Source organism: Coregonus lavaretus, assembly GCF_964263955.1.
Source record: "Coregonus lavaretus genome assembly, contig: HAP1_SCAFFOLD_2957, whole genome shotgun sequence".
Lineage (NCBI taxonomy): Eukaryota > Metazoa > Chordata > Actinopteri > Salmoniformes > Salmonidae > Coregonus > Coregonus lavaretus.
The window spans coordinates 2,501-70,828 of record NW_028157471.1 but is presented as its reverse complement, the minus strand read 5'-3'; the positions used below and the strand labels follow the sequence as shown (position 1 = coordinate 70,828).

The window sequence follows — 68,328 nt, the reverse complement described above, 5'->3', positions numbered from 1 at the left end:
TCACATTTCCGCTTCCACTCTGCTTCCATTCTGGAGGGAAATAAGTGGTTGAAATAACAAAACAGCATCCTGATCCTATACTACAGCCCAGTACTTCCAAGGCTACAGTGCCCCCTGCTGGCCCAAAACGCCATCTCCACTCTCCAGCACTGGATGATGATGATGTTTTGCAGGTTTGGGTTGGATGATGCCTACCTGCCTGCTTTTGCTTTTGCAGGGTATTTGACAACTGTGCTTAATAAAAACATTTGATTGATTAATACTGGGTTATTTTCAGGAGGGAGCAAAATTCTGACCATTGCAATAGTTGTGATATTATGAACTGACTAACCTTTACATGACAGAGAAGAAGGTCTGTTCAACATATACTAGAAGCATCATTACAGTTTTTTTCAATCGTGTTGGTGCTATTTTCACAAGGATTTGGTGCATTTTTTAAACTCTAAGTACAAAACTCTAAACTGATAACACTTATAATGCCCCTATCTTATGTTCAGAACCTTTGACTGTGAATTCATTGGGGTTTCACACATCTTCCACCCCTGAGTCATTCATGCAAAATCAAAGTTTTATGTGAAATACCATGAGAACATTTTGTTTAGTCACCAATACATCAGATAAAGAAAGGCTCACCATTCAGTCATTTTAACTACCATTAAATCCAATAGCAAAGAATACAAGACACAAATTTCAAAACTGTTCTTTAGAACTGAATAGAACGAATAGTAGATGGTTAATATAATTTTCCATGCAGAATTTTTTAAATAATTTGTATCCAATGGCAGGTTGTGAGCATGTTGAGAAACATGTCAGTCTTATAATGAAACTGTCTTCATACAGTACATACGTAGGATAAATCAGGAGTATTGTAAAGAAGTTGGCTATTGTAAAAACGTAGCAGTGTTGTATGCCATTTCTGCCCCAAGCAACATTGTACAAGACTGCCTTTTCTATGTTACTTGTCAACTGATACAGTATCGCCTGTCTCTCTGCTTGACATTAGTCAGCTTACAGTGTATCAATGAAAGTCTGATAATGAGTGGAATATATTGTTATATACAACCCAGGTATTTCAGCAGTGCATTGTACACTACACTATAATTACAAATGGTAGCACAGCGACTCTTTCCACTTCGTCCTATTGACGCACACTGGCTGATGGAGAATGGCAATGTAGTATTTACAGCCACATCCATATTTGATTTGGTTTTACCATCCAACATAAATTGATGTCAAATTGATACATTTATGAGGAATAAATATATAATTTTACAGTGTTCAGCAGTTATCAAACTATATAGGTTAACTAGGCACTACATACTCTTGGTTCAGTAGTTATCAGTTTTGAGTAGTTTGATTAAGTGATAGTTAATTGCATTGTTAACAAATTACAAGATAATCAAACCAAAAGTAAAGTGAATATTGCATTTTGAAAAGCAGATACTTAGATTGAATATGTATCCAAATTGAAAGTGATTTGGTGCAGTGAACAAGTGACTTTGTGAAATTGTTTGTAATACTCAGTAAATTGAAAAAGTGCTTTGAGTTTTGACATGTTGATGATCTGTTTGGATTTGTGTGCTTAGAGTTGTAAAAATGTACCACATGTGACAATTGCACCAAAGTGATGGGGGGGGGGGGGGGGGGGGGACGTAAGAACTAGTGAGCGTTACATGATCCATATCAGCAGAGTTGAAGATAATATTGACTTAAAACCATAAAGTTTATGAATATTCAAGGCAAGAAACAGACCATTTTTCTAAATAGAACTTAATTCATTTGAAACCATCATGACAGCAAAGAGAGCAATTCTGGATGACAATATAAGAAAAACAAATTCTTATCAGCTATTTAAAAAACTATTAGAAATCTAAGCATTACAAACTAAAGAAACTATTAGAAATCTAAGCATTACAAACTAAAAAACTATTAGAAATCTAAGCATTACAAACTGGAATAGCCTACTAAAAGAGTTCAATACAGGTTGAAACTGTGACCAAACAATATTATTACATAATTCAACAGCAGCACAAACTTAGTTTATAGAAGAAAATCTAAATATTTGGTGATTATGATTGTATTTTTCTTTTTTTTCCAACCCAGTTACATAAACAGAAAGTTTTTGTAAAACAGATTTCTACAACATGACCAAAACAGTCAGGTCAGCGTACCGGTATACAGTACAACAGTATATACACTACCGGTCAAAAGTTTTAGAACACCTACTCATTCAAGGGTTTATCTTTAATTTTACTATTTTCTACATTGTAGAATAATAGTGAAGACATCAAAACTATGAAATAACACATATAGTCCCCTGTAGCTCAGTTGGTTGAGCATGGCGCTTGCAACGCCAGGGTTGTGGGTTCGTTTCCCATGGGGGGCCAGTATGAAAATGTATGCACTCACTAACTGTAAGTCGCTCTGGAGAAGAGCGTCTGCTAAATTACTAAAATGTAAATATTGAATCATGTAAGCGTTCAACAAATTAAAATATATTTGAGATTCTTCAAATAGCCACCCTTTGCCTTGATGACAGCTTTGCACACTCTTGGCATTCTCTCAACCAGCTTCACCTGGAATGCTTTTCCAACAGTCTTTTTTTTATTTCACCTTTATTTAACCAGGTAAGCCAGTTGAGAACAGGTTCTCATTTACAACTGCGACCTGGCCAAGATAAAGCAAAGCAGTGCAATAAAAACAACACAGAGTTACATATGGGGTAAAAAACATAAAGTCAAAAATACAACAGAAAATATATATACAGTGTGTGCAAATGTAGCAAGTTATGGAGGTAAGGCAATAAATAGGCTATAGTGCAAAATAATTACAATAGTATTAACACTGGAATGCTAGATGTGCAAGAGATTATGTGCAAATAGAGATACTGGGGTGCAAAAGAGCAAAATAAATAACAATATAGGGATGAGGTAGTTGGGTGGGCTAATTTCAGATGGGCTGTGTACAGGTGCAGTGATCGGTAAGGTGCTCTGACAACTGATGCTTAAAGTTATTGAGGGAGATAAGAGTCTCCAGCTTAAGAGATTTTTGCAATTCGTTCAGTCATTGGCAGCAGAGAACTGGAAGGAATGGCGGCCAAAGGAGGTGTTGGCTTTGGGAATGACCAGTGAGATATACCTGCTGGAGCGCACACTAAGGGTGGGTGCTGCTATGGTGACCAATGAGCTAAGATAAGGCGGGGATTTGCCTAGCAGTGATTTATAGATGGCCTGGAGCCAGTGGGTTTGACGACGAACATGTAGTGAGGACCAGCCAACAAGAGCGTACAGGTCACAGTGGTGGGTAGTGTATGGGGCTTTGGAGACAAAACGGATGGCACTGTGATAGACTACATCCAATTTGCTGAGTAGAGTGTTGGAGGCTATTTTGTAAATGACATCGCCGAAGTCAAGGATCGGTAGGATAGTCAGTTTTACGAGGGCATGTTTGGCAGCATGAGTGAAGGAGGCTTTGTTGCGAAATAGGAAGCCGATTCTAGATTTAACTTTGGATTGGAGATTCTTTATGTGAGTCTGGAAGTTGAGTTTACAGTCTAACCAGACACCTAGGTATTTGTAGTTGTCCACATACTCTAGGTCAGACCCGTCGAGAGTGGTGATTCTAGTCGGGTGGGCGGGTGCCAGCAGCGTTCGATTGAAAAGCATGCATTTAGTTTTACTAGTGTTTAAGAGCAGTTGGAGGCTACTGAAGGATTGTTGTATGGCATTGAAGCTCGTTTGGAGGTTTGTTAACACAGTGTCCAATGAAGGGCCAGATGTATACAAAATGGTGTCGTCTGCGTAGAGGTGGATCTGAGAGTCACCAGCAGCAAGAGCGACATCATTGATATACACGGAGAAAAGTGTCGGCCCAAGAATTGAACCCTGTGGCACCCCCATAGAGACTGCCATAGGTCCAGACAACAGGCCCTCCGATTTGACACACTGAACTCTATCTGAGAAGTAGTTGGTGAACCAGGCGAGGCAGTCATTTGAGAAACCAAGGCTATTTAGTCTGCCAATAAGAATGCGGTGGTTGACAGAGTCGAAAGCCTTGGCCAGGTCGATGAAGACGGCTGCGCAGTACTGTCTGTTATCAATCGCGGTTATAATATAGACCCTAGAAAGTTTTGGAATGCTATTAAGTCTATGTCTGGTAACAGTAATGTTAATGAATTACCGTCATGTGTTTTGAAGGACTCTGTTGCTATATATGACAAAACTGAAATGCTGAATTGTTTCAATGAGCACTTTGTATCATCTGGTAGGCTGTTTGATTCAGTGTCCTCTGTCTCTGTACAACCCTGTGTGGATGAACCAGTGTCCTCTGTCTCTGTACAACCTTGTGTGGATGAACCAGTGAGAGCTGGTCAAACTTTTAGTTTTCTGCCATTCTCAGTGCAGGTGGTACATAAAGCCCTGAAATCCTTAGATCAAAGAAAGCCTGCAGGTCCTGATCTTTTGGATCCCTGCTTTTTAAATCTGGCAGCTGATTTCATAGCTGAACCACTTACATATCTGTTCAATCTAACCCTGGAATGTAATGAAATTCCAAAGATCTGGAAATCAGCATTTGTCCTACCACTTTTAAAAGGGGGAGATCCAACTCTTTTAAATAATTATAGGCCAATCTCAATGCTGTCACCCCTGGTGAAAATACTTGAAACCCTTGTAAGTGAACAGCTAAAAGAGTTTTTATTTACTAACTCTATTTTATCAATGTATCAATCGGGCTTCAGGAAGAAGCATAGCACAATTACAGCAGCCATGAAGGTTTTAAATGATATCACTGAAGCCCTTGACAAAAAACAGCACTGTGTCTCACTTTTTATTGATCTCTCTAAGGCTTTTGATACAGTTGATCATGCTATACTAAGGCAGAGATTGTTGAGTGTAGGTCTTTCGGAGCATGCAGTTGCATGGTTTGCTAACTATCTGTCTGATAGAACTCAGTGCACTCAATTTGATGGGCTTATGTCTGTTAAATTGTCTGTCCTGAATGGTGTGCCCCAGGGCTCTGTACTTGGTCCTCTCTTATTCACTATTTATATTAATGATTTAGACAAAAATGTCCAAAATGCACAACTTCATTTTTATGCTGATGATACTGTTATTTACTGTTGTGCCTCATCTCTTACAAAAGCTTTCCAGAACTTGCAAACTGCTTTTTATACTGTTCAACATACCTTGTGTCAATTGAAGCTTATCCTCAATACTGACAAAACTAAACTAATGGTGTTTTCTAATGCAAGAAATAGACCTCTGAACCTTTCACCTGTTACTACCTGTCAGGGCAAGGAGATTGAGGTTGTAACCTCATATAAATATCTTGGAATTCTAATTGATGACGGCCTCTCTTTTAAATTGCATATTCAACAACTTACAAAAAAATTGAAGCTGAAATTGGGATTTTATTTTAGGAATAAGGCCTGTTTTTCTTTTGAAGCCAGAAGGAGGCTAGTATCAGCTACATTTATGCCTTTACTAGACTATGGGGATATTTTATATATGAATGCTTCCGCTCAGTGTTTGAGATCAATTGACACTCTTTATCATGGTACTTTGAGATTTATTTTAAACTGCAAAACCCTTACGCACCACTGTACTTTGTATACCAGGGTTGGCTGGCCTTCTCTAGTCACTCGTAGGCTCAGTCACTGGTATACTTTTTTTACAAAGCCATTTTGGGTTTACTACCTTTTTATTTGGGCATTTTTATTGTTCAGAAATGTGGTGGGTACTCTCTTCGTTCACTGGACTTTATCCTGCTAACTGTTCCAAATGTCCGAACTGAATTTGGTAAAAGGTATTTTATGTACTCTGCGCCATCGTCTTGGAACACCTTACAAAATAATTTTAAACTGGAAGAACTTGTCCCGATTGGTGTTTTTAAATCTCTGATGAAGGATTTTGAGGCTGATTCCCTGACCTGTCAATGTTTTTAATTTGCTGTTTTTGATATTGTTATACTCTTGTGAATTCATGAATGGTTTTTACTAGATTACTTGTAGTTTTTCATGTTGTCTGTCTGTAATTTTTTGTAATGACTTGGTGCTGCCTATCTTGGCCAGGACGCTCTTGAAAAAGAGATTTTAAATCTCAATGAGCCCTTCCTGGTTAAATAAAGGTTAAATAAAAATTTTTTTAAAAATATTGTTTAGGACCTTGAGCGTGGCTGAAGTGCACCCATGACCAGCTCGGAAAACGGATTGCATAGCGGAGAAGGTACGGTGGTATTCGAAATGGTCGGTGATCTATTTGTTAACCTGGCTTTCAAATACTTTCGAAAGGCAGGGCAGGATGGATATAGGTCTGTAGCAGTTTGGATCTAGAGTGTCACCCCCTTTGAAGAGGGGGATGACCGCGGCAGCTTTCCAATCTCTGGGGATCTCAGACGTTATGAAAGAGAGGTTGAACAGACTAGTAATAGGGGTTGCGACAATTTCGGCGGCTAGTTTTAGAAAGAAAGGGTCCAGATTGTCTAGCCCAGCTGATTTGTAGGGGTCCAGATTTTGCAGCGCTTTCAAAACATCAGCTGTCTGAATTTGTGTGAAGGAGAAGCGGGGGGGGCATGGGCAAGTTGCAGCAGAGGGTGCAGAGTTGGTGGCCGGGGTAGTGGTAGCCAGATGGAAAGCATGGCCAGCTGTAGCAAAATGCTTGTTGAAATTCTCGATTATTGTAGATTTATCGGTGGTGATAGTGTTTCCTAGCCTCAGTGCAGTGGGCAGCTGGGAGGAAGTGCTCTTATTCTCCATGGACTTTACAGTGTCCCAAAACTTTTTGGAGTTAGTGCTACAGGATGCAAATTTCTGTTTGAAAAAGTTAGCCTTTGCTTTCCTGACTGCTTGTGTATATTGGTTCCTAACTTCCCTGAAAAGTTGCATATCGCGGGGGCTATTTGATGCTAATGCTGTACGCCACAGGATGTTTTTGTGCTGGTCAAGGGCAGTCAAGTCTGAGGAGAACCAGGGGCTATATCGGTTCTTAGTTCTGTATTTTTTGAATGGGGCATGTTTATTTAAGATTGAGAGGAAATTACTTTTAAGGAACAACCAGGCATCCTCTACTGACGGAATGAGATCTATATCCATCCAGGATACCTGGGCCAGGTCAATTAGGAAGGCCTGCTCGCTAAAGTGTTTTAGGGAGCGTTTGACAGTGATGAGGGGTGGTCGTTTGACCGCGGACCCGTTACGGACGCAGGCAATAAGGCAGTGATCGCTGAGATCCTGGTTGAAGACAGCTGAGGTGTATTTAGAGGGTATGTTAGTCAGGATGATATCTATGAGGGTACCCATGTTTACGGATTTAGGGTTGTACCTGGTAGGTTCGTTGATAATTTGCGTGAGGTTGAGGGCATCTAGCTTGGATTGTAGGATGGCTGGGGTATTAAGCATATCCCAATTTAGGTCACCAAGCAGTACAAACTCTGAGGATAAATGGGGGGCAATCAATTCACATATGGTGTCCAGGGCACAGCTGGGGGCTGAGGGGGGTCTGTAGCAAGCGGCAACAGTGAGAGACTTATTTCTGGAAAGGTGGATTTTTAGAAGTAGAAGCTCAAACTGTTTGGGCACAGACCTGGATAGTATGATAGAGCTCTGCAGGCTATCTCTACAGTAGATTGCAACTCCAACCCCTTTGGCAGTTCTATCTAGACGGAAAATGTTATAGTTGGGGATGGAAATTTCAGAATTTTTGGTGGCCTTCCTGAGCCAGGATTCAGACACTGCTAGAACATCAGGGTTGGCAGAGTGTGCTAACGCAGTGAATAACTCAAACTTAGGAAGTAGACTTCTGATATTTATGTGCAAGAAACCAAGACTTTTGCGATTACAGAAGTCAGCAAATGATAGCGCCTGGGGAGTAGGAGTGATACTGAGGGCTGCAGGGCCTGGGTTAGCCTCTACATCACCAGAGGAACAGAGGAGGACTAGAATAAGGATACGGCTAAAGGCTTTAAGAACTGGTCTTCTAGTGCGTTGGGTACATAGAATAAAGGGGGCAGATTTCCGGGTGTTATAGAAAAGATTCAGGGCATTATGTACAGACAAGGATATGGAAGGATATGAGTAAAGTGGAGGTAAACCTAAGCGTTGGGTAACAATGAAAGAGATAGCATCGCTGGAGGCATCAATTGAGTCGGTCTCCGCGTGTATAGGGGGAGGGGCAAAGGAGCTATCTAAGGCAGGTTTAGCTAGGCTGGGGGGTCTACAGTGAAATAGTACAATTAGAAATAACCGAAACAACAATAAACTAACAATGTTTGGGCTGAGGCTAAACATAAACAGGATGTAGTACCGTAAAAAGGAACAGTCCAGCAGACATCAGCTGTATAGCTGAGTTATCATAAGGTCCGGTGGTAAAGCACTAGCGAGTAAGAGGCCACGGCTAGCGTGTGCTAGCGGGCCGGGGCTAGCAGATGGAATCTTCGTGGTTAACGTCGTAACCACATCAGACGATTTCGTCGGCAGACCAGTCGTGTAGGATCGGCGGGGCTCCGTGTCAACACTAGGTGGTCCCGTCCGGTTGACAGAGAGGTAGATAGCCGGGAGATGGGCCTAGCTCAGGACGATTAGCCAGACCACAGCGTCCGTTTTGTTGTAGCTAGCTGGTAGCGATGAATCCGGAGTTAAAGGTCCAGTGATTCAGTGATTCCGGCGGAAAAACTGATATGTTCTGGGTCGATAACGCGCTGTGCAGACTGGCCGAATATCCGGTGATTAATGTCCAGTGATTAAAATTAATCCCGCAGAAAAAAAATCCAATGTTCTGGGTGAAATACCGCTAGCTGTGGCTAATAGCAAGTAGCTAGTTAGCTGGCTAGCTAGTTTCAACTGGAGATTCTAGATTCTAGATAAAGGTAAGTCAATAATAGAATCCATTCCACATTGAGTGAGGCGGGTTGCAGGAAAGTATATTTTGTAGAAGGATGAAAAGTCTGATAGGGAAATATGTACGAAAAATACAGAAAAATAGGGTATTTACAGGCTATTTACAGACATACGACAAAAACAGAACTGCACTACTACGCCATCTTGGAGGAGTTCCCACATATAATGAGCACTTGTTGGCTGCTTTTCCTTCACTCTGCGGTCCGACTCATCCCAAACCATCTCAATTTGGTTGAGGTCGGGGGATTGTGGAGGCCAGGTCATCTGATGCAGCACTCCATCACTCTCCTTCTTGGTCAAATAGCCCTTCCACAGCCTGGAGGTGTGTTGGGTCATTGTCCTGTTGAAAAACAAATGATAGTCCCACTAAGCCCAAACCAGATGGGATGGCATATCACTGCAGAATGCTGTGGTAGCCATGCTGGTTAAGTGTGAATTCTAAATAACTCACAGCACCCCCACACCATCACACCTCCTCCTCCATGCTTTATGGTGGGAAATACACATGCAGAGATCATCCGTTCACCCACACCGCATCTCACAATGATACGGCGGTTGGAACCAGAAATCTCACATTTGGACTCCAGACCAAAAAATGTCCACTGGTTTAATGTTCATTGCTCGTGTTTCTTGGCCCAAGCAGGTCTCTTCTTCTTATTGGTGTCCTTTAGTAGTAGTTTCTTTGCAGCAATTCAACCATGAAGGCCTGATTCACAGTCCCCTCTGAAGAGTTGATGTTGAAATGTGTCTGTGACTTGAACTCTGTGAAGCATTTATTTGGGCTGCAATTTCTGAGGCTGGTAACTCTAATGAACTTATCAACTCTAATGAACGTATCCTCTGCAGCAGAGGTAACTCTGGGTCTTCCATTCCTGTGGCGGTCCTCATGAGAGCCAGTTTCATAATAGCGCTTGATAGTTTTTGCGACTGCACTTGAAGAAACTTTCAAAGTTCTTGAAATGTTCCATATTGACTGACCTTCATGTCTTAAAGTAATGATGGACTGTCGTTTCTCTTTGCTTATTTGTGCTGTTCTTGCCATAATATGGACTTGGTATTTTACCAAATAGGGCTATGCCAAGAGTGTGCAAGCTGTCATCAAGGCAAAGGGTGGCTATTTGAAGAATCTGTTTAACACTGTTTTGGTTACTACATGATTCCATATGTGTCATTTCATAGTTTTGATGTCATCACTATTATTCTACAATGTAGAAAATAGTAAAAATAAAGAAAAACCCTTTAATGAGTAAGTGTTCTAAAACTTTTGACCGGTAGTGTATATTTACTATAAATATCAATAAAGTGTAATTTGATTTGACTTCTATTAGTAACAATTAAGTAGTCTTTACAGTAGTGTTTTCATACAACCAACTGTATAGCAGAAACAACCCTTAGCCTCTTAAATCTAAAAGACTCACATACATTTTGACCCCATACTTCATGTTAGGGTTCATACTGGGTCATGTTCAGTAAGCATGAAACAGAGTGAAATGCTACAAAACAAAGTGAAACAGGGATGTTCTATCTGTAGTTGTTAAATTAGAAAATGCTCATTTTCATTTTCCATTCTAAAATGTTTTGTTGTGGTGTGCCCTAATGAACATGACACTGGTGTGATCAATCTAAATCTTCTACAGCAACATTCCTCTTCCCATTGGTACTCGGTCTCCCTCTTGGCCTACCCTTTCTTCTTCCCCTTCCTCTACTTGTGGTCCTCTCCTCTGCTGGGTTGAAGTCTGAGTCACTGTTGATCTGCCTCACCCCCTCCTCCTCGAACTCCTCAGGGTCAGATGTCTGGCGTTGACTGCTCTTGTGCCTCCTCTTTCTCGGTTCCCGCTTCTCTCTCTCCTGCTCAGATTGATGGATTGGTTCCTGACCCTCTCCCTGTTCTTTAGGACTAGAGCGTCCACCCTGCTTTTTCTCCTCAGTTCCAGAGTTTAGCTCCTGACTATTCCGCTCCTTCTCTCTCTCCCCCTGCTCCTGAGAGTCTGGACCATGATAACGGTGCACGTGGTTCTTTAGACTGACGTTGTGATTGAAGCACTTCTCACACTGTTGACACTTGAAGGGTCGCTCCCCTGTGTGGAGGCGCAAGTGGGACTTGAGGTGGCTAACTTGGTTGAAGGACATTTGGCACACCTTGCACTTGTAGGGCTTCTGCCCGGTGTGTACCATTTTGTGTCTATTGAGTGCATGCAACCCATTTAATTCTTGGCCACAGACATCACAAATGTACTTCCTTGGCCCTCGGCAGCTTTGAAGGTGCCTGTTCCGTTTTTTAAAAGTATTGAATCTTTCCGAGCAGTCTGGGCATTGATAGGGACTCTTCTCTTGGGGATGGCTCTCCTCATGTGTCTGTTTGTCTGGCTTGGTCTTGAATTTCTTGAGGCAGAATCTGCATGCATGCACAAAGCTGTCCTGGTGGACTCTAATGTGAAGCTTGAGAGATATCTGGGAAACAAATAGCTTACCACAGTCTAGGCAGGGGATCTTCTTGATCTTGTGCTCACACAAGTGGTCTTTCTTGAAGTGATACCTACCGCAGTCTGGGCAGAGTGTGCGTTGACAAACTTTGGTGTTGTGTTCGAGTTGCACATGATTTTTTAGGCTGGATAGGTCATCGAACCGCATGTAGAATTGGTCAAATCCAACAGCCTGTTCGCCCTCACCCACACACACAGCACAGGCATATTGCATCTTATGTCTCCGTGTGGTGCAGGTGACTTCAGGCTCAGCTCCACATTCATCGCACCACCAGACTACAAGCTTACCACCTTCCTCTCTGTCTGTCTGAGAAGTAGCAGCTTTGGCCCCTTCTGTTAGGTCAGAGGAACCAACAGTTTCCAAATCCTCAGAGGAATCAGAAGAATAGTCCATTAGTATTACAGTATCAATTCAATCAATTTTATTTTATATAGCCCTTCGTACATCAGCTAATATCTCGAAGTGCTGTACAGAAACCCAGCCTAAAACCCCAAACAGCTAGTAATGCAGGTGTAGAAGCACGGTGGCTAGGAAAAACTCCCTAGAAAGGCCAAAACCTAGGAAGAAACCTAGAGAGGAACCAGGCTATGAGGGGTGGCCAGTCCTCTTCTGGCTGTGCCGGGTGGAGGTTATAACAGAACCATGCCAAGATGTTCAAAAATGTTCATAAGTGACAAGCATGGTCAAATAATAATCAGGAATAAATCTCAGTTGGCTTTTCATAGCCGATCATTAAGAGTTGAAAACAGCAGGTCTGGGACAGGTAGGGGTTCCATAACCGCAGGCAGAACAGTTGAAACTGGAATAGCAGCAAGGCCAGGCGGACTGGGGACAGCAAGGAGTCACCACGGCCGGTAGTCCCGACGTATGGTCCTAGGGCTCAGGTCTCTCAGTTGGCTTTTCATAGCCGATCATTAAGAGTTGAAAACAGCAGGTCTGGGACAGGTAGGGGTTTCGTAACCGCAGGCAGAACAGTTGAAACTGGAATAGCAGCAAGGCCAGGCGGACTGGGGACAGCAAGGTGTCAGCATGCCCGGTAGTCCTGACGTATGGTCCTAGGGCTCAGGTTCTCAGAGAGAAAGAGAGAACGAGAGAATTAGAGAGAGCATACTTAAATTCACACAGGACACTGGATAAGACAGGAGAAGTACTCCAGGTATAACCAACTAACCCCAGCCCCCCGACACATAAACTACTGCAGTATCTTCTTTATCAGACGGCTCCCACTCATCTGAACTATCCTTCTTGTTTTTCCTCTTCTTCTTCTTCTTGGGTTCCTCAGGTTCCTCCTCTGAGGACAGAAACTCTTCCTCTCCATCAGGTGCAGTGGCCACATCGTCATCATGATCACTGCCAAACAACTCCTCAGTGATTTCACAGTCAAGGAACCGGTGTCGTCTAGGAGCTGCTCTCTGTCCAGGCGAGGCTGGGAAACTGTCCCTCCAACCGCCTTGGGGAAGAAAAACAAATACCATTATTATTATTTTGTTGATACCATTATTAATATCTTCTGTGATAGTTTAACAGAGACAAATGACTTGTTCTAATTAACAAAGGGATAACAACACAGTTTGTGAATTTTCAGCCATGATAAGGATAGACACCCATTTTCAAAAATCATGTAATAATGTTATTATGACCATTGTCCTAAAAGTATTTCTGATATTAATATAATCATGACATGGAGGCTATTTGCTCAGCAATGGAACTATGAATAAATAGACCAGAACTAGCCTTTGGACAATCAAAAACCCCAGGTGGTTCCTGAGGCTAATATTCCACTTATGCTTATAGTTGAAAGACTGAAATCAAATGTTGTCAATGCAAATGGTCCACGGTTGTAGGCAGCCCAAGATGTACTCTTAAGCTGCCTACCTTGTATGTTATTTTCAGAGGTAGACTGGATCTTGCAGCCAAAACAGCCAAATAGTCCATCTAAACGTGAATCGATTCTCAATTGCGGTACGCTTCTAGAAACACAAAGCCCATTACTTTCATAATGTAAAATATACACTTACTGTACACTGCTTTATCACAGTTGCAGCCAACAGTATTTTTCAGTGACAACACATTTCTGGCGGATTTCTTCCGCTACAGAGTTCGGAGCATGCTAGATAGCTATATGGCATAGGTGGTCCCTGTGTCTTCCGTAAACACGATGTAACGTGGAGATATGGCCGTGTGAGAACACTAACCCTATAAAGGTGTGTATCAATTTAAACTCTCGCTATTTTTCTCGCTGATATGAAAGAGAAGGTATTTTTATGCTTCCAAAACCGTACCGCAAGCGATGCGTGTTAATGTTCAGACCAATGATTTCTGACCAAGCTTTTGGGCTCTTAACAAAACTCCCTGTACAGAAGACGCCTTCGTCCAATGACTCTTATGTGTAATGTAATGGAACTGAGAATCATGATCAAGGGCTAGTTTGTAGGCTACAGCAGGTATTGGGAAAGGGACTGTGGGACTGGCAAAAGAAAAAGTATGTGAAAACATTCACAGTAGATATATCTGCCCTCAACTCACATATATGGCAGAGGAGCTTGTTGTTGTTACTGGTTGATTCACCTTTGAAGTCCTATTGAGGCCTTCTATTGAGGCCAGAACCTAGAAGACACCGAAAGGGATATTGTCATACACAGTCATTTGAGACACGATGGGAGTACAGTGATAGACAACAACTCCAAGCTAGCTAGCTAATAGCTAGCTACAAGCACGACAGCTCCCATGAGTAGGCCTACCTCCGCGCGCTTTCTCTTCTCGAACGCTCCTCTGTATTTTGGTACTGCCGGTCCAGTCCACGGAAATACAGATGGCACAGCGGTATCTTTGAGGCTTCGTTTGTTCTTAGTACCCATCATTTCGGCTTGAAAGTCTCTCTCGTAATCATCTTCCCTGAAGTGCTTGCTACATACACGTAGGCTATTCAGAGTAGCAACTGGAGTCTTGACATCGTATTTAATATGTCTGACAGCTATTAACCATCTTTTGCATCTTTCCGGGTCTTTCACTGGATAACGGTGAAATGCATTGCCTGTTGCCATAGACTTTCTGTAAAAACAACAACCAGGGTCCGTACACCAACTTGGTCTCGCCATCTCTTCTTGGTGGTAGACTTTCTTCACCAGTGTGTTGTGAACAACATTAGCGTGAGCAACAATAGTGGAATCGGCGGTTCGCCTTCAAATTAAAAGTCCCCTATTGAAACTGATCCAAGCAGATAAAAATGGTGGAATCATGCCACAATTGGACTAGATAATGCTAAACAATGTTGGAATGTTGTTATATAAATTCAACAAAATACAATTATTAGTTAATTTGACAAAATAAGTAAAAAATCGGTTGAAATCGCACTGTGGATGTAATTGAATTGGGGGCATTCTTATAAGCACTGTACAGCCTAACCTATGGCTTGTACACCCATGAAATTGAGTATCAGCCTACTCAGTGACACTCACAGAACACAACAGTGAAGATTTTACACAAATATTAGCATCTAGCTCTTAATGCAGGACTCTGATACCACTGAAACGATCAACTTTAAGCTCACCACCCTAACCTATGTGTATTGAATATTCATATTGCAATGTACAGCCTAAACTATGGATGGTGCACCAATTAAATATCAGCCTAGTCAGTAACACCCACAGAACACAACTATGTAGCGTTTACAGAAATTTTTACTCTTACTTTGATTGTGGGAAATAACCTTTAATAATAATAATATGCCATTTAGCAGACGCTTTTATCCAAAGCGACTTACAGTCATGCGTGCATACATTTTTTTGTGTATGGGTGGTCCCGGGGATCGAACCCACTACCTTGGCGTTACAAGCGCCGTGCTCTTACCAGCTGAGCTACAGAGGACCACTTTCCAGTCAGTCTATTGTGTGTATTGGACATTCATATTGCACTGCAATGAAAACCAATCTTGATACAGGAACTACACTAGGACAACTTAAAAACAGCATCCTGATAACACTGCATGTGTGTTAACAATGTTGTGCACATGAGTTTGTATGTGCTGTTCCTTGGAGGAGATGTGGTTCCACTTTATTTGGAGGGTAGTAGGGTACCTACATAAGGACTAGTACTTATAACACATTCATAACCCATACATAACATTTCTGCTTCCACTCTCCTCAGCAATGATTCTGGGGGGAAATTAGTGGTTGAAATAACAAAATAGTATCCTGATCCTATACTACAGACCAGTCATCCCAAGACTACAGTGCCCCCTGCTGGCCCAAAACGCCATCTCCACTCTCCAGCACTGGATGATGAGGTTTTGAAGGTTTGAGTTGAGTGGTGCCTGCCTGCTTCTGCTTTTGCAGGATATTTGACAACTGCTGACAAGTGCTTTATCAAAACATTTGATTGATTAATACTGGGTTGATTTCAGGAGGGAGCAGCAACATTCTGGCCATTGCAGACAGTTGTGATATTATAAAAATTGAACCTTTACATGACAGAGAAGCAGGTCTGTTCAACACATTATTATACAAGCATAATGAACGTTACTTGATCTTATAGAAGACATCTTGAGGTTGATGTCTCTATATCATCAGCGTTTGAAAGTTAAATTGACTTATGTCAAAGTTTATTAATATTGACGGAAAGAAATAATTCTAAATAGCAAAGAGATGACAGCAAAGAGAGCAATTCTGTATAACATTTCAGGACACAATTTTCTAATTAGATATTTCAAAAACTATTAGAAATCTTAGCATTACAAACTGGAATACCAAAATAGTTGTAGAAACGGTAATCAAACAATGTTATCACATTTTAAGTCATTTAACAGACAAGAATGACTAACAGTAGTGAGTGCATACATTTTCATACTGGCCCCCCGTGGGAATCGAACCCACAACCCTGGTGTTGCAAGCGCCATGTTCCACCAAATGAGTTACATTTAACTCAACAGTCAAAAGCAACACAAACTTAGCAGTGGTTAAAGTAGTATTAAATAATCAACATTGTGAATATTAACTGTATTAGATTTTTTTTCTCTCCAAGTAACAGAATGTATTTGTAAAAAAAACTTGTACATGACCAAAACAGATGAAAAAAATTGTACAACGATGTAGTATTTACAGCCACATCCATATTATTTGGTTTAACCTTCCAACATAAATTGATGTCAAATTGATACATTATTGAGGAATAAATATAGAATTTCAGTGTTCAGCAGTTATCAAACTATATAGGTTAACTAGGCACTACATACTCTTGGTTCAGTAGTTACCAGCGTTCAGTAGTTTGATTAAGTGATAGTTAATTGTATTGTTAACAAATTACAAGATAATCATACCAAAAGTAAAGTGAATATTGCATTTTGAAAAGCAGATACTTAGATTGAATATGTATCCAAATTGAAAGTGATTTGGTGCAGTGAACAAGTGACTTTGTTTGTTATACTCATTCAATCGAAAATGTGCTTGGAGTTTTGAAATTTTGATGATCCATTTGGATTTGTGTGCTTAGAGTTGTAAAAATGTACCACGTGTGACAATTGCACCAAAGTGATGGGGGGAAAAACTTAAGAACTAGTGAGCGTTACATGATCCATATAAGCAGAGTTGAAGATAATATTTACTTAAAACCATAAAGTTTATGAATATTCAAGGCAAGAAACAGACCATTTTTCAAAATAGAACTTAATTCATTTGAAACCATCATGACAGCAAAGAGAGCAATTCTGGATGACAATATAAGAAAAACAAATTCTTATCAGCTATTTAAAAAACTATTAGAAATCTAAGCATTACAAACTGGAATAGCCTACTAAAATAGTTTAATAGGAGGTTGAAACTGTGATAAAACAATGTTATTGAATAATTCAACAGCAACACAAACTTAGTTTAAAGTAGAAGATAATCTAAATATTAAAATATTTGGTGACTATGAATTGTATTATAAAAAAAAAATTCAACCCAGTAACATATTTTTGTAAAACAAACTTCTACAACATGACTAAAACAGTCAGAGGTCAGTGTACCGGTTTACAGTACATATACATAGTTTACATACACTAAGTTGACTGTGCCTTTAAAGAGCTTAGAAAATTCCAGAAAATGATGTCATGGCTTTAGAAGCTTCTGATAGGCTAATTTACATCATTTGAGTCAAATGGAGGTGTATCTGTGGATGTATTTCAAGGCCTACTTTCAAACTCAGTGCCTCTTTGCTTGACATCATGGGAAAATCAAAAGAAATCAGCCAAGACCTCAGAAAGAAAATTGTAGACCTCCACAAGTCTTGTTCATCCTTGGGAGCAATTTCCAAACGCCTGAAGGTACCACGTTCATCTGTACAAACAATGGTACGCAAGTATAAACACCATGGGACCACGCAGCCGTCATACCGCTCAGGAAAATGGTCTCCTAGAGATGAACGTACTTTGGTGCAAAAAGGGCAAATCAATCCCAGAACAACAGCAAAGGACCTTGTGAAGATGCTGGAGGAAACAGGTACAAAATTATCTATATCCACAGTAAAACGAGTCCTATATCGACATAACCTGAAAGGCCGCTCAGCAAGGAAGAAGCCACTGCTCCAAAACCGCCATAAAAAAGCCAGACTACGGTTTGCAACTGCACATGGGGAAGAAGATCGTACTTTTTGGAGAAATGTCCTCTGGTCTGATGAAACAAAAATATAACTGTTTGGCCATAATGACCATTGTTATGTTTGGAGGAAAAGGGGGGGGGGGGGGGCTTGCAAGCCGAAGAACACCATCCCAACCATGAAGCACGGGGGTGGCAGCATCATGCTGTGGGGGTGCTTTGCTGCAGGAGGGACTGGTGCACTTTACAAAATAGATGGCATCAAGAGGAAGGAAAATGATGTGGATATATTGAAGCAACATCTCAAGACATCACTCAGGAAGTTAAAGCTTGGTCGCAAATGGGTCTTCCAAATGGACAATGACCCCAAGCATACTTCCAAAGTTGTGGCAAAATGGCTTAAGGACAACAAAGTCAAGGTATTGGAGTGGCCATCACAAAGCCCTGACCTCAAGCCTATAGAAAATGTGTGGGCAGAACAGAAAAAGCGTGTGCGAGCAAGGAGGCCTACAAACCTGACTCAGTTACACCAGCTCTGTCAGGAGGAATGGGCCAGAATTCACCCAATGTATTGTGGGAAGCTTGTGGAAGGCTACCCGAAACGTTTGACCCAAGTTAAACAATTTAAAGGCAATACTACCAAATACTAATTGAGTGTATGTCAACTTCTGACCCACTGGGAATGTGATGAAAGAAACAAAAGCTAAAATAAATCATTCTCTCTCCTATTATTCTGACATTTCACATTCTTAAAATAAAGTGGTGATCCTAACTGACCTAAGACAGGGAATTTTTACTAGGATTAAATGTCAGGAATTGTGAAAAACTGAGTTTAAATGTATTTGGCTAAGGTGTATGTAAACTTCCGACTTCAACTGTATATATATATATATATATATATATTTACTGTAAATATCAATAGTGTCATTTGATTTTACTGACTTCTATTAGTAACAATTACGTAGTCTTTACAGTAGTGTTTTCATACAACCAACTGTATAGCAGAAACAACCCTTAGCCTCTTAAATCTAAAAGACTCACATACATTTTGACCCCATACTTCATGTTAGGGTTCATACTGGGTCATGTTCAGTAAGCATGAAACAGAGTGAAATGCTACAAAACAAAGTGAAACAGGGATGTTCTATCTGTAGTTGTTAAATTAGAAAATGCTCATTTTCATTTTCCATTCTAAAATGTTTTGTTGTGGTGTGCCCTAATGAACATGACACTGGTGTGATCAATCTAAATCTTCTACAGCAACATTCCTCTTCCCATTGGTACTCGGTCTCCCTCTTGGCCTACCCTTTCTTCTTCCCCTTCCTCTACTTGTGGTCCTCTCCTCTGCTGGGTTGAAGTCTGAGTCACTGTTTTTTTATTTTATTTTATTTTTTTATTTTATTTCACCTTTATTTTACCAGGTAAGCCAGTTGAGAACAGGTTCTCATTTACAACTGCGACCTGGCCAAGATAAAGCAAAGTAGTGCAATAAAAACAACACAGAGTTACATATGGGGTAAAAAAAAACATAAAGTCAGAAATACAACAGAAAATATATATACAGTGTGTGCAAATGTAGCAAGTTATGGAGGTAAGGCAATAAATAGGCTATAGTGCAGAATAATTACAATAGTATTAACACTGGAATGCTAGATGTGCAAGAGATTATGTGCAAATAGAGATACTGGGGTGCAAAAGAGCAAAATAAATAACAATATAGGGATGAGGTAGTTGGGTGGGCTAATTTCAGATGGGCTGTGTACAGGTGCAGTGATCGGTAAGGTGCTCTGACAACTGATGCTTAAAGTTATTGAGGGAGATAAGAGTCTCCAGCTTCAGAGATTTTTGCAATTCGTTCCAGTCATTGGCAGCAGAGAACTGGAAGGAATGGCGGCCAAAGGAGGTGTTGGCTTTGGGAATGACCAGAGAGATATACCTGCTGGAGCGCAGACTACGGGTGGGTGCTGCTATGGTGACCAATGAGCTAAGATAAGGCGGGGATTTGCCTAGCAGTGATTTATAGATGGCCTGGAGCCAGTGGGTTTGACGACGAACATGTAGTGAGGACCAGCCAACAAGAGCGTACAGGTCACAGTGGTGGGTAGTGTATGGGGCTTTGGAGACAAAACGGATGGCACTGTGATAGACTACATCCAATTTGCTGAGTAGAGTGTTGGAGGCTATTTTGTAAATGACATCGCCGAAGTCAAGGATCGGTAGGATAGTCAGTTTTACGAGGGCATGTTTGGCAGCATGAGTGAAGGAGGCTTTGTTGCGAAATAGGAAGCCGATTCTAGATTTAACTTTGGATTGGAGATTCTTTATGTGAGTCTGGAAGTTGAGTTTACAGTCTAACCAGACACCTAGGTATTTGTAGTTGTCCACATACTCTAGGTCAGACCCGTCGAGAGTGGTGATTCTAGTCGGGTGGGCGGGTGCTAGCAGCGTTCGATTGAAAAGCATGCATTTAGTTTTACTAGTGTTTAAGAGCAGTTGAAGGCTACTGAAGGATTGTTGTATGGCATTGACGCTCGTTTGGAGGTTTGTTAACACAGTGTCCAATGAAGGGCCAGATGTATACAAAATGGTGTCGTCTGCGTAGAGGTGGATCTGAGAGTCACCAGCAGCAAGAGCGACATCATTGATATACACGGAGAAAAGTGTCGGCCCAAGAATTGAACCCTGTGGCACCCCCATAGAGACTGCCATAGGTCCAGACAACAGGCCCTCCGATTTGACACACTGAACTCTATCTGAGAAGTAGTTGGTGAACCAGGCGAGGCAGTCATTTGAGAAACCAAGGCTATTTAGTCTGCCAATAAGAATGCGGTGGTTGACAGAGTCGAAAGCCTTGGCCAGGTCGATGAAGACGGCTGCACAGTACTGTCTATTATCAATCGCGGTTATAATATCGTTTAGGACCTTGAGCGTGGCTGAAGTGCACCCGTGACCAGCTCGGAAACCGGATTGCATAGCGGAGAAGGTACGGTGGTATTCGAAATGGTCGATGATCTGTTTGTTAACTTGGCTTTCGAATACTTTCGAAAGGCAGGGCAGGATGGATATAGGTCTGTAGCAGTTTGGATCTAGAGTGTCACCCCCTTTGAAGAGGGGGATGACCGCGGCAGCTTTCCAATCTCTGGGGATCTCAGACGTTATGAAAGAGAGGTTGAACAGACTAGTAATAGGGGTTGCGACAATTTCGGCGGCTAGTTTTAGAAAGAAAGGGTCCAGATTGTCTAGCCCAGCTGATTTGTAGGGGTCCAGATTTTGCAGCGCTATCAAAACATCAGCTGTCTGAATTTGTGTGAAGGAGAAGCGGGGGGGGCATGGGCAAGTTGCAGCAGAGGGTGCAGAGTTGGTGGCCGGGTTAGTGGTAGCCAGATGGAAAGCATGGCCAGCTGTAGCAAAATGCTTGTTGAAATTCTCGATTATTGTAGATTTATCGGTGGTGATAGTGTTTCCTAGCCTCAGTGCAGTGGGCAGCTGGGAGGAAGTGCTCTTATTCTCCATGGACTTTACAGTGTCCCAAAACTTTTTGGAGTTAGTGCTACAGGATGCAAATTTCTGTTTGAAAAAGTTAGCCTTTGCTTTCCTGACTGCTTGTGTATATTGGTTCCTAACTTCCCTGAAAAGTTGCATATCGCGGGGGCTATTTGATGCTAATGCTGTACGCCACAGGATGTTTTTGTGCTGGTCAAGGGCAGTCAAGTCTGAGGAGAACCAGGGGCTATATCGGTTCTTAGTTCTGTATTTTTTGAATGGGGCATGTTTATTTAAGATTGAGAGGAAATTACTTTTAAGGAACAACCAGGCATCCTCTACTGACGGAATGAGATCTATATCCATCCAGGATACCTGGGCCAGGTCAATTAGGAAGGCCTCCTCGCTAAAGTGTTTTAGGGAGCGTTTGACAGTGATGAGGGGTGGTCGTTTGACCGCGGACCCGTTACGGACGCAGGCAATAAGGCAGTGATCGCTGAGATCCTGGTTGAAGACAGCTGAGGTGTATTTAGAGGGTATGTTAGTCAGGATGATATCTATGAGGGTACCCATGTTTACGGATTTAGGGTTGTACCTGGTAGGTTCGTTGATAATTTGCGTGAGGTTGAGGGCATCTAGCTTGGATTGTAGGATGGCTGGGGTATTAAGCATATCCCAATTTAGGTCACCAAGCAGTACAAACTCTGAGGATAAATGGGGGGCAATCAATTCACATATGGTGTCCAGGGCACAGCTGGGGGCTGAGGGGGGTCTGTAGCAAGCGGCAACAGTGAGAGACTTATTTCTGGAAAGGTGGATTTTTAGAAGTAGAAGCTCAAACTGTTTGGGCACAGACCTGGATAGTATGATGGAGCTCTGCAGGCTATCTCTACAGTAGATTGCAACTCCACCCCCTTTGGCAGTTCTATCTAGACGGAAAATGTTATAGTTGGGGATGGAAATTTCAGAATTTTTGGTGGCCTTCCTGAGCCAGGATTCAGACACTGCTAGAACATCAGGGTTGGCAGAGTGTGCTATCGCAGTGAATAACTCAAACTTAGGAAGTAGACTTCTGATATTTATGTGCAAGAAACCAAGACTTTTGCGATTACAGAAGTCATCAAATGATAGCGCCTGGGGAGTAGGAGTGATACTGAGGGCTGCAGGGCCTGGGTTAGCCTCTACATCACCAGAGGAACAGAGGAGGACTAGAATAAGGATACGGCTAAAGGCTTTAAGAACTGGTCTTCTAGTGCGTTGGGTACATAGAATAAAGGGGGCAGATTTCCGGGTGTTATAGAAAAGATTCAGGGCATTATGTACAGACAAGGATATGGAAGGATATGAGTAAAGTGGAGGTAAACCTAAGCGTTGGGTAACAATGAAAGAGATAGTATCTCTAGAGGCATCAATTGAGTCGGTCTCTGAGTGTATGGGGGGAGGGACAAAGGAGCTATCTAAGGCAGGTTTAGCTAGGCTGGGGGGTCTACAGTGATATAGTACAATTAGAAATAACCGAAACAACAATAAACTAACCATGTTTGGGCTGAGGCTAAACATAAACAGGATGTAGTACCGTAAAAAGGAACAGTCCAGCAGATATCAGCTGTATAGCTGAGTTATCATAAGGTCCGGTGGTGAAGCACTTGTGAGTAAGAGGCCACGGATAGCGTGTGCTAGCGGGCCAGGGCTAGCAGATGGATGGAATCTTCGTGGTTAACGTCGTAACCACATCAGACGATTTCGTCGGCAGACCAGTCGTGTAGGATCGGCGGGGCTTCGTGTCAACACTAGGTGGTCCCGTCCGGTTGACAGAGAGGTAGATAGCCGGGAGATGGGCCTAGCTCAGGATGATTAGCCAGACCACAGCGTCCGTTTTGTTGTAGCCAGCTGGTAGCGATGAATCCAGAGTTAAAGGTCCAGTGATTCAGTGATTCCGGCGGAAAAACTGATATGATCTGGGTCGATAACGCGCTGTGCAGACTGGCCGAATATCCGGTGATCAATGTCCAATGATTAAAATTAATCCCGCGGAAAAAAATCCAAAGTTCTGGGTGAAACACCGCTAGCTGTGGCTAATAGCAAGTAGCTAGTTCAGTAGCTAGTTCAGTTTAGTGAGTAAGAGGCCACGGATAGCGTGTGCTAGCGGGCCAGGGCTAGCCGATGGATGGAATCTTCGTGGTTAACGTCGTAACCACATCAGACGATTTCGTCGGCAGACCAGTCGTGTAGGATCGGCGGGGCTCCGTGTCAACACTAGGTGGTCCCGTCCGGTTGACAGAGAGGTAGATAGCCGGGAGATGGGCCTAGCTCAGGATGATTAGCCAGACCACAGCGTCCGTTTTGTTGTAGCCAGCTGGTAGCGATGAATCCGGAGTTAAAGGTCCAGTGATTCAGTGATTCCGGCGGAAAAACTGATATGTTCTGGGTCGATAACGCGCTGTGCAGACTGGCCGAATATCCGGTGATCAATGTCCAGTGATTAAAATTAATCCCGCGGAAAAAAATCCAATGTTCTGGGTGAAACACCGCTAGCTGTGGCTAATAGCAAGTAGCTAGTTAGCTGGCTAGCTGGCTAGCTAGTTTCAACTGGAGATTCTAGATTCTAGATAAAGGTAAGTCAAAAATAGAATCCGTTCCACATTGAGTGAGGCGGGTTGCAGGAAAGTATTTTTTGTAGAAGGATGAAAAGTCTGATAGGGAAATATGTACGTAAAAAACAAAACAACTGGGTATTTACAGGCTATTTACAGACACACGACAGAAACAGGACTGCACTACTTCGCCATCTTGGGTTTAAGAGATCTGCCTCACCCCCTCCTCCTCGAACTCCTCAGGGTCAGATGTCTGGCGTTGACTGCTCTTGTGCCTCCTCTTTCTCGGTTCCCGCTTCTCTCTCTCCTGCTCAGATTGATGGATTGGTTCCTGACCCTCTCCCTGTTCTTTAGGACTAGAGCGTCCACCCTGCTTTTTCTCCTCAGTTCCAGAGTTTAGCTCCTGACTATTCCGCTCCTTCTCTCTCTCCCCCTGCTCCTGAGAGTCTGGACCATGATAACGGTGCACGTGGTTCTTTAGACTGACGTTGTGATTGAAGCACTTCTCACACTGTTGACACTTGAAGGGTCGCTCCCCTGTGTGGAGGCGCAAATGGGACTTGAGGTGGCTAACTTGGTTGAAGGACATTTGGCACACCTTGCACTTGTAGGGTTTCTGCCCGTTGTGTACAATTTTGTGTCTATTGAGTACATGCAACCCATTTAATTATTGGCCACAGACATAATGTACTTCCTTGGCCCTCGGCAGCTTTGAAGGTGCCTGTTCCGTTTTTTTAAAAGTATTGAATATCTCCGAGCAGTCAGGGCATTGATAGGGACTCTTCTCTTGGGGATGGCTCTCCTCATGTGTCTGTTTGTCTGGCTTGGTCTTGAATTTCTTGAGGCAGAATTTGCATGCATGCACAAAGCTGTCCTGGTGGACTCTAATGTGAAGCTTGAGAGATATCTGGGAAACAAATAGCTTACCACAGTCTAGGCAGGGGATCTTCTTGATATTGTGCTCACACAAGTGGTCTTTCTTGAAGTGATACCTACCGCAGTCTGGGCAGAGTGTGGGTTGACAAACTTTGGTTTTGTGTTTGAGTTGCACATTATTTTTTATGCTGGATAGGTCATCGAACCGCATGTAGAATTGGTCAAATCCAACAGCCTGTTCGCCCTCACCCACACACACAGCACAGGCGTATTGCATCTTATGTCTCCGTGTGGTGCAAGTGACTTAAGGCTCAGCTCCACATTCATCGCACCACCGAACTACAAGCTTACCGTCTTCCTCTCTGTCTGAGAAGTAGCAGCTTTGGCCCCTTCTGTTAGGTCAGAGGAACCAACAGTTTGCAAATCCTCAGAGGAATCAGAAGAATAGTCCATTAGTATTACAGGATCTTCTTTATCAGACGGCTCCCACTCATCTGAACTATCCTTTTTCCCCCTCTTCTTCTTGGGTTCCTCAGGTTATTCCTCTTCATCAGGTGCAGTGGCCACATCATCGTTATCATGATCACTGACAAACAACTCCTCAGTGATTTCCACAGTCAAGGAACCGGTGTCGTCTAGGAGCTGCTCTCTGTCCAGGCGAGGCTGGGAAACTGTCCCTCCAACTGCCTTGGGAAAGGAAAACAAAATACCATTATTACTGGTTACAAATGGTTCGGTCTGTATCAATATGTTGTTAGTAACAGGGACATAGGATGCACAGTTTGTGAATATTTATCCATGATAAGGAAAGACACCCATTTCCAAAAACCTTGTAATAACGTTATGACCATTGTCCCTAAAAGTATATCTGATATAAGGCTAATCATGGACGCTATCTGCTCAGCAGTGGAACTAAATAAACCAGTTAGCAATTAGGCGGTTTCTGAGGCCGACATTCCACTTATTGTTGAAAGACTTCAATGTTGTCATGTCAATGGTCCATGGTTGTACAGGTATTGGGAAAAGGTGTGGAATAGGCAAAGGAAAAAAATGTGTGAAAAGAGCCACAGTATATGCCCTCAACTCACATAGGTGTCAGAGGAGCTTGCTGTTGCTGGTTGATTTACCTTTGATGTCCTATTAAAGCCAGAACCTAGAAGACACAAAGGGATAGTCATACACAGTAATTTGGAGACAATGTGAGTAGTGATAGACAACTCCAAGCTAGCGAGGTATTGACAAGATGGTATACAGCTGGGCTATTCCATGGTAACGGAATTACGCTTTGACTCAGATTTTTCACTTTAAAATGTATGCCAAACATTTTTTGTTTTTTTTGTTTAACAAACCATACAACTATGCACAAGGATTACTTTGAACAATTTACACAGAAAATATCACAAAAGCACATTTACTGGAACAACTGTACTGATGCAAAGTTTGGTAATCGAATTACGGTAAAATCTCCTTCAGTTTTCTATCCGACCACGTTTTCCAAAAACTAATTTCTGCACCTAATTAACATTCAAAGATGTCTGCAGAAAGAATGGTGTCAGCTATGACATAACACCTGGAGTTAAAACATTTAACATTTTGGACTACAGTAGGTGAAGTGGATTTATACCCAGTAACGGAATACGGTAATGGAATTATAGTGCATTCTAAAAGTATTCAGACCCCTTCACTTTTTCCACTTTGTTACCTTACAGCCTTATTCTAAAATTGATTAAAATTGTTTTTCTCCTCAATCTACACACAATACCCCATAATGACAAAGCAAAAACAGGTTGACAGTTTTGCAAAAAAAAATATTTAAAAAATAACACATTTACATAAGTATTGAGACCCTTTACTCAGTACTTTGTTGAAGCACCTTTTGCAGCGATTACAGCCTCGAGTCTTCTTGGGTATGACGCTTCAACCTTGGCACACCTGTATTTGGGGAGTTTCTCCCATTCTTCTCTGCAGATCCTCTCAAGCTCTGTCAGGTTGGATGGGGAGCGTCGCTGCACAGGTATTTTCAGGTCTTTCCAGAGATGTTCGATCGGGTTCTGTCCTGTAGCCACTCCTGCAGTGGCTGTGTGCTTAGGGTAGTTGTTCTATTGGAAGGTGAACCTTCGCCTTAGTCTGAGGTCCTGAGCGCTCTGGAGCAGGTTTTCATCAAGGATCTCTGTACTTTACTTTGTTCATCTTTCCCTCGATCCTGACTAGTCTCCCAGTCCCTGCCGCTGGAAAACACCTCCACAGCATGATGCTGCCACCACCATGCTTCACCGTAGGGATGGTGCCAGGTTTCCTCCAGACGTGACGCTTGGCTTTCAGGCCAGAAAATCTTGTTTCATGGTCAGAGTCCTTTAGGTGCCTTTTAGCAAACTCCAAGCGGGCTGTCATGTACTTTTTACTGAGGAGTGGCTTCCATCTGGCCACTCTACCATAAAAGGCCTGATTGGTGGAGTGCTGCAGAGATGGTTGTCCATCTCCACAGAGGAACTCTGGAGCTCTGTCAGAGTGACCATCGGGTTCTTGGTCACCTCCCTGACAAAGGCCCTTCTCCCCCGATTGCTCAGTTTGGCCAGGCAGCCAGCTCTAGGAAGAGTCTTGGTGGTTCCAAACTTATTCCATTTAAGAATGATGGAGGCTACTGTGTTCTTGGGGACCTTCAACGCTGCAGACATTTTTTGGTACCCTTCCCCAGATCTGTGCCTCGACACAATCCTGTCTCTGAGCTCTACTGACAATTCCTTCGACCTCATGGCTAGGTTTTTGCTCTGACATGCACTGTCAACTGTGGGACCTTATATAGACAGGTGTGTGCCTTTCCAAATCATGTCCAATCAATTGAATTTACCGCAAGTGGACTCCAATCAAGTTGTAGAAACATCTCAAGGATGATCAATGGAAACAGGATGCCCCTGAGCTCAATTTCGAGTCCCATAGCATTATGTTTTTTTATTTTTAATACATTTGCATACATTTCTATTAACAGCATGACGTGAAATGGAACTTTTAAATTATATGAGATGTCTAAATCTGGCTTCTCTATTGCCTTTGTTCTGCAATCTGAACGATCATTAATCAACGCTCAGGATGGGAACAGACAGTGCATCTCAGTAGGTGTGCAGTTCACAATGTATGTAAACAGACAGGTAGCTTAGTGGTTAAGAGCGTTGTGCCAGTAACCGAAAGGTCGCTGGTTCTAATCCCAGAGCCTGCTAGGTGAAAAATCTGTCGATGTGCCCTTGAGCAAGGCACTTAACCCTAATTGCTCCTGTAAGTCGCTCTGGATAAGAGCGTCTGCTAAATGACTAAAATTTAAAAAATTTAAACCTACAGTATCATCGGAAAATAGTAAAAATAAAGAAAAACCCTTGAATGAGTAGGTGTGTCCAAACTTTTGACTGGTAGTGTATATATAATAATTAAAGAGCAGCGTCTGCTAAATTACTAAAATGTAAATGTAATACCCCCCCACCTTGTCACAACAGAACTGATTGGCTCAAACGCATTAAGGAGGAAAGAAATTCCACAAATTAACTTTTAAGAAGGCACACCTGTTAATTGAAATGCATTCCAGGTGACTACCTCATGAAGCTGGTTGAGAGAATGCCAAGAGTGTGCAAAGCTGTCATCAAGGCAAAGGGTGGATATTTGTAGAATCTCAAATATAAAATATATTTTGATTTGTTTAACACTTTTTTGGTTACTACATGATTCCATATGTGTTATTTCATAGTTTTTATGTCTTCACTATTATTCTACAATTAAGAAAAACCCTTGAATGAGTAGGTGTGACCAAGCTTTTGACTGGTAGAGTACATGTAGGTCGAGGTAAAGTGACTATGCATGGATAATAAACAGTAGCAGCAGTGTAAAAAGAGAGGTAAAGGTGTTCAGTACTCAGAGACATGGCCAAGGTAAGGAAGGCTGAAACCCGACCACCACTGAACAAGACACATAAGTTGAAACGTCAAGACTGGGCCAAGAAATATCTGAAGACAGATTTTACAAAGGTTTTATGGACTGATGAGATGAGTGACTCTTGACGGACCGGATGGATGGGCCCGTGGCTGGATCAGTAACGGGCACGGAGCTCCACTTCAACTCAGACGCCAGCAAGGTGGAGGTGGGGTACTGGTATTGGCTGGTATTATTAAAGATGAGCTAGTTGGACCTTTTCGGGTTGAAGATGGACTCAAACTCAACTCCCAAACCTACTGCCAGTTTTTAGAAGGCTCTTTCTTCAAGCAGGGGTACAGAAAAAAGTCTGCATCTTTCAAGAAGACCATGATTTTTATGCAGGACAATGCTCCATCGCATGCATCGAAGTACTCCACTGCGTGGCTAGCCAGTAAAGGCCTTAAAGATGAAAGAATAATGACATGGCCCCCTTCCTCACCTGACCTAAACCCTATTGAGAACTTGTGGTCCCTTCTTAAACAGTCGATTTACGGTAAAGGAAAACAGTACACCTCTCTGACCAGTGTCTGGGAGGCTGTGGTTGCTGCTGCACAAAAAGATGATCGTCAACAGATCAAGAAACTGACAGACTCCATGGATGGAAGGCTTATGACTGTTATTGAAAAGGGTGGCTATATTGGTCACAGAAATGTTTATTTGTAAATGTTGAGTTTGTTTATTATTCTCACTTTAACAGATGAAAATAAACAAGTGAGATGGGGAACTTTTAGTTTTTCATTTAGTTGCATAATAATTCTGTACACTAATAGTTGCCCAATAATTGCGCACACATAGATATTCTCCAAAGAAAGCCAAAACCTTTTACTTTCTTAAATATTCAGGTTTGAGGTTTATTAACATTTTGGATTGACCAAGAGCACTGTAGTTGTTCAATAATAAAACTAATCCTCAAACATGCAACTTGCCTAATAATTGTGAACACAGTGTATATACACACATACACACACATACACATACATTCAAAAGTTTGGGGTCACTTAGAAATGTCCTCATTTTCAAAAGAAAAGCAATTTTTTTGTCAATTAAAATAACATCAAATTGATCAGAAATACAGTGTAGACATTGATAATGTTGTAAATGGCTATTAGAGCTGGAAACTGCTGATTTTTAATGGAATATCTATATAGGCGTACATAGGCCCATTATCAGCAACCATCAGTCCTGTGTTCCAATGGCACGTTGTGTTTGCTAATCCAAGTTTATCATTTTAAAAGGCTAATTGATCATTAGAAAACCCTTTTGCAATTATGTTAGCACAGCTGAAAACTGTTGTGCTGATTAAAGAAGCAATAAAACTGGCCTTCTTGAGACTAGTTGAGTATCTGGAGCATCAGCAATTGTGGGTTCGATTACAGGCTCAAAATGGCCAGAAACAAAGAACTTTCTTCTGAAACTCGTCAGTCTATTCTTGTTCTGAGAAATGAAGGCTATTCCATGCGAGAAATTGCCATGAAACTGAAGATCTCGTACAACACTGTGTACTACTCCCTTCACAGAACAGCGCAAACTGGCTCTAACCAGAATAGAAAGAGGAGTGGGAGGCCCCGGTGCACAACTGAGCAAGAGGACAAATACATTAGTGTCTAGTTTGAGAAACAGGCGCCTCACAGGTCCTCAACTGGCAGCTTCATTAAATAGTACCCGCAAAACACCAGTCTCAACGTCAACAGTGAAGAGGCGACTCCGGGATCCTGACCTTCTAGGCAGAGTTGCAAAGAAAAAGCCATATCTCAGACTGCCCATCTTAATCTTTTATTTTTATTGGCCAGTCTGAGATATGGCTTTTTCTTTGCAACTCTGCCTAGAAGGTCAGCATCCCAGAGTCGCCTCTTCACTGTTGACGTTGATACTGGTGATCTACAGTTTCTTGGCAATTTCTCGCATAGCCTTCATTTTTCAGAACAAGAATAGACTGACGAGTTTCAGAAGAAAGTTCTTTGTTTCTGGCCATTTTGAGCCTGTAATCGAACCCACAATTGCTGATGCTCCAGATACTCAACTAGTCTCAAGAAGGCCAGTTTTATTGCTTCTTTAATCAGCACAACAGTTTTCAGCTGTGCTAACATAATTGCAAAAGGGTTTTCTAATGATCAATTAGCCTTTTCAAAGGATAAACTTGGATTAGCAAACACAACGTGCCATTGGAACGCAGGACTGATGGTTGCTGATAATGGGCCTCTGTACGCCCATGTAGATATTCCATTAAAAATCAGCAGTTTCCAGCTACAATATCCATTTACAACATTAACAATGTCTACACTGTATTTCTGATCAATTTGATGTTATTTTAAATGGACAAAAAAATTGCTTTTCTTTAAAAAACAAGGACATTTCTAAGTGACCCCAAACTTTTGAACGGTAGTGTGTATATACACACACACACACCTTTTTTTGAATATATTTCCCTTTATTACTTTCCAACCCCAACACCCCTCCTGTAATTTTAGTAACCTATAACCTATATACTTGTACTTACTTATTATGGACACAGTATGCTTTACATTAGTTATCTTGTTGTCATTGTTAAATTAGGTTACATTTATCTGTCAATAGTGTTGAAGTGAAGATTACATATCCATCTTTCGAAGGAATTGTCCGTAGATCTCCGAGACAGGATTGTGTCGAGACCAAAACATTTCTGCAGCATTGAAGGTCCCCAAGAACACAGTGGCCTCCATCATTCTTAAATGGAAGAAGTGTGGAACCACCAAGACTCTTCCTAGAGCTGGCCGCCCGGCCAAACTGAACAATCGGGGGAGGTGACCAAGAACCCGATTGTCACTTTGACAGAGCTCCAGAGTTCCTCTGTGGACATGGGAGAACCTTCCAGAAGGACAACCATCTCTGCAGCACTCCACCAATCAGGCCTTTATGGTCGAGTGGCCAGACGGAAGCCACTCCTCAGTAAAATACACATGACAGCCCGTTTGAAGTTTGCCAAAAGACACCTAATGGACTCTCAGGCCATGAGAAACAAGATTCTCTGGTCTGATTAAACCAAAATTGGCCTGAACTCTTTGGCCTGAATGCCAAGCGTCACATCTGGAGGAAACCTGGCACCATCCCTACGGTGAAGCATGGTGGTGGCAGCATCATGCTGTGGGGATGTTTTTCAGTGACAGGGACACTAGTAAGGTTCATGGGAAAGATGAACGGAGCAAAGTACAGAGAGATCCTTGATGAAAACCTGCTCCAGAGCGCTCAGGACCTCAGACTGGGGCGACGGTTCACCTTCCAACAGGACAACGACCCTAAGCACACAGCCAAGACAACGCAGGAGTGGCTTCGGGACAAGTCTCTGAATGTCCTTGAGTGGCCCTGCCAGAGCCCGGACTTGAACCCAATCGAACATCTCTGGAGATACCTGAAAATACCTGTGCAGAGACACTCCCCATCCAACCTGACAGAGCTTGAGAGGATCTGCAGAGAAGAATGGGAGAAACTCCCCAAATACAGGCGTGCCAAGCTTGTAGCGTTATACCCAAGAAGCTTCAAGGCTGTAATTGCTGCCAAAGGTGCTTCAACAAAGTACTGAGTAAAGTGTCGGAATACTTATGTAAATGTTATATTTCAGTTTTTTATTTCTAATACATTTCCCAAAAATTATAAAAACCTGTTTTTGCTTCATCATTTTGGGGTATTGTGTGTAGATTGATGAGGGGAAATAAACAATTTCATCAATTTTAGAATAAGGCTGTAACGTAACAAAACGTGGAAAAAGTCAAGGGGTCTTTCCGAACATACTGTATATAGGAATCGTTTTATTCGAACTAATGTGTGTGCAACATGCCTCTATTTAAAGGAATACAAAGTTGAAATGAGGTTGCTTAGTCACGTGGTTGAAGAGCTATTAAATTCTGAAGTTTCAAATATGTATATGTAATTGTGTAAGAGCCTTGAGGGGAAACCAAAGGGTGTGCAATGTGTGTCCCTACCCTGTGAACAATATAACGTTGGTTTGAGGTGCCTATTTGATGTGATCAAGGAGCTATTGAATTTTAAGTTGTTTTTACTTTTTTTATTGAATAATTGTATGGGAAAACCAAACGGGTGTGCAACATGCCTCTTTATGCAAGGAATAATAGACAGTTGAAATGAGGTTGTTAAGTCACGTGGTTGAAGAGCTATTGAAATTGTAATATGGTGACCATGCACTTACTGATGGTCAATAACCAGTTGCATTGACGTGTGTCAGGCTGCCTATGCCATTGCTGGGTGAAAATAAGACCTGTGCAATGTTGTACACCTTTTTTCCTTCACAAAGAGCCTAACCCGAGGTATGTAGCCCAAATCGTTGGCAAGCTATTGAAGTGTAAGGTCCGAATGTCTTGGCGAATATAGAATCTCAAACCAACTTCAACATGGCCGGGGTCACCAGGGTTTGCACGGTCTGCCTCGACCTGTTCTCAGGACAGATTAGCTACATTAGTTAGCTAGAGAGGATATATCACAACCATTTTAGTTTGACATGATCTTGGTGCAAGGTTTACATGTCATGATCTTGTCGCCACATTACCTTAGCTACATTGAGTTAGTTTTAGCAGTGTTATTTAAATGGAACAAGTGAGCTGAATGCGGTAGTTACAGCTAGCTAACGTTAGCATAGAGGTAGCTCTTTCACTTCCATGCTCACTACAGCCCGTGATAATGCTCGGTCTCTGCTGGTGCTGGTGTCGCCTAATTTTCACAAATGTATCCCACTTTTTACTTAATGTTTCGTTGCGTGGCCATCTATGCATACTCACACCTTGCTACCACACAACGGTTGGCCATCTTGATGAAAAAAATGCATTTGCTAGCTAGGTCGATACTGTTACCAAATATGTTTTATGACTAACGTTGTTCTGTCTGTACTGTTGCGTGTTCAAAACGACTGTGAACTCCAGGGAAAAAAACGGTCATCCAACTCAGAATTCCAACTCCGGCCTCTTTCTAGAGCTCTGACCTGAAGATCACTGACGTCATGATTTGACCTGTATTATTCATAGTTCCCAGTTGTTTTGAATGCGGCATGTGTTTACGCCTATGGAGTACATGAATGGGATTTATACTGAACAAAAATATAAACGCAACAATTTAAACGATTTTACTGAGTTACAAGTTAATATAAATAAATAAATTAGGCCCTAATCTATGGATTTCACATGACTGGGCAGGGGCACAGCCATGGGTGGGCCTGGGGAGCCAGGCCCAGCCAATCAGAATGAGTTTTTTTGCCCACAAAAGGGCTTTATTACAGACATAAATATTCCTCAGTTTCATCAGCTGTCCGGGTGGCTGGTCTCAGACGATCCCACAGGTGAAGAAGCTGGATGTGGAGGTCCCGGGCTGGCGTGGTTACATGTGGACTGCGGTTGTGAGGCCGGTTGGATGTACTGCCAAAGTCTCTAAAATGACGTTGGAGGCGGCTTATGGTAGCGAAATGAGCATTCAATTCAGCTCTGGTGGGCATTCCTGCAGTCAGCATGCCAATTGCACACTCCCTCAAAACTTGAAACATTGGTGGCATTGTGTTGTGACAAAACTGCACATTTTAGAGTGGCCTTTTATTGTACCCAGCACAAGGTGCACCTGTGTAATGATCATGCTGTTTAATCAGCTTCTTGATATGCCACACCTGTCAGGTGGATTGATTATTTTGGCAAAGGAGAAATGTTCACTAACAGGGATGTAAACAAATTTGTGCACAAAATTTGAGAGAAATACGTTGGTTCTTTTGCATATGGAAAAATTTGGAGATCTTCTATTTCAGCTCATGAAACATAAGACCATCACTTTACATGTTGCATTTATATTTTTGTTCAGTGTAGGTGCAGCCTGTCAATCCGAAATCAAGAGCAGCCACTAATTCAGGAGGCTGAAGAAATTTGGCTTGACCCTTAAGACCCTCAGAAACTTTTACAGATGCACAATTGAGAGCATCCTGTATCACCGCCTGGTACGGCAACTGCACCGCCCGCAACTGCAGGGCTCTCCAGAGGGTGGTACGGTCTGCCCAACGCATCACCGGGGGCACACTGCCTGCCCTCCAGGACAACTACAGCACCCGATGTCACAGGAAGGCCAAAAAGATCATCAAGGACATCAACCACCCGAGCCACGGCCTGTTCACCCCGCTATCATCCAGAAGGTGAGGTCAGTACAGGTGCATCAAAGCTGCGACCGAGAGACTGAAAAACAGCTTCTATCTCAAGGCCATCAGACTGTTAAATAGCCATCACTAGCCGGCTACCACCTGGCTACTCAACCCTGCACCTTAGAGGCTGCTGCCCTATATACATAGACATGGAATCACTGGCCACTTTAATAATGGAACACTAGTCACTTTAATAATGTTTACATACTGCTTTACTCATCTCATATGTATATACTGTATTCTATTCAACTGTATTTAGTCAATGCCACTCCGACATTGCTCGTCCTAATTTTAATATATTTCTTAATTCCATTCTTTTACTTTTAGATTTGTGTATTGTTGTGATTTGTTTGATACTACCGCACTGTTGGAGCTAGGAACACAAGCATTTCGCTACACCCGCAATAACATCTGCTAAATATGTGTGAGACCAATAACATTTGATTTGACGTCTGAGCTCTTCATTTTTGGGAAAACGGTGTAAAGTCAAATTTTTACTGCAGCATCCAGGTACTACACATTGAAATGTTACCGGCGTGCTGACTGAAGAACACCTGGCTGCAGTCAAGTTTTTTTGCGCAGTAGTAGACTAGCTAGCTCTGTAAACAACACCTGTAACACCAGGCTTCTTGTCATGAAGATAGTTCACTCAGGCTGTTTACAATTTAAAAGAAAATGTCAGTTCCGGTCTACTTAACGGCGTGGTTCTCCCATAGACACCAATGCAATAGCAGCTGGGTCTGGCCTGCTTAGTTTATTGACTAATGTAACCAAAAAAATGAGGGAGTGGGCCGTCTCGCTTCCTCTTCCATCTCTGTTGTCACCCACATTAGCATGTCACTTCCGGGTCACAGCATTTTAGGGAAAATGTTTAATAAAAGTCCCCAACGTAATAGTAGAAAAGTCTCAACCTGTATTTATTCCCGATTCATATTTAAGTGACATTTGCATGAAATTTCAGGTGTGTCCATAAAACCATGGTCCAAAAAACTCACTAGTCCCTAAAATACAAAACAAGTTTGAACAAAAAGCTAGGTCATAGCAGGTGTTGCTGGACTTTTACTGTGATCAAATAGCTTATCCCTAATATAATAAATGTTTTCAACTTCAGAAAATGAGAACCAATCTTGATACAGGAAGAACCTGCTGTTTCTATGAACTGAATTTGGCTAGACTGGCCACTCATTGGTAAAAGCAACTTCTAACTTAGCTGTTCCTCTCATGGTATTTTATTCCTTTAGCCATTGACATTGGCAATTTTATAATTTAAAATATTTTACCTTTATTTAACTAGGCAAGTCAGTTAAGAACAAATTCTTATTTACAATGACGGCTTACACCGGCCAAACCCGGACGACGCTGGGCCAATTGTGCGCCGCCCTATGGGACTCCCAATCACGGCCAGTTGTGATACAGCCTGGAATCGAACCAGGGGGTCTGTAGTGACGCCTCAAGCACTGAGATGCAGTGCCTTAGACCGCTGCGCCACTCGGCTATTTGCAGGTTTGATTGTTACATAGTGCACCTTTTAAAGGAGAAGTTACAATATTTTTAACCAAATCTGTATTTTGGATGTAATGGCGTATTATAGAAGTGCCCAGACTTTTTTGCTATTTGCAGGTTTGATTGTTACATAGTGCACCTTTTAAAGGAGAAGTTACAATATTTTTTACCAAATCTGTATTTTGGATGTAATGGCATATTATAGAAGTGCCCAGACTTTTTTGCGATTTCACTTGTTTTTGATAAACTTACCCCAACCAGCGATAGACTTCCTCCTGCTCGTTGTGCAGTGCCAGGGTGTGGATAAAGTTAAACAAAAGCTCAAAAATCACCCAAATACTTCCTTTTAGAAATGGCAACGCTCTCAGTATAGTGATGCAGGTCTTTAGATGTTGTACACATGACATTTTGTCACTCCAAACTTTATTCGCAACGTTATATTACATATTGTGCGACTCAAGCAATACTTCTCTGTGTAGCCCATGCTCAGGCTACACGGAGAAGAAGCACAGATGGATAGGGGAAACTGCTTGAGTCGCACAAAAGCAAATATATAACGTTACAGATAAAATTCGGAAAGACAATTTCACAAGTTGTGTTTCTAAAATATGTATTTAGGTGTTTTTAGAGCTTTTGTTCATGTTTTATTCTAGAACATGCCATTTACATCCAAAATACAGATTTGGTTAAAAATAAAGTTTACTTATCTTTTAAGGTTGCCACTATTAACCTCATAACAAAAGAGCCTGACAGAGAACATGAATAGAACATAACATACCGGTTAGGAGGTGGAAGAAGAGGGATTGTCTAATTTGTGTCCTAGCTTAAAGCCTCCTAAGTATACAGGGATAACAACAACCCTCCTTTCAGAGAATGAGTGTTCCAGAGTCTGTTTGCTGGAGCAATTTGGGTCAGACAGGACCTCAGAGCGCCGTCACTCCTAGCCTCCCTGCAGCTAGCTCCTTCCCCCCCCCGATGTGATCCTGCAGGGTGAGGATGGTGGGTGTAGCTTCGCTCCCGTCTCTCCGCGGGGTCTGCAGGAGATCCACCACCCCGCACCCAGGCTTGGAGCTGCGCCGCTTGAATGCCCGCTTCGCTGCCCTGCTCCTGGGCGGGGGCAGACCGTCACAGAGGCGCGTGCAGGAGGTAGCAGCGAGGCCACAGAAAGAGGGCTCGTCTGACTGGGAGGAGCCCTCTGAGCTGCCCTCAAAGGGGGGGTCCCTGAAGGCAGGGTGGCTGAGATGCCCCGTGCAGGGTGTAGGGTCCATGGTGCCACGAGGGGCGCGGCCGTTAGCAAGCAAAGGAGCACAGAAAGCGGTGCACTTCAGGGGCTCCACGGTCTTCATCTTACTGCGGTTCTTCTGCAGAGGGAGAAGGGTTGGGGACAGAGGGTGGAAGGGTTGAGGAGAGAGATTTTACTTGTTGAGGTTGGCGATGAGGAGAGATCATGTTCATGATACAGTTATACTCTGAGTATGTGAGAGAGAGTTGAGAATGTCCTTGAGATAGGGACACTGTTCCATCCATACCTTTTTATTAGCTGGGGGAAAATTCATTGGTTCAACAGTTTGCAGTGACTCTGGACCTGCGAGCACAAGGAGAAAATAGTAAGCAAAATAAATTTAAAAAACTATTTGTGAAACAATATTATCAATCAGCAAAACAAACAAGACCCAAAGACAAGTTATATTTATAGGCAACAATTCCAACAGCAACCACAAACCTTGCTCTCGAGAGCCCAAGGCATTAACAAGGCATTCTGCCTTATCCCAAGGGTTCTCAGCTATAAGCACCGCTTACCGGTGGGACCATGTGAACTACAATCCCAACACACAGGTGTTCGAGCATGCTAGATAGCTAATGAGCACAGGTGGTCGCCTCTGTCTTCCGTAAACAAGCACTGTAACATGGAAATATGGCCGTGTGGAACCCTAACCCAGTTCTTTCGCTGATATGAAAGATGCGTTCCTTATGTTTCCAAAATCGTACCGCAAGCGATGCGTGTTAATGTTCAGACCGCGGGTCACGGCTCTTAACAAAACTCCCCCAGCCAGAAGATACCTTCATGAATAGACAGCCGCTAAAGGTAGATAGCATCTATGAATGGGCTACCACAAACCTAAACCTTAGAATGAGGAATCAGAAGGACGTACACACTCCTCCACACACACATACACAGACATAGTCATAAGTAAACTTGCCTTCAGTAGTGGGTAACTGAAAGGAATCAGAGTGCAGGAGAGGATATGAGGCTCGTCTCTTCAAGCTCATGTCTTCATATTCAGAGAAAAGCCTGAGTGGAGGAGACGGGATGAATTAGACTCCGACTTAAAGTAACTGTCTAGTGAAAATATTGTTAACTCATACCCAAATAATGTTGTTGACTCATCCTATACTCCTATGTGGCCAAGGCATCAATTGGAGAAAAAAAAACACACAAAAATGCTTGCTATTTCCTCAGAGGATGATGAGCTGGCCAATCAGAGGTCTACTCGCATTAATATTTTTAATGACCAGTATACGCCCACACCATTCCACACAGAAAAGCTGCTTTTTAACATACTTAATTAAACCATTTTGGGAAGGAAAACTATTTCACTCATATTGTAATTCATTATAAGTCATATTTCACAGAAATCTGGAAACACTGGACAGTTACTTTAAACACAGAATCCTGATGACACTTCATGTATGTCAACAATATTGTGCAGGTGAGTGTGTGGTATCCCTTGAATGAGATGTGGTAACACCAATTGAAGGGTACCTATATAAGGACTTCATAACACATTCATAACCCATGCATAACCCATTCATAAACAGTACATAAGCACAACCACTTGTGTTCCCCCTAGTGGGGCAGAAGGAGAGGATGTGTGTAGTTACCTCTCTGGGCTGCAGTAGCTGTAGCTCTTGGGTATAGGAGGCTCTGGGTCTGTGGAGGGAGGCTCCATGGCAGACATGCGACAGTGCTGGGCACACAGCAGCAGGCCCAGGAACAAACACAACACCAGGCACAGCAGGAGGTAGCTCTGCCTGTCCGACACCTACAACATAGACAGGGCCAAGTTAGCACACTGCAGCCATGTGGTGTGACTGGAAAGGGGTTTAAATAAATATTTTATACATTTTACTGCTGCATTCCAGGGTTGGGTTCAATTCCATGTCAATTCAGGTGGCAAACTTCCTCGTTGAAAAGCAATGAGGAATAGGACTTTAGTTTACTTACCACACTGACTGAGCTGAAATGTAATTGACCCCAAACCTGCTGTATTCAATAGGGTTGAAATGATGTAGTATCTACCTGGCTCTGCAGCTGGCTGACTCTGATGGACAGGTTGAGCACCAGCTGTGTGATGTCCTCCAGCTGGCCCTGCAACGACTGGATGGACTCCGTCTGTCTCTGGTCCTATAGGGAGATGGGAAACTTTTGAGCTGGCCAATCACAAACTCTCACAAGCCACATTCCCATACATTGCCAATCACAGCTTCCCTTCAATTGTGAGTGATTAGATGACAGCCTTGGCATCCTCATTACTTAAAAGGCCAAAACTGTGCGAAACCCGCCTGAGACTCCATCTTAAGATAGACTACGCAGTATGTAACATTCTACACAAACACACTGTATGTCACCCTCCACTCCCCACCTGCTCCTCTGCTATCCTGGATGTGTTCTGCAGTTTGATGATGGTTTGGTTGAAAGCCCTCTGCATCTCTTCCATCTGCCTTCGGTACCTTCAACAAAACAGACAAAGTATCAGTATCACCATCTAAAACTTGAATTGACTAACTCTAGTTCCAATATGTCTGACATTTGACAGTTAATAAAACCAGCTGGATGGTGCTCAATAATCGGCCAATGGCCATCCATGAATCCCTGAGGCCCCCGTACCTCTGGCTGAGTTGCTCTAGGTAGCGTCCGCTCAGCGACATGTTCATCTCCAGGGCCTTGATACGGTTGTTGAGCCTCATGAACACAGACTCCTTCTGACTGGTGGAGCCGTGCATCGGGTTCGCGTTCCCATTCCCCTGGTCCGTGGTGTTGTGGAGCTCTGCGTAGAAGTCTAAAGGGGAAGGAGAGGTGGGGCGAGGCAGCTGCTGCCTGTTGCCATTGGGCGACGAGGTGAAAAGGATGTCCTCCACAAGCTCCGCCTCCCCCTTGGTTTCCGTGGCGACGGCCTGGCCCTGGCCATGTGAGGGGGGCTCCGTTATGACCACGACAGGGACAGAGTTGGGCTCCTCAGGAGTAGTGTTGCCGCCGCCAGCACCCGCTGGTTTAGGAGGGGATCCCGGAGGCTGCTGCTGCTCTGTGGGGGTGGAGGTAGTGGGGAGGGGAGGGGGGAGTGGATCAGCCACGTGTGGTTGGTGAATGACCTGGATGTTGTCTTGTTCTGCAGGCTGAACCTCCGGACAGTGCCTCTCCTCGACAGGGGTTCCCCAGCTCTGCTCCACTAGGCCACTGGAGCTGGAGGTGGTGGTGGCGACAGTGGGAGCAGGCTGCCTGTTCTCCTCCTGCTGCACCTCCTGGCTCTTCTCTGCCCCAGTGACGGGGTGCTTCTGCCCGGGCAGGTCTTTGGAGGAGGCCTGGTGTGGAGGCTCCACGGGAGTGGTGGGTCTGGTGGCAGAGCTGGAGGTGTCGGTGGAGCTGGGTCTGGGCAGGGTGGAGGTCTGGCTGGGCTCTAGGTGGGGCAGCTCCATACTGGGCTCTACCTCTCCCACTGCCTCAGTCTCAACCCATGGAAAGTGTGGTGGGGTGTCAGTGGGCCTGGCTCTCCTCTCTCCCGGGGCAGAGCTGGTCTCTCTCTCCTGGGGCTGTTCCCCCTGAGTGTGGGGCTGCTGGGGGGTCTGGGTGGCCGTGGGGGAGATGGGCATCTGTGACGGGGTGGTGGGGGTGACTGGAGCTGGTGTAGCCTCTGGCACCCTCTCCTGGCTGGTGTAGTTCCTCTGAACGGAACACTGGTGGAGGAGGTACTCCTGGAGGGAGGCTGAGCAGGAGCAAGAGGAGGAGGAAGACAGGCCACAGTAGTCAAGGCTTTCTTGCTGTCGATGGCCAGGGCAATGGTGCTCCTCTCTCTCCCTCCCATCCTCTTCCAGCATGGTGACTATAGACTGGACCTCCTCCTTTATAGGAGTGACTACCTGCTCCTCTTCAGATATATGCTCTGGTTTGGGTTCCTCTGTGGCAGGGGTGTCTGGAGTAGGGGCTTCTGGTTTGGGTTCCTCTGTGGCAGGGGTGTCTGGAGTAGGGGCTTCTGGTTTGGGTTCCTCTGTGGCAGGGGTGTCTGGAGTAGGGACTTCTGGTTTGGGTTCCTCTGTGGCAGGGGTGTCTGGAGTAGGGGCTTCTGTGGTAGTGACATCAGGGACCTCTGTTACTTTAGGCTGCTGCACCTCTACAGTGTCAGGCCTGAGAACAGAGAGACAGAGAAACAGGGAGACAGAGAGACAGAGAGACAGAGAGACAGAGAGACAGAGAGACAGGGAGACAGAGAGACAGAGAGACAGGGAGACAGAGAGACAGGGAGACAGGGAGACAGAGAGACAGAGAGAGATAGACAGCAGAGAGACAGCAGAGAGACAGCGGAGAGAAAGCAGAGAGATAACAGAGACAGCAGAGAGACAGCAGAGAGACAGAATATAGCCAGAGAGAGACAGCAGAGAGACAGCAGAGAGACAGAATATAGCCAGATAGAGACAGCAGAGAGACAGCAGAGACAGAGAGAGACAGCAGAGAGACAGAAGAGAGACAGAGAGAGACAGAGAGGGAGAGAGAGAGACAGCAGAGAGACAGAGAGAGACAGCAGAGAGACAGCAGAGAGACAGAGAGAGACAGCAGAGAGACAGCAGAGAGACAGAGAGAGATAGCAGAGATACAGCAGAGAGACAGCAGAGAGACAGAGAGAGACAGCAGAGAGACAGCAGAGAGACAGCAGAGAGACAGAGAGGGACAGAGACAGCAGAGAGACAGCAGAGAGACAGCAGAGAGACAGAGAGAGACAGCAGAGAGACAGCAGAGAGACAGAGAGAGACAGCAGAGAGACAGCAGAGAGACAGCAGAGAGTTAAGCTCCTACAGCTACAAAAGAAGACCAATTATGCACATTCAAGCACGGTAACCTGCAGGCCCTGACAGAAATGTAATATATTATAATAGGAATCACAAGCTATCCCATTTAACTGACTTCTAATATACTCTAGTAAATGCCATTGCTGTCAGACTTAAAAAAATAAACAACACTTCATCAGTTTAAATGAAAAGATGTCTGACATTATTGTAGATCTATATCAAGTTAAAGACTAGGTGAAAAGGTGACTGGTTGGCTGGTACTTACACTGGGCTGAGGGTGGTGGTGGTGTCAGGGTCAGATGGTGTAATGATAGTCAGGTTCACTGTCTGGCCTGAGAAGTTCCCTTCCCCTGGTCCTCCCCCCAGCACGTTGACTTTAATGTTGTTCACCATGTTCAGAATGACATCTGGAACAAGACAGCCCATGAGTGAATACTTATACCAGTCACTGAATCCCTCCCCACATAGGCATCACAAAGGGTTTACAGACGCAGGTATGACAGATCACATTTTTTCAATACTAAGAGGGGTGCGAACCCTGTGAGTCTCAAATACACTTATACGCAGGATGAAACCATATTTGTGAGACTGGTGTAATGGGATATTTATTTGGCTGTATGTGTGTAACTCACCCTTGGCTGATCCTATGAGGTCATTTGAAGCCTTATCCTCTGCAGGAACGTATCCAGGAGGATAATCTGAAGGTCACACACACACAGCAGAGATAACATGACACTCATCAGGAACAATATCCAAACAGTTCAAAGGTGAGAGGTACAAATGACATTAACCTGTATAATAGTACTTCAGGACTTTGCATGTTCACACTATATTGCATCTAGTCTCCTCATAAGGTGAAAATGTTGCTGTGTACTTGTAACAACATGTTAATGTATATTGATGAATGAGTCTTATCTTATCATGCATTCACTGTCGGATATCTATGACCAGAGAAATTAAATGTATATGCTTATGACCGTGATGGTTGAGAGAAATATTGACAAGTATTTCAGCTACTATAGAAGAATAGGAGGCTCTCCTCTCACCGAGGTCATCATCCTGGTCGTCTGGTCTGTCCAGGGGGTCAGCGATCTCCTCATACTCCTCCACCATACTCGTTCCAAAAACCCTTCAACAGAAAGGAAGACCTGTTATACTGTCTAGCAGTCACCTGAGGGCAGACAGAGATACACCAGGAGTCCATAATAACATACCAGGTAGGTCGAATGATAGCTAAGATATCCTTAAACTCCTTAATGTTAAGCAATCTAACGTCAAACTGGAATTGAGCAAATACTACAAATTAATTCGTATTTGAGCCCATATGGACCGTAGTAGTTGGCTTTGGTACATTATGTTGTAGCTGTCTTTTTGTTTTATAACCATTAATGCCTCTGTAGGAGAAAATGCATGTTAAGCGAGTGGCTAGCTTTACTTTTTGAAGACAAAATGTTCTGCAAACTCTGACTGCCAGAGGTGCCTCCCAGTGCCCCCGACACAAGGCAGCTTATTTTTGTGGCGTGAGAGAGAGAGAGAGAGAAAGAGAATACTAGCAGCTCCAGATGCAAGAGTCCCCTCAGCTCACCCTCACCAACTGGTTCATGAGGGGCGACATGGGGTAAACGTATCACCACTCGTACACTATTATATAACATCGCCCCACTATCTACATCTACTTGCTGGTTATCGATTGGCAAATATGACTTCAAATACCTGTGGATTCGGTAAATTGATGATTAAAAAGCTCAACGTTATCTTCTGATTATCTGTGTTTTTTTCTCAATGACTGTAAAAATTCTATTAACTCAGTCTTTTTCCATTCATTGCCTACCTTATGAGACTGAGAGGGCAGAAGTGTTCGGATCCATGGTGAGAGACCAGCTCCACCTGTGATGAAACACAGACATCATTTACATCCATGAGACAGGCATCAGTGCATGGTGGGACTGTTCTACACTCTCAACGATAATAATCATGTTGCAATATTAACATTTTGCAAAGCTACAGTATGATTTGGCCGGTGGTTAAATTGTTATTGACAAATAGTCTAATTGAAGAAGTTAGTTGTTGTTAACATTGATGACTGTCTGGCTGGTCAGCGACAAGCTATTACAGATATACAGTGCTTTCGGAGAGTATTCAGACCCCTTCCCTTTTTCCACATTTTGTTAAGTTACAGCCTTATTCAATTTACATACAATACCCCATAATGACAAAGCGAAAACAGGTTTTTAGAAATTTTAGCAAATATATTAAAAATAAAAAACAGATACCTTATTTACATAAGTATTCAGACCCTTTGCTATGAGACTCAAAATTGAGCTCAGGTGCATCCTGTTTCCATTGATCATCCTTGAGATGTTTCTACAACTTGATTGGAGTCCACCTGTGGTAAATTCAATTGATTGGGCATGATTTGGAAAGGCACACACCTGTCTATATAAGGTCCCACAGTTGACAGTGCATGTCAGAGCAAAAACCAAGCCATGAGGTCGAAGGAATTGTCCGTAGAGCTCCGAGACAGGATTGTGTCAAGGCACAGATCTGGGAAAGGGTACCAAAAAATGTCTGCAGCATTGAAGGTCCCCAAGAACACAGTGGCCTCCATCATTCTTAAATGAAGAAGTTTGGAACCACCAAGACACTTCCTAGAGCTGGCCTCCCGGCCAAACTGAGCAATCGGGAAGAAGGGCCTTGGTCAGGGAGGTGACCAAGAACTCGATGGTCACTCTGACAGAGCTCCAGAGTTCCTCTGTGGAGATGGGAGAACCTTCCAGAAGGACAACCATCTCTGCAGCACTCCACCACTCAGGCCTTTATGGTAGAGTGGCCAGACAGAAGCCACTCCTCAGTAAAAGACACATGACAGCCCACTTGGAGTTTGCTAAAAGGCACCAAAATGACTCTTAGACCATGAGAAACAAGACTCTCTGGTCTGATGAAACCAAGATTGAACTCATTGGCCTGAATGACAAGCGTCATGTCTGGAGGAAACCTGGCACCATCCCTATGGTGAAGTACTGAGTAAAGGGTCTGAATACTTATGTAAATGTGATATCAGATTATTATTTTTTTGCTTTGTCATTATGGGGTATTGTGTGTAGATTGATGAGGGGGGGGGGGGGACAATTTAATCAATTTTAGAATAAGGTTGTAACGTAACAAAATGTGGAAAACGTCAAGGGGTCTGAATACTTTCCGAATGCACTGTATAGAACACTCTGAAGCTGTGATGAACCGCCTTGCCCTACACACTTAAAGAGCGACTGAATGCACCGATTCCGCATGTGTTTCTCTGTTGCTCATTAATAAAAATCAAGATTTCAGTCTTCGGGATATGGTTCGACGTGGCAGTTTGTCCCCCATGAGACACCATAGGAACAAAGCCAGTATTACTTCCTGAAAATAGTCTGAATGAATCTAAGATAACTCAAGAAAAAGGCAAGTGAGCGTTGTTGAACTCAAAACCCAACCCTCAAGTCATGACGAACTCACTTACAAAATACAGTTTTGGACGAGACTGACTTTATGAACAAAATGTATCCTATTTACACTTTGTAGTCAACTTTGACACTAAAATAAATGTGTCTGACTAATATCGATGCCACATAGGCCGTTTTCTATCAGAGAAGTTGCGCTTTAAAGAATGGGCTTCTCTACAGTCAAAATCTCTACAGTCAAAATGACATGGTATTCTCATGACTGACATGACTAGATGAATGATAAATGATTACAGAGATATGTTCAGTGGCTTTGTCTAGATAGAAGGATTTTGTGTAAGCTAGTGCTGATCAGTTAGCAAGCTTCTCCTACTGTTAGCATTGTAACACCAAAGCCCTTCCCTTCCCTCCAACCCTCTACATGCTCCTCCACAGACCAACCACCTCTAAGAGAGAAATAGGCTAACCTTTATGTACTTGGTGAACATCTGAAGCAGGAGAAACAAAGGAAGAGAAACAAGTAATTACAAGAAGCATACATGCATTTAAAATAGGACAAATGGATGAATGCTGGTTCCTGCTCCGCTCCTCAGAGAAGAGGTACAGAAGCATCAGTTTAAAGATGATAAAGACTAAAATGTTTTGTACATTTGTAAAACATTACTCTAGAAGAGGACCAGCACAAAAACACACACAGCCCAGCAGGATTTGAGTATGACCCACTGGTTAAGGAGAGGGCCATAACAGAGTAAAGCGGGGGATACTCTAGTCTTGATTTTATTTGTCAGAATACCTCTTTCCCAAGAGAGACCTGGATGAATAGAATGGGAGTAAAGGAGGGGGTAGATAACAGAAGGAGCAGGAGGATGCCATACACACCTTGACATATTTGGCATACAGATGCTCGTCCAGAGGGAAACTCTGAACAGTGCGCTCGTCCCGAGCATGAAACGTGCCCAACTTCACCCACTTGTTGGTCGGGTACCTGAGGGAGCATCATCCAACAACATTCAACCTATTGATCAATCCTTATTAGTGCAGTAGTACTGACTGTTTTAGTAACATGTATGATGTTCAGCATCAAATGACAGTTTGAAAGATATCAAAACGAGATATTCCCATTGGGGTTGTGTTCATTTGGCACCAAAAATAAGAAAACTGACTGAAACAGGGAGAGACTATCTGGACAATAACAGCACTCATTTTCGTTTCAGTTTCTAAATGGTTTAAAACATTTTCCATGCGTGCCTTAATGAATATGCCCCAGGTCTATGGCTAAAAATCAAACCTGTCACTGATGGAGACCAGGAAGTCTTTGGGTGTGGAAGAGAAGAGCTCAAAGTTAGCGATGTCCAACTGCTTCACCTGGATGGGATCACACAGCTCGATGATGAACCTGAGAGAGAAAGAGAGAGAGAGAGGAGAGAGGAGAGAGGAGAGAGAGAGAGAGAGAGAGAGAGAGAGAGAGAGAGAGAGAGAGAGAGAGAGAGAGAGAGAGAGAGAGAGAGAGAGAGAGAAGGGGCGAGAGAGAGTAGGGGTGAGAGAGAGAAGGGGCGAGAGAGAGAGAGAGAGAGAGAAGGGGAGAGAGAGAGAGAGAAGGGGCGAGAGGGCGAGAGAGAGAGAGAAGGGGCGAGAGGGCGTGAGAGAGAGAGAAGGGGCGAGAGAGAGAGAAGGGGCGAGAGGGCGAGAGAGAAGGGGCGAGAGGGAGAGAGAGAGAAGGGGCGATAGAGAGAAGGGGCGGGCGAGAGAGGGAGAAGGGGCGGGCGAGAGAGAGAGGGAGAAGGGGCAGGCGAGAGAGAGAGGGAGAAGGGGCAGGCGAGAGAGAGAGGGAGAAGGGGCAGGCGAGAGAGAGGGAGAAGGGGCGGGCGAGAGAGAGAGAGGGAGAAGGGGCGGGCGAGAGAGAGAGGGAGAAGGGGCGGGCGAGAGAGGGAGAAGGGGCGAGAGGGCGAGAGAGGGGCGAGAGGGCGAGAAGGGGCGAGAGAGAGAGAAGGGGCGAGAGAGAGAAGGGGAGAGGGAGAAGGGGCGAGAGGGAGAAGGGCGGGCGAGAAAGAGAAGGGGCGAGAAAGAGAAGGGGCGAGAGAGAGAAGGGGCGAGAGAGAGAGAGACGGGGCGAGAGAGAGAGAGAGAGAAGGGGCGAGAGAGAGAGAGACGGGGCGAGAGACAGAGAGAAGGGGCGAGAGAGAGAGAGAAGGGGCGAGAGAGAGAGAAGGGGTGAGAGGGCGAGAGAGAGAGAGAGAGAGAGAGAGAGAGAGATAAGGGGCAAGAGTGAGAGAGAAGGGGTGAGAGAGAGAGAAGGGGCGAGAGAGAGAAGGGTCGAGAGAGAGAGAAGGGGCGAGAGAGAGAAGGGGCGAGAGAGAGAGAGAGAGAGAGAAGGGGCGAGAGAGAGAGAGAAGGGGCAAGAGAGAGAGAGAAGGGGCAAGAGGGCAAGAGATAGAAGGGGCGAGAGAGAGAGAAGGGGCGAGAGGGCGAGAGAAGGGGCGAGAGGGCGAGAGAGAGAGAAAGGGTGAGGGCGAGAGAGAGAGAGAGAGAAGGGGCAAGAGAGAGGGATCTCCAAACATGCGCGCACACACACACACACTCACCAGATCTTGTTGCTGCAGGGATTTAACATGTAATGATCCATGCTTTCCATTAATATGGCTGAAGTGCTCTGAAAGAAAACAAGATCCTTCCATCAAAATATGCAAAACTAGCTATTAAAATCAGTAGTTTCAACTGAATATATAGATGGGTTTGGAGGGTGACAGTTTGAAATAGATACCTTAGCCTCTAGGTTAGAACCCAGGATCTTGGCCCCACACTCCACCGAGGCATAGTTGTTGAAGTTCTTCTGCGCCTTTTTTACAGTGTGGGAGCCGCCATTGGTGGAGATGTGAGTGGCCAAAGCTATGAAGAGAAATACCGTTTTAAATCAAAACGAGTGAGTGAGTGAGTGAGTGAATGAGTGAGTGAGTAACTGAGACAGGCCAGGAACACCATCTATCTTACTCTTCTCTTTTTCCACCTCCATAATTTTCTTCTTCCACTCGTCAAAGGTGGGGATGTCCTCCGCATCCTTAGTTGCCACATTGGGATCCTTCTCCTTGGCGATGTGTGAGCTCTACCAACAGCAGTCAACAGTACATCAGACCTGGTTCAAATACCTACTTTAATCGTAAAATACTCAAGCATTTGAGGTGGGCTTGACTAAGCTTGGAGTTTGCACTTTTGGGACTATCAGTATCAGAAAACAGTATTGCTGTGCAACAAATGTTGGTGTATCTCTACCAGTTCTTTGAGCATGTGGGAGGTGTTGGCCCCCTGAGCCAGTCCCGCTGAGGCCTGACCTGCCTGGACCTGAGGGTGGTCTATGTCGGTCTTGGTGCCCTTTCCTAGAGCATTGTTAAGTTTCTCCAGGACAACAGGAAGACTACAGAGGGAGACAATAGAAAAAGAGAGCCTACATTCAAACACTAGGTAAAACAACTGGGTTCGAACCGGAGCCTCCTGTGCGCCACTTGACTCTGTTAGCCTGTTGTGCTAAAGCCATTAGCTCTCTGGGAGCTAACACAAGTTCAGGCCTCAGGTAAGGTTAGGGAGTTTTCACATATGAAATTCAACTCCCTGGTTCGGTTTCCTGGACCGTTTGTGAGAATTCTACAAAATACTTTTTGCTTTCACAAGACTTAAATATTCTACATGACGTTAGCAAGCTAGCTTGTTTACAACAGGCAAAAACGTCCATGTTCCTTTCCGCGTCACAATACCTGGTACTCTGGTCCTGGATCTTGGACTCGCTACTCACGCAGGTCCAGGATTCATCAAAGGGGTTGGTTTCTCCAGCTTCACAGTCGTCTGTGGCCAGATCAGTATCGCTGAAGTCCAATACAGGGACATCAGACACAGTATCCTCTGGTACACTAGAGGATGAGCCATGGGTCATGGAGGGCTCTTCAGTGACAGGGTTGAGGGCAATGGCAGAGGATGGAGGGAATAGATCAGAGGTGGGGGTTGGCTGCTGCTCTTGGGTGACAACGGCCTCTGGAGGTGGCTGCTCAGCGTCTGGCTCTGCCTCTAGTTCTGCTGTCTCTGGCTCGGCCTCTGGTTCTGCTGTCTCTGGCTCCTTCTCAGGATCGTCCAGGTCCAACGTCTGGAAAACATTATCACTGCACTATCAGTAAAACACAGAACTTAATATTGATGGCCCACGACAACCACCCACATGCCTGTGCCGTATGTGTTGTACAACATTTTATGATACAAAGATATCAATAGGTTTGGTCAATAAGTCTAGTGGCGTGTATCCAAGTCTCAATTTGCTCATGAACTAAAGAAAGAGACATCCGCTTCACATACAGTAAGTAAGCCAGGGTGGAGTAGTTCTTCAGGTCTACTTCTTATGATTCATCACTGCAGTACCTGTACCTTTTGGACCCCAGGAGGAGTGGATCGCAACTGTAACAGCTAAATGGGGATCCAAATAAAAACATAAACAAAACACAAATACCTGTACATGCTCCTTGTCCTCCACCTCTGTGCCTGGAGTCCCCGCCCCCTCCTCCTCTGCTAGGCCCTGCTGCTGTATGTCCACCTCCTCTCCATCTGGCAGCACCTCCTCTTCAGATAGGTGCTGGACATACTGTGGCCCCCAGCCATCCTCTAACTGAACAACATCCTGATGTACAGGACAGGAAGTAAACAGTTATCGTATCCAACATTAAAGAAACGAGTTTCATATCAACAAGAGAGTTGTTGATATGTTATACTAGGTCGGTAACAAAAGGCATCATAGAAACGTATGGTCCAAACAGGTGAAGCAGGTGATGTACCTTGTGATGGGACCTGTCGCCTGGATCTTCCTTCGGACTGCTGTCCTGTGCAGGCACAGTCAGGGTCTGAGCCTCTGGGGACTGCTCTGTGCAGCCAACATATTTAGTGGGGTGCCTGAGATAACATAGAAGAAGACATCAGTGTTATTAATTTAGGCAAGGGGCTGGCAGAGTGAGAGTGAGAGCAATGGGAAAAGTGGAATTGGAATTTCAGTTTACTATCTGAATTGAGATTAAATGTACCCTAATGCTGTTAAGGTGTGGCAATATCCTGTAACCTAGTGTCACTATGTTTACCGTTCCAACAAGGACAAGCCTTGACCAAAAGGAAAACAACTCTATTTCAGATAATCAATGAATGAGTCATAATCAAACAGAGGGAGCTGCTGCCCAGCAGTTTCAGAGCTGAGAGAGGCGATATGGGAACGACCAGGTAGCTGACACACTGTGAGAGAGACACACTATCTTATCACTGTGGGGGGCAGGCCAGGCTGGAGGCGGGAGGTCAAAGTCAAAACCTTATGCCATGTGGCTGCACAGGGAAAATAACAACCGCATGCCACTGTCTGCTGACAGTCTGACAGTGTGTCAGGGAAATGGACAAGTCAATGTCACAGCGGTCTTGTTAATCTTGGTACGGAACAACAGAGATCGCCGGTCAGCCATGACAAGACTTTAAATAGTTCCACTCACAACAATGTCACATTCCTACCGGGGACAGAGGTCCTTGTGTTAAGCTCCAGTGTCAAAGTGCTTCACAACAAGTCTATTGTCTAGTAGTGAGGTTTATAGGGTAAGTAGTCTACTAGGCTTGGCCACTGGAGTCTGGTAAGACACAAATACTGTAAGCTGTAGGGTGTTTATTTAACGTTTAATTCAGATCCAACAGCCTTAATGTAACCCCTAAGGAGCCATGGTGGTTTCGTTGGACGACAAATTATGTATTAGAGTGTGTGGCCACTTTAACAATAGGCAGTTGAAAGAAACTAGGCAGTAAAGCAAAAGTAGGCCTACTTGCCAAATATAGTCAAATGTAATCAAAACCATTAGCCTAGCCTACATCCCTACAAGTCTGAGGAATTTTAATTATGAGTCATAGTTAGAATAAGTAGTAGTACTTAGGGTTGGGCGGTATCCAGATTTTCATACCGTCATACCGTTTCTGTACCACACCAGGGTATACGGTATTATTGGAAGTGCACACAAGGGGCGCTATAATTATAACAAATAATAATGATATACACTACCAGTCAAAAGGTTGGACACACCTACTCATTCAAGGGTTTTTCTTCATTTTTACTATTTTTTACATTGTAGAATAATAGTGAAGACATAAACTATGAAATAACACATTTCAATTAACAGGTGTGCCTTCTTAATAGTTAATTTGTGGAATTTCTTTCCTTCTTAATGCGTTTGAGCCAATCAGTTGTGCTGTGACAAAGTAGGGGGGTATACCGAAGATAACCTTATTTGGTAAAAGACCAAGTCCATATTATGGCAAGAACAGCTCAAATAAGAAAAGAGAAATGACAGTTCATCATTACTTTAAGACATGAAGGACAGTCAATACGGAAAATTTCAAGAACTTTGAAAGTTTCTTCAAGTGCAGTCGCAAAAACCATCAATCACTATGATGAAACTGGCTCTCATGAGGACCGCCACAGGAATGGAATACCCAGACTTAGGATACGTTCATTAGAGTTACCAGCCTCAGAAATTGCAGCCCAAATAAATGCTTCACAGAGTTCAAGTCACAGACACATCTCAACATCAACTGTTCAGAGGAGACTGTGTGAATCAGGCCTTCATGGTCGAATTGCTGCAAAGAAACAACTACTAAAGGACACCAATAAGAAGAAGAGACCTGCTTGGGCCAAGAAACACGAGCAATAGACATTAGACCGGTGGAAATATGTCCTTTGGTCTGGAGTCCAAATTGGAGATTTTTGGTTCCAACCGCCGTGTCTTTGTGAGACGCGGTGTGGGTGAACGGATGATCTCTGCATGTGTAGTTCCCACCGTAAAGCATGGAGGAGGTGTTATGGTGTGGGGGTGCTTTGGTCTGTGATTTATTTAGAATTCAAGGCACACTTAACCAGCATGGCTACCACAGCATTCTGCAGCAATACGCCATCCCATCTGGTTTGGGCTTAATGGGACTATCATTTGTTTTTCAACAGGTTAATGACCCAACACACCTCCAGGCTGTGTAAGGGCGATTTTACCAAGAAGGAGAGTGATGGAGTGCTGCATCAGATGACCTGGCCTCCACAATCCCCCGATCTCAACCCAATTGAGATGGTTTGGGATGGGTCGGACGGCAGAGTGAAGGAAAAGCAGCAACAAGTGCTCAGCATATGTGGGAACTCCTTCAAGACTGTTGGAAAAGCATTCCAGGTGAAGCTGGTTGAGAGACTGCAAAGAGTGTGCAAAGCTGTCATCAAGGCAAAGGGTTGCTATTTGAAGAATCTAAAATATAAAATATATTTTGATTTGTTTAACACTTTTTTGGTTTATATACAGTACCAGTCAAAAGTTTGGACACACCTACTCATTCAAGGGATTTTCTTTATTTTTACTATTTTCTACATTGTAGAATAATAGTGAAGACATCAAAACTATGAAATAACACATATGAATCATGTAGTAACCAAAAAAGTGTTAAACAAATCAAAATGTATTTTACATTTGAGATTCTTCAAAGTAGCCACCCTTTGCCTTGATGACAGCTTTGCACACTCTTGGCATTCTCTCAACCAGCTTCACCTGGAATGCTTTACATATACAGTATATATATACTGTATAGTGTAGATAAACATTGTACCATCTAAACCTCTGTGAAATATGTTTTCTATAACCAAAAATTTTGTATTTTCAGCTGTATGAAGCTGGCGTACAAACCCAAAGTAAAGAATGGGAAGCATAGAAATAGTGCACATAGAACAGATCTACAGCTTCTTAGACTTGCTTTCAATGAGAATGACAGATCTATAAGTCACAATTTTATGTGAATTTGGTCTCCAAAAAAGTTACATATTGCAGCTTTTACTTATAGTTAGTTATAAGCAGTGGCGTAGCCCTCACCCACCCCCAAAAAACGGTATTGAAAATCATACCGTCGGTATTTCGAAATACCCTGGTATACGGTATAAATGGTATATCACCCAAGCCTAGAAGTACTACCGGTAGTATAAATAAGAATAAAATGTAGGCCAACGTAATATGATCATGTGAGTACAGGGACCAGTGCTAGATGGCAGATTTTGGCTCAATTCCCTCTACCGACACATACTAATTATAGTGCTAAGTTATGAGTAACAAGATAAGGGAGTAGCAGCCTAACTCGCACATTCTATGACTCATTTACTGTCATACACCCAAGGTGTGATTGTGACTGAGCACTCTTCCCTGAGCATAAACACACCCTCCGCCTGATTATATCTTTAATCCTGAAGTGGACATTCCTCTTTCGGATCCTTGAAGGGAAGTGAACAAGTGCACACTTCAGGATAAAGGGCATTGAGAAAGTTACATTTGCATCCGGGGGTGGAACTGTCAATTATACTCCTTCATGCCTGAGTAAAATATCAAGGAGGGGTAGCCTCCAACACCGCAGTCTGAGGAAGGAGATAGCCATCAATATGTCATATCATAGCAGTACAAAGTTCAGGGGGAGGTTTACACATTACATTGCACCTAACTAGGTACTTTTCAGATGCTTAGCTCATTCATGAGTTTACACTACTGCGTGGCCAAAATTACAGCCTAGGCCAGGTATATTTAAAAGTAGACTCAGCGAGATGACGTTGCAACGAGCAGCACCGCAAATGAGCAGGATGCAAGACTTTACTCTCAAACCGAGTATCTGCGCATGTGCACTTCACGCTGCTACAACTTGATAGCTACGGGATCAAAACAGCTGAGAAGTTTCAACACTCTTAGTTGTTGTGGAAATTAAGTGTTGCCTTATTGCCGATTTGTTTTTACAGATAACCAAAATTCAAATAATTCCAGTAGTCTGGTATTTCTAGTTCGTCCCGTGTGTAGTTGTAAATAGCTAGCCAACTTTTCGGGCAAGTGATCATCATTTTCGGCCAACCAAAAAATACTCCTGATCCTGACTTGCCCAATGCCATGGGCGAGTGATTTTCAGACCTTAATGTCAATCCCCTGCACTATTGTGTTTACTTTGTGCATCATCATCATCTCGCTGAGTCGGACTAGTGCTACACATTCCATAATTTGTTTAAGGGCCAAGAAGCAACTGGTTCATAAGGACTCACTTTCCTCGAAAGGTCTTCAGGCTTTTGGAATCTCTGTCTGAGCATGAATGTAGCGTTCATGTGTGCCGTTACAGTAAACCAGGTGCATTCCTCTCCATTAAGCCCATCCTAGATCCTTCATCACCTCTGGATGGACCCTCATAACTGTGGTGATGAAGGATTTACAGTCAAGGGTCAGGACCTAAAAGCAGCGAGCCTGCTAGCTGAGTGACTAAGTAGGCTGTAATCCCTTCAAGAGCTGTAGAGTCAAATCCGTGACTGTCAGTTGAGGGAAAGTGTATTATGTGACTCACAGAACATATTAGACTTCAATACAGGCCGTCCAACAACTCGGCAATAGTGTGCAGTGCAGGCTTTTGTCTCGATTCATTCTTTAACCTCCTATTCAGTATGATAGAGATATTGTTTATTTAGCTAGTTAAGTTACTATTAGGGTCCTATACTCCACTTTCTGGCAATGGAGATGGAATGAGAGGCATGCTGAGGCATAACAATATGAATTGTTGAAAGACAAGCTGCATTTCACTGAGCTAGCCAACGCTACTACCAGCTGGCTAACGCTAGCTAGCTGGCTAACGTTCGCTATCTAACTCTTAGCCACGTTAGCAAGTAACTTAGCTAGCTAACGTTAGGTTAGGCTAACCTGGCTAGCAAGCTAGTTAACGTTATGCTTGCCGTAGTTCTCGTTATTGTAGCATCTCTTCCAACATGTTTTGGCTAACGTACATAGTTAGCTAGTGAGGTAAAACACCTTCCTTGTTATGAAAATGAAAAGTACCGTATAGCTAAAACTTACCAACACAGTAATAACACAAGTAGGCACACTGACATGACTCGCCACAGTCTCTTCTTCATCATCCTCCCGCAGCCTGGACCAACATTATCGCCGTTTACCAAAACATGTATCAATACTGTCGTTATTCAACAGTTGTATGTTTTAACTCAACGTAGATATGTCTAACTTCTACTACAAGTTACAGGTCCGACACATAACTTATAGTTTCCTGAATGTGGTGTTGTGTTGAACTGTTGGCTCCTGTCAAATCCACTGGCATTGGAGACCTTGCGCACCGCCAACCTGATAGCTGTATCAATCGCCGCTTCCCCCGCTCTGTCCAATGAAAACGCAGCAACGTTGTTGCGCAGTAAAGTTCATATAGATGTTTAAGAAATGTGGGGTACCAGTGTGTCGCGCTCAAATTCCCATACTATGATTATAAACTATGACACAAATGAGTGTAAAATATGACTGTTTTAATTAAAATTAAATTTTAAAAAACACTGTTTGATTACTGGATATGTGAATGGGAATTTACAGGAAATTGGCAAATGACTAATTGATGAGTTGGAGGTATTGGTACTCTTTTATATACTCCTTGTATAGCTTAATTCTTGTGCGTCTATTTGTCATGTGTTCTTTTTTATTTTTCTTATTTAACTCTGCATCTTTGGGAAAGAGCTTGTAAGTAAGCATTCCACTGTAAGGTCTACCTACACCTGTTGTATTCAGCGCATGTGACAAATACAATTTGATTTAATTTTAGCTGAAAAAATAGTTTGTATTTGTATTTATTAAGAATCCCCATTAGCTGATGCCAAGGCAGCAGCTACGCTTCCTGGGGTCCAGCAAAATTAAGGCAGTTACAGTACCAGTCCAAAGTTTGGACAAACCTACTCATTCCAGTGTTTTTCTTTACTTTTACTATTTTCTACATTGTAGAATAATAGTGAAGACATCAAAACTATGAAATAACACATATGGAATCATGTAGTAACCAAAAAAGTGTTAAACAAATCAACTTAAAAAAGATTACAATACATTTCACAACAGATTTCACAACACCTTAAGTGTGTGCCCTCAGGCCAGCCACCTCTCTACTACCACATATCTACAACACAAAACCCATGTGTACGTGTGTGTATAATGTGTATGTTTTCATGTGTGTGTGTATGCGTGTGTTTGTGCCTGTGTGTGTGTGTGTGTGTCTCTTTACAGTCCCCACTGTTCCATAAGATGTATTTTTATTTGGGTTTTTTTAAATCTGATTTTACTGCTTGCATGGGTTACTTGATGTGGAATAGATTTCCATGTAGTCATGGCTCTATGTAGTACTGTGTGCCTCCCATAGTCTGTTCTGGACTTCAGGACTGTGAAGACAGGCATGTCTTGTGGGGTATGCATGGGTGTCTGAGCTGTGTGTTAGCAGTTTAAACAGACAGCTCGTGCATTCAACATGTCAACACTTCTCACAAAAACAAGTAGTGATGAAGTCAATCTCTCCTCTACTTTAAACCAAGAGAGATTGACATGCATATTATTAATGTTATCTCTCCATGTACAGTTGAAGTCGGAAGTTTACATGCACCTTAGCCAAATACATTTAAACTCAGTTTTTCACAATTCCTGACATTTAATCCTAATACAAATTCCCTGTTTTAGGTCAGTTAGGATCACCACTTTATTTTAAGAATGTGAAATGTCAGAATAATAGTAGAGAGAATGATTTCTTTCAGCTTTTATTTATTTTATCACATTCCCACTCAATTAGTATTTGGTAGCATTGCCTTTAAATTGTTTAACTTCGGTCAAACATTTTGGGTAGCCTTCCACAAGCTTCCCACAATAAGTTGGGTGAATTTTGGCCCATTCCTCCTGACAGAGCTGGTGTAACTGAGTCAGGTTTGTAGGCCTCCTTACTCGCGCACACTTTTTCAGTTCTGCCCACAACTGTTCTATAGGATTGAGGTCAGGGCTTTGTGATGGCCACTCCAATACCTTGGCTTTGTTGTCCTTAAGTATGCTTGGGGTCATTGTCCATTTGGAAGACCCATTTGTGACCAAGCTTTAACTTCCTGACTGATGTCTTGAGATTTTGCTTCAATATAGCCACATAATTTTCCTTCCACATAATGTCATCTATTTTGTGAAGTGCAACAGTCCCTCCTGCAGCAAAGCACCCCCACTGCATGACACTGCCACCCTCGTGTTTCACGGTTGGGATGGTGTTCTTCGGCTTGCAAGCAACCCCCTTTTTCCTCCAAACATAACGATGGTCAATATAGCCAAACAGTTCTATTTTTGTTCCATCAGGCCAGAGGACATTTCTCCAAAAACTACGATCTATGTCACCATGTGCAGTTGCAAACCGGTCTGGCTTTTTTATGGCGGTTTTGGAGCAGTGGCTTCTTCCTTGCTGAGCAGCCTTTCAGGTTATGTCGATATAGGACTCGTTTTACTGTGGATATAGATTATTTTGTACCTGTTCCCTCCAGCATCTTCACAAGGTCCTTTGCTGTTGTTCTGGGATTGATTTGCACTTTTCGCACAAAAGTACGTTCATCTCTAGGAGACAGAACGCGTCTCCTTCCTGAGCGGTATGACGGCTGCGTGGTCCCATGGTGTTTATACTTGCATACTATTGTTTGTACAGATGAACGTGGTACCTTCAGGCATTTGGAAATTGCTCCCAAGGATGAACCAGACTTGTGGAGATCAAAATAAAAAAATCGGAGGTCTTGGCTGATTTCTTATGATTTTCCCATGATGTCAAGCAAAGAGGCACTGAGTTTGAAGGTAGGCCTTGAAATACATCCACAGGTACACCTCCAATTGACTCAAATGATGTCAATTAGCCTATCAGAAGCTTCAAAAGCCATGACATCATTTTCTGGAATTTTCCAAGTTGTTTAAAGGCACAGTCAACTTAGTGTATGTAAACTTCTGACCCACTGGAATTGTGATACAGTGAATTATAAGTGAAATAATCTGTCTGTAAACAATTGTTGGAAAAATTACTTATGTCATGCACAAAGTAGATGTCCTAATTGACTTGCCAAAACTATAGTTTGTTAACAAGAAATTTGTGGAGTGGTTGAAAAATGAGTTTTAATGACTCCAACCTAAGTGTATGTAAACTTCCGACTTCAACTGTACATTTAAGGGCCAGCCGTGCTGCCCTGTTCTGACACACATGCTTTACTCAGAGCCAGTGACAGGTCATTAGTAAAGATTGAAAAAAGTAAGAGGCCTAGACAGTTGCCTTGGGGAATGCCTGACTCTACCTGGATTATGTTGGAGAGGCTTCCATTAAAGAACACCCTCTGTGTTTTGTTAGACAGGTAATTCTCAATCCACAGTATAACAGGGGATGTAAAGCCATAACACATTTGCTTTTCCAGCAGCAGATTATGATCGATAATGTCAAAAGCCATACTGAAGTCTAACAAAACAGCTCCCACAATCTTTTAATATCAATTTCTCTCAGTCAATCATCAGTCATTTGTGTAAGTGCCGTACATGTTGAATGCCCTTCCCTATAAGTGTGCTGAAAATCTGTTGTTAATTTGTTTACTGTGAAATAGCATTGTATCTGGTCAAACACACATTTTTCCAAAAGTTGACTAAGAGTTGGTAACAGGCTGATTGGTCGGTAAAAGGTGCTTTGCTATTCTTGGGTAGCGGAATGACTTTTGCTTCCCTCCAGGCCTGTGGGCACACACTTTCCTGTAGGCTTAGATTGAAGAGATTGCAAATAGGAGTGTCAATATTGTCCACTATCATCCTCAGTCATTTTCCATCCAAGTTGTCAGACCCAGGTGGCTTGTCATTGTTGATAGAAAACAATCATGTTTTCACCTCTTCCACACTCACTTTACGGAATTCAAAATGACAATGATTGTCTTTCATAATTTGGTCAGTTATGCATGGATGTGTAGGTTCAGAAGTTGTTGTTGGCATGTCTTGCCTAAGTTTGCTAATCTTGCCAATGAAAATATAATTAAAGTAGTAGGCAATATCAGTGGGGTTTGTGATGAATGAGCCATCTGATTCAATGAATGATGTAGCCGAGTTTGCCTTTTTGCCCAGAATTTTATTTAAGGTGCTCCAAAACGTTTTACTATCATTCTTTATATCATTTATCTTTGTTTCATAGTACAGTTTCTTCTTCTTTTTGTTCAGTTTAGGCACATGATTTCTCAATTTACAATACGTTTGCCAATCGGCTGTGCAGCCAGACTTATTTGCCATTCCTTTTGCCTCATCCCTGCAACCATAACATTTTTCAATTCCTCATCAATCAAGAGTCATTTTCTTAATGGGTGCATGCTTATTAGTAACTGGAATAAGCAATTTCATAAATGTGTCAAGTGCAGCGTCTGGTTGTTCCTCATTACACACCACAGATCAGCAAATATTTTTTACATCTTCAACATTTGTATCGTCTGAGATCCCCAGAGATTGGAAAGCTGCCGCGGTCATCCCCCTCTTCAAAGGGGGTGACACTCTAGATCCAAACTGTTACAGACCTATATCCATCCTGCCCTGCCTTTCGAAAGTATTTGAAAGTTAACAAACAGATCACCGACCATTTCGAATCCCACCGTACCTTCTCCGCTATGCAATCTGGTTTCCGAGCTTGTCATGGGTGCACCTCAGCCACGCTCAAGGTCCTAAACGATATAATAACCGCGATCGATAAAAGACAGTACTGTGCAGCCGTCTTCATCGACCTGGCCAAGGCTTTTGACTCTGTCAATCACCACATTCTTATTGGCAGACTAAATAGCCTTGGTTTCTCAAATGACTGCCTCGCCTGGTTCACCAACTACTTCTCAGATAGAGTTCAATGTGTCAAATCGGAGGGCCTGTTGTCTGGACCTCTGGCAGTCTCTATGGGGGTGCCACAGGGTTCAATTCTCGGGCAGACTCTATTCTCTGTGTATATCAATGATGTCGCTCTTGCTGCTGGTGACGCTCAGATCCACCTCTATGCAGACGACACCATTTTGTATACATCTGGCCCATCATTGGACACTGTGTTAATAAACCTCCAAACGAGCTTCAATGCCATACAACACTCCTTCCGTGGCCTACAACTGCTCTTAAACGCTAGTAAATCTAAATGCATGCTCTTCAATCAAACGCTGCTTGCACCCGCCCGCCCGACTAGAATCACTACTCTCGACGGGTCTGACTTAGAATATGTGGACAACTACAAATACCTAGGTGTCTGGTTAGACCGTAAACTCTCCTTCCAGACTCACATTAAGCATCTCCAATCCAAAGTTAAATCTAGAATCAGCTTCCTATTTCGCAACAAAGCCTCCTTCACTCATGCTGCTAAACATGCCCTCGTAAAACTGACTATCCTACCGATCCTTGACTTCGGCGATGTCATTTACAAAATAGCTTCCAACACTCTACTCAGCAAATTGGATGTAGTCTATCACAGTGCCATCCGTTTTGTCACCAAAGCCCCATATACTACCCACCATTGTGACCTGTACGCTCTCGTTGGCTGGCCCTCACTACATATTCGTCGCCAAATCCAATCCAGGTCATCTATAAATCACTTCTAGGCAAATCCCCGCCTTATCTTAGCTCATTGGTCACCATAGCAACACTCACCCATAGTATGCGCTCCAGCAGGTATATCTTACTGGTCATCCCCAAAGTCAACACCTCCTTTGGCCGCCATTCCTTCCAGTTCTCTGCTGCAAATGACAGGAACGAACTGCAAAAATCTCTGAAGCTGGAGACACTTATCTCCCTCACTAACTTTAAGCATCAGTTGTCAGAGCACCTTACCGATCACTGCACCTGTACACAGCCCATCTGTAATTAGCCCACCCAACTACCTCATCCCCATATTGTTATTTACATTGTTATTTATTTTGCTCATTTGCACCCAAAGTATCTCTATTTGTACATCATCTTCTTCACATCTATCACTCCAGTGTTAATACTAAATTGTAATTATTTTGCACTATGGCCTATTTATTGTCTTACCTCCATAACTTACTACGTTTGCACACACTGTATATGGATTTTCGATTGTGTTATTGACTGTATGTTTTGTTTTTGTTTATTCCATATGTAACTCTGTGTTGTTGTTGTTTTTATCGCACTGCTTTGCTTTATCTTGGCCAGGTCGCAGTTGTAAATGAGAACTTGTTCTCAACTGGCTTACCTGGTTAAATAAAGGTGAAAAAAATATATATATAAAAGAAAAGAATAGGAGCAAAACTTATTGTATGACCTCTTAAACACTGTATTAGGCCCAACCTTTGGAACTTTGGTTTTCCTAGACATGGCTACTATATTATGATCACTGCATCCAATGGATTTGGATACTGCTTTAACCTTTAACTGCAGTGGGATAAATCAGGTGTGTTTCTTGGTAGTCTTAAACAAATCTACTTTGAAACAAAAGTCTATATCTCACAGACATGGTTATGGGCTTAAAAAAAAGAAGACACCTGTACCATGTCAGATATAGAGTTGAAATGTATACAATTTTGAGTTTGCATCCCAATATTACACGTGATATACATCACAGAAGACTAAAATATAACAACATTGAAACACCAGAGTTTCGGCGGCTTAATTTTTTAAAAATTATTTATGAAATTATGAAAAATATTAATAACATTCCATCCATGAGGCCACTAGGTCATTTGACTGCAGGAAAGGGCTACAGCAAATTTCTGCAGCATTATTAAAGGCGTGATCAATACATATGGATGATTTCATTCCTGTGCTGTTTGCAGTGGTGTAAAGTACTTAAGTAAAAATACTTTAAAGTACTACTTAAGTAGTTTTTTGGGGTATCTGTACTTTACTTTACTATTACAATTTTTGACAACTTTTACATTTACTTCACTACATTCCTAAAGAAAATAATTTACTTTTTACTCCATACATTTTCCCTGACACCCAAAAGTACTCGTTACATTTTGAATGCTTAGCAGGACTGGAAAAGGGTCCAATTCACGCACTTATCAAGAGAACATCCCTGGTCATCCATACTGCCTCTGATCTGGCGGACTCACAAAACACACATGCTTCGTTTGTAAATTATGTATGAGTGTTGGAGATAGCCCCTGGCCTACCATAAATAAATAAAAAACAAGAAAATGGCGCCATCTGGTTTGCTTAATATAAGGAATTTAAAATGATTTGTTCTTTTACTATTGATACTTAAGTATATTTTAGCAATTACATTTACTTTTGAAACTTAAGTATAATTAAAACGAAATACTTTTAGACTTTTACTCAAGTAGTATTTTACTGGGTAACTTTGACTTTTACTTGAGTCATTTTTTATTAAGGTATCTTTACTTTTACTCAAGTATGACAATTGGGTACTTTTTCCACCACTGGCTGTTTATAAATAGCCTTGTAGGTTGACTGATAACCTGAACCAGGTTACAGGCCCTGTTTTCTTGAGTGGGCAGCTTGATGAAAGCCAGTCAATATTTAGGTCACCCAGAAAATATACCTCTCTGTTGATATCACATACGTTATCAAGCATTTTACACATATTATCCAGATACTGACTGTTAGCACTTGATGGTCTATAGCAGCTTCCCACCAGAATGGGCTTTAGGTGAGGCAGGTGAACCTGTAGCCATATTACTTCAACAGCATTTGACATGAGATCTGCTCTAAGCTTTACAGGAATATTACTCTGAACATAAACGGCAAAACCTCCACCATTGGCATTCCTGTCTCTTCTGAAGATGTTGAAACCATGTATTGCTACCACTGTATCATCAAATATATTATCTAAGTGAGTTTCAGAGATAGTCAGTATATGAATGTTATCTGTTACTAGTAAGTTATCGATTTATTGAACATTGTTTCTTAGGCTACATATGGGCTATTTTTAGCACTTTTCTGGGATTCTTGATTGTTTTTATTGCTTTACTGGGGTAGACATGACAGTGATATTTATGTTTGAGATGATAGTGCAGGGTGAGCTGCACACAGTGGACTTCCTACTAGGGAAAACCGCCTCAGCGCTAACAGTATAACTCAGGTTCATAGGCGTGTGATTACTGCATACAATAGCTGTAGGATTGACAGAGGCATTCAGGGGAGTTAGAGGGATATAAATTAGGTTACTTATATTATGACTGCCAACGCATCCTGGGACAATGTACATTTGCAGCAGCACTACAACAGCTCAGCGACACAATGGTAGGGATTATCTGAGCATGGCTTGGGTCACGGAAAAGTAATTGTCTCAACGCAGCCTTGAAATGCACGGACAGGGTCCAGGAGCCAAGATGATTTGGATTGACTCCATCATTCCTGTAGAGCATCTTCTGTTTGTTTTTTTGTTAGGGGGTAGATCAGCTTTAATATTTCAGATAGATTGTAACTTCCATCAATGTAATCGTCTGCATCACTTCCAATCCCCCATATGTTTCTTTTTCTCGCAAATATATAGTTGAAGTCGGAAGTTTACAGTGAGGGAAAAAAGTATTTGATCCCCTGCTGATTTTGTACGTTTGCCCACTGACAAATACATGATCAGTCTATAATTTTAATGGTAGGTTTATTTGAACAGTGAGAGACAGAATAACAACAAAAAAATCCAGAAAAATGCATGTCATAAATGTTATAAATTGATTTGCATTTTAATGAGGGAAATACAGTGGGGGAAAAAATATTTAGTCAGCCACCAATTGTGCAAGTTCTCCCACTTAAAAAGATGAGAGAGGCCTGTAATTTTCATCATAGGTACACGTCAACTATGACAGACAAATTGAGAAAAAAAAATCCAGAAAATCACATTGTAGGATTTTTTATGAATTTATTTGCAAATTATGGTGGAAAATAAGTATTTGGTCACCTACAAACAAGCAAGATTTCTGGCTCTCACAGACCTGTAACTTCTTCTTTAAGAGGCTCCTCTGTCCTCCACTCGTTACCTGTATTAATGGCACCTGTTTGAACTTGTTATCAGTATAAAAGACACCTGTCCACAACCTCAAACAGTCACACTCCAAACTCCACTATGGCCAAGACCAAAGAGCTGTCAAAGGACACCAGAAACAAAATTGTAGACCTGCACCAGGCTGGGAAGACTGAATCTGCAATAGGTAAGCAGCTTGGTTTGAAGAAATCAACTGTGGGAGCAATTATTAGGAAATGGAAGACATACAAGACCACTGATAATCTCCCTCGATCTGGGGCTCCACGCAAGATCTCACCCCGTGGGGTCAAAATGATCACAAGAACGGTGAGCAAAAATCCCAGAACCACATGGGGGGACCTAGTGAATGACCTGCAGAGAGCTGGGACCAAAGTAACAAAGCCTACCATCAGTAACACACTACGCCGCCAGGGACTCAAATCCTGCAGTGCCAGACGTGTCCCCCTGCTTAAGCCAGTACATGTCCAGGCCCGTCTGAAGTTTGCTAGAGTGCATTTGGATGATCCAGAAGAGGATTGGGAGAATGTCATATGGTCAGATGAAACCAAAATAGAACTTTTTGGTAAAAACTCAACTCGTCGAGTTTGGAGGACAAAGAATGCTGAGTTGCATCCAAAGAACACCATACCTACTGTGAAGCATGGGGGTGGAAACATCATGCTTTGGGGCTGTTTTTCTGCAAAGGGACCAGGACGACTGATCCGTGTAAAGGAAAGAATGAATGGGGCCATGTATCGTGAGATTTTGAGTGAAAACCTCCTTCCATCAGCAAGGGCATTGAAGATGAAACGTGGCTGGGTCTTTCAGCATGACAATGATCCCAAACACACCGCCCGGGCAACGAAGGAGTGGCTTCGTAAGAAGCATTTCAAGGTCCTGGAGTGGCCTAGCCAGTCTCCAGATCTCAACCCCATAGAAAATCTTTGGAGGGAGTTGAAAGTCTGTGTTGCCCAGCGACAGCCCCAAAACATCACTGCTCTAGAGGAGATCTGCATGGAGGAATGGGCCAAAATACCAGCAACAGTGTGTGAAAACCTTGTGAAGACTTACAGAAAACGTTTGACCTGTGTCATTGCCAACAAAGGGTATATAACAAAGTATTGAGAAACTTTTGTTATTGATCAAATACTTATTTTCCACCATAATTTGCAAATAAATTCATTAAAAATCCTACAATGTGATTTTCTGGAAAAAAAATTCTCATTTTGTCTGTCATAGTTGACGTGTACCTATGATGAAAATTACAGGCCTCTCTCATCTTTTTAAGTGGGAGAACTTGCGCAATTGGTGGCTGACTAAATACTTTTTTTCCCCACTGTATATGGGACGGCTGTCAATGCTTTGGTCCTTAAATGAAACTGGTATACTTTGTTATTTATCACAGTTTTCTTTAACCAATTATGTTCTTTAATGCAAGGCCGACAGACAAGTTCCTTACATTTTCCCCCTTCCACTTTCCTCTTACATTTTTGCGGTAATGCTGCAATTATTTGGTTGTAATTTTGGGTAGAGCAGACATTTCCATATGTTTTTGTTAGCTGCATGTGTGACATAACTCAGAAGATTTTAACTTTTTTAAACATTTTGTCAAATTTTTTTGGTTTTTAATCAATTAGTATATTTGAGTTTAGCCACAATATTTGTTGCATTATTTGTTCTGTTGTTTCTGGAGGAATAAATTGAAATTGCAACCAACTTTCTCTGGCTTGTTTTAGAAATAGTGATCTTTGGGAGATGATTTCCTTTTCAAATAACTGAAAGTGTGAGGTTGTAATCTGAATAAAGGGGAAAAGGCCATTCTTGAACATTAGGTGAGACAATCTTACTAATTTGCTAGAGAACCAGTAAGTATAACTTTTGTATGACTGAAGCTTTTAGTGATAGGTCTAATTCATTATATAAATAGGCCCGTTTCATTTTGTCTGGCTTGCCATCCAAATAAAATGGAATCTTTTTTTCTCATATAATTTAAAAAACTGTTCGCTAGGCATAGGCAAGACCATAAGCAAATAGGTAAACTGGGATAATACTAAAGAGTTAATCAAGGTGATTTTTCCACAAATTGACAGGTATTTACCTTTCCATGGTAGCAAGATCTTGTCTATTTTTGCTAACATTCTATTAAAATGTATTGGAGTGAGAACATTTATTTCATTTGGGATATGTATTCCGAGTATATCCACATCACCATCAGACCATTTTATTGGTAAACTACATGGTAATGTAACATTTTTTTTTTTTTTTTTTGTGATCCAATACGTAATATAGTACATTTATCATAATTTGGTTGTAATCCAGAGAGGTTAGAAAATGTATCTAGGTCATCTATGAGGCTGTGGAAGGATTCAAGTTGTGGATTTAAAAGAAAACATGAATCATCAGCATACAATGACACTTTTGTTTTTAAGCCCTGGATTTCTAATCCTGTGATATTATTGTTGGATTGGATAGCTTAATAGCTAACATCTCGATGGCCATAATAAATAGAGCATCTTCTGTTTACAAAAAGTGTCAAAGTTATCTATAAAAGTTATGCCAACAGAGCTACAGTAGTCTTTTAGCCAAGTGTGTAATGTCAGTAGCCTGCTGGATCTTTCACAGCCGCGGCCCATTGATGGTACCGGGCCTGAAATAATTGGCCGCTTTTTGGAATCTTTCAGAGCTAGAATCAGTTCTTTAAAATAAATTTTCAGCAGTTCCGAGCTTGCCTTCCTAATGTTGTTTGACCCCACATGGACTAGTTGGAGCTTTCAACAGAAAAATATGTATTCTGAGTTGCTTTCTTTTCTCATTGTCTGTTAGAAAATAGCCCAGATATGACAATAACAAAATTATTGTGTACATATTACCACTTTAAAAAAACATTGTCTACTCCGTGTAGATCAGTACTTCATGTCAAAAGAAAAACAAAAGTGATGCAATGCAACTCAGTGCTGATGAGGAGGATGTGTTCATCTGCCCGATAATAAGTGTAGGGCCTGATTTTACTCATGGCTAACCAGTGCCATCTTCTGGGCGAATATGTATACTGTTCCTGACTGTATAACTATCATTATAGATTATGGTGACAATAGCCTAATACATGCAACACAATATAATCAGTTGATTTTAGTTGAGTGGATATCTGATTCATTTAGTGCAGTCGTTGTGAATGTCCTTTCAACAACTTGTATGTTCAGCTACTGTTTCCAGTTATGGAGGGGCTAATATTGTAGCCTGCATGGGTTAATCAGATAAATATATTTTGAAGATAAACATTTTGGACAAAGGGAAAGTGGGAGGGGAATAGTTTATTGAAGAGAGATACAGACACACAGAAAGAAAATAACCACTGTTGTTGCAATTCAATTCCCAATTAATCTAAATCCTCCTACAGACAATATATTTTCATAACTATAGGAACCACATTTGTTGATGTCCTGCTTGATATTGTATGATTTGCTTTCTATGATTAACTTTTGCAATACAGACTTGTAACTCATGCCACTGAGGC

General features: G+C 42.7%; 1 protein-coding gene across 2 annotated transcripts; it reads right to left on the bottom strand.

Moving 5' to 3' along the window:
• Positions 1–35,903: 35,903 nt before the first annotated feature.
• Positions 35,904–56,148, bottom strand: LOC311125404 (SUN domain-containing ossification factor-like). 2 transcript variants are annotated; one of them, XM_084199448.1, is made up of 22 exons: positions 55,907–56,148; positions 50,825–50,939; positions 50,503–50,670; positions 49,763–50,145; positions 49,284–49,425; positions 49,005–49,116; positions 48,778–48,902; positions 48,599–48,666; positions 47,305–47,412; positions 46,896–47,001; positions 46,484–46,504; positions 44,408–44,463; positions 43,623–43,705; positions 43,209–43,274; positions 42,842–42,983; positions 40,406–41,917; positions 40,161–40,248; positions 39,818–39,922; positions 39,400–39,560; positions 38,718–38,809; positions 38,046–38,101; positions 35,904–37,877 (listed from the first exon to the last, which is right to left on the bottom strand). In XM_084199448.1, exons 1-22 carry the CDS (start codon positions 55,966–55,968, stop codon positions 37,440–37,442), a joined length of 4,209 nt encoding a protein of 1,402 aa, XP_084055574.1. In that variant the 5' UTR covers positions 55,969–56,148; the 3' UTR covers positions 35,904–37,439. The 2 variants fall into 2 exon arrangements, with proteins under 2 accessions (XP_084055574.1, XP_084055575.1); XM_084199449.1 differs by lacking the exon at positions 46,484–46,504.
• Between the last annotated feature and the right edge of the window lie 12,180 nt (positions 56,149–68,328).

What these genes read in the sequence shown, in the direction of transcription:
- LOC311125404 (XM_084199448.1), bottom strand. Translation starts at nt 55,968, where the DNA reads ATGATGAAGAAGAGACTGTGGCGAGTCATGTCAGTGTGCCTACTTGTG. An exon ending in ATCCAGGACCAGAGTACCAG is followed by an intron (nt 49,426 to 49,762) that starts GTATTGTGACGC and finishes CTCCCTCTGTAG; the next exon opens with TCTTCCTGTTGTCCTGGAGA. An exon ending in CCCTGCAGCAACAAGATCTG is followed by an intron (nt 47,413 to 48,598) that starts GTGAGTGTGTGT and finishes TTTCTCTCTCAG; the next exon opens with GTTCATCATCGAGCTGTGTG.